At 40.4% G+C, this 72089-nt stretch overlaps 3 protein-coding genes across 5 annotated transcripts in view; all 3 read right to left on the reverse strand.

Annotated features, from left to right (window-relative positions):
- Window positions 1-7063: 7063 nt before the first annotated feature.
- Window positions 7064-37303, reverse strand: gapvd1 (GTPase activating protein and VPS9 domains 1). Of its 2 annotated transcripts, XM_026186779.2 has the most exons (28): window positions 37142-37303; window positions 26994-27212; window positions 26386-26653; window positions 25703-26275; window positions 25527-25610; window positions 25282-25416; window positions 23912-24104; window positions 23284-23364; window positions 20362-20519; window positions 19960-20086; window positions 19551-19676; window positions 19262-19435; window positions 16696-16833; window positions 15335-15469; window positions 14589-14708; window positions 13889-13966; window positions 12779-13125; window positions 12595-12682; window positions 11106-11174; window positions 10876-11004; window positions 10645-10771; window positions 10421-10533; window positions 9643-9802; window positions 9315-9502; window positions 8857-9070; window positions 8243-8315; window positions 7933-8130; window positions 7064-7615 (listed from the first exon to the last, which is right to left on the reverse strand). In XM_026186779.2, exons 2-28 carry the CDS (start codon window positions 27176-27178, stop codon window positions 7475-7477), a joined length of 4422 nt encoding a protein of 1473 aa, XP_026042564.1. In that variant the 5' UTR covers window positions 27179-27212; window positions 37142-37303; the 3' UTR covers window positions 7064-7474. The 2 variants fall into 2 exon arrangements, with proteins under 2 accessions (XP_026042564.1, XP_026042565.1); XM_026186780.2 differs by lacking the exon at window positions 23284-23364.
- A 3278-nt stretch (window positions 37304-40581) lies between these two features.
- unm_hu7912 (un-named hu7912) lies at window positions 40582-53003 on the reverse strand. Its single transcript, XM_026188393.2, has 2 exons — window positions 52825-53003; window positions 40582-45085 (listed from the first exon to the last, which is right to left on the reverse strand). The coding sequence occupies exon 2, from the start codon at window positions 45031-45033 to the stop codon at window positions 41824-41826; it is 3210 nt and encodes a 1069-aa protein (XP_026044178.2). The 5' UTR covers window positions 45034-45085; window positions 52825-53003; the 3' UTR covers window positions 40582-41823.
- Window positions 53004-66596: 13593 nt separating this feature from the next.
- syn1 (synapsin I) overlaps window positions 66597-72089 on the reverse strand; it is an 8691-nt gene continuing 3198 nt past the window's right edge. Inside the window, exons 7-14 of one of the 2 annotated variants that reach the window (XM_026187425.2) lie at window positions 71928-71990; window positions 71698-71840; window positions 71534-71608; window positions 71341-71443; window positions 71117-71260; window positions 69796-69865; window positions 69223-69712; window positions 66597-67255 (exon numbers count right to left, since the gene is read on the reverse strand). In XM_026187425.2, the coding sequence (XP_026043210.2) occupies window positions 67228-67255; window positions 69223-69712; window positions 69796-69865; window positions 71117-71260; window positions 71341-71443; window positions 71534-71608; window positions 71698-71840; window positions 71928-71990 (1116 nt within the window). In that variant the 3' untranslated portion in view covers window positions 66597-67227. Of the gene's footprint in view, window positions 67294-69222; window positions 69713-69795; window positions 69866-71116; window positions 71261-71340; window positions 71444-71533; window positions 71609-71697; window positions 71841-71927; window positions 71991-72089 lie in introns of both variants that reach the window. The other variant, XM_026187424.2, reaches the window with a different exon arrangement.

Genomic DNA, 72089 nt, shown 5'->3' on the forward strand with positions numbered 1-72089 from the left:
CTGAACCGGCATTCTGAGTTATATTGATCTCTTTGATTTTTGCCAACACTGTACTTTAAAAAAATATATGTTTTATTATTTATTTATTTATTTATTTGGCAGTTTGCAAAAAAAAAAAACATCTTTATCCTAAGACCTCACATGTGCAGAGGTGTTGCTTGATATTTACACAAATATCGTAGTCAACATTTGTGCTCCTCCTGCGCACTCTCATCCCTGTTTTTTAAAAGGGCCGTTAACAGGGTCACTGCCGCTTTTAATACACACTAGGAGAGTATACCAGCGAGGTTTTTATCTCTCAGTCTGGTAGGGCTGAAACAGAAATATGAAGACACTGGCTTACAGGAAGGAAACCCATGGCAGCCTGATATTAAAATGGTTCAGGAGTCAAGTAGAACAAGTCAAGCAGCTTGAGGGCAAACAAAAGAGATAGAAGGAGAAGGGAATGAACAGGTTGTTCTCAACAGCTAATGGACTGTCAGTGGTCATTGTAATATATTGAATGCAGTGAAACATGTTTGCTTCACGTGAGGGGTGTGCTATTACTATGTCACCCTTCATTATTCAAATAATACCACTGGGCCAAATTATTCTTTGTTGTTGTTGTTGTTTGTTAAAGTGTTCTTTCCAAAATATGGTTTTATAATGCTGATTCATCTTTACGTGTTCCTTTTTTTTTTCTTCCTACATCATATTAAGCTTTGCACAATCTGAGCTGGAGTCTCTCCACCAGCTGCTGATATCAGAGCTGAGCACTGCTACAACTTACAGTGATATCTACCAGATGGACTTTAGCCTGAATATCAAGTCATGCGGGGCTCATATAACATGCATTTTTTCTGTCGATATTCGTAAATGATAAAAAATGTGTTTTTTTAATTTTTTGTTTCTACTGTCGCCCCCTAGGACACAAGCAAGTTGGGGAAATGTATTGCTTCGTGATCACCAATAAAGCAGCCTTTATTAAGCATGCCTGTACCCCACAGGTTATTTGCTAGACATTCCCGGGAGAAAGTATGACTACACTTATCTGCACAGCCCTCTCTCCAGCGACAGAGAGCTTGATCCATCCTGAAAGGGGGATTGAACTCTCACAAGATGAAGACATGACATCTTCGGCTTACTTGATGTCAGTGATAGGACAGCTCACTTGTAGATCGGGCATGTTGCCAGCCAGCTCTCCCTGGGTCCTGAATGCTGTCTCTGAACAGAGGCCAACGACACAGATGACATCCGGGGAAGCCCATCACCTGTTGCTTAAGGACAGAATAATCAAAGTAGGTCATGCCGGGACGCTGGCCTCACAGTGTGTGTAGAGCTCATGCATGTGTGTGTGCGCATGTGTCTTCCGAGGCTTGTCAGGGCAGCAGCCATAGCTGAGCCCTGAAATCCACCCCAATGACAGAGATGATCAGCATCAGCAGCAGATCTTCAGCCGAGATCATGTTCAGTTTGAGGGCCATGCCAGGCAGTGACACCACTGCACTGTCCAGTTGTACAAATGCTGCCTGCCAACACATTTCTGAGCACTGATTCAGAAAGTGTTCAAATCAGCAGGAGCAGCCTAACCCTCCCTCAAAGCAACAAGGACACTTTTAATACAAACAAATACCAGCTTTATGGATTTACATGCATCCAGATCTAATGCACGTTAGGCTATTATTGCCCTTGAGGTATTTTTTTCCTCATGATCCACACTTGACACTTCCCTAACAATGTCGCTTAATTGCAACCTCAGTGAAACATGCGAGCTCAATCAGAGAGGGAGTTTACTGTCGATTTTATGGAAATGCGCGAAAGAGACCTGTGTTAGTTGTAGGGTACACCTGCACTTGTCAACGTACTCAAGTACGCTGGGTAATTGGCTGTTGATTGCTGCCATTAACATGTGATGGCTAAGTGCATCTAATTCCTGTTCCATTTCCATGGTTCAGTTTGATGTCAACGCCCACTCTTTCTCTCAGAGGTGATTAGCCCAGCCTGTGAAAATTGTTCTTTTTTTTTTGTTCCAATCATATAAGGAAAATATAAGGAAGTCTAAGAGGTGCTGTTGTAAACTGACACTTTAGCTAATTTGATTGCCTTTATGGTGAGTAGAAAAAGAAAACATGGAGAATGTAAGTTATCCCTGTTATAAGACAGATTGGGAAAACAATGGTACAATAAGTGCAAAATACAACAGCCCACAAATCTCTTGAAATGATGCTAAATCTAACATTATTGCCGGTCTTTGCATTTTGGTGTATACGCACAGTTTAATACTGACTACAGCAACCTCATAATGGACCAGAGCTATTAGACACAAATCTCCTTTTCAGCGCCTTTGTCTCTGTAGTTGAGGCTGAAATTATTAAAGAGAATGGTGTTCACTTTTGCTATTTGTATCTCCTTCAGTTTCACCACCTCAGGGCGCTGGAGACTTGGTATCCCTTTGAGTTTTAATCTTCTCTTCTGCCCGCATCCTTGCGGCTATTTCATTTAAGTTTTGATATGTGTATTTGACATTTTGTTCATTTAGGCACCCCCCCCCACACACACAAGCGTAATTTAATTGACGTGTTTCTGCCTTGTTCTGTTTGTTTAGTCATTAACGAAGATTTCCCGCCACTACCAGCAGGTAAGCTCAAGCAGATATGTATGTACGCGCTTGTATGCACGTGAGGGGTGAAAAGAGGGCGCGCGTGTCTTTAAAGGTACTTTCCAAATCTGGATAATGCCACGAGGAATCACGCGTAACCTTTTCCGTGAGCTAAGTAATGAAGAAAATTGGCTTTTTTTGTTTTGTTTTTTTCTTTTTTGCGTTATATTTAGTGTGTACCTTGTAATTCGACAACAGCAACAGTAGTATTTATAAAAGGAATACTACTATCACTACTACTAATATTAATAATATAGGTTGAGCCATCCGTCAATTATTAGAAAATAATAATAATAATTTTAAATATGGAAAGGATAAATAATAAACAAAACAGATCCAGTTCCAGACAGCAGTTCCCACTGGTTTTAAATGTCAGGCCGTCGTGCCCCGTGGTGTTCTTTGTCTGAGCCGCTCTCAGATCAGATCTGCAGACCGTCGTCGTGAATGGTGCGCCTGCCATCTGCAGGACACTTTGGGTAAAACGTGGATTTGCACTGTCAGTATCATGTAACCAGCCAGGATAACAGTGCTGCTGTTTACTGGTCCTCGTGCACTTTGATGCCAACGGTCTCGGGAGTTGATGTAAATAAACACAGCCTGGATCCGTGCTTTAAGCAATTCTTTACTGGAATAAAAGTCAAATCAGCAAAGTTCCAGGTACTGTGTTTTTGTAAAGGTACAGCTTCATTCTTCTTGTTGTATATTTTATTGTCACCACCCCCTTTAGGCATCTGTAAGTTGCAAATTGAGCAGCTGATTTCGCTCTTCAGCCAACACTGTGCTGTTCCCTGTAAAACCCACATTTGTGTTTAGACCTTATGTTCTCACGCTTTTCATCAACATCTTTTATCATGCTTCATCTTGGTTTTCAACTTTTCACACACATGTGCATGTTTAACCTGCACTGGAATTTGTGCGATTTCCTGAGACCACTGTTTGATGGTGGAAGGCCCTTCATCACTGTCCCCCTACATCAGGGAAGTATCAGTGAGTGAAAGCATCCCCCCATCCTCCTGCATGGAATTTCAACCCAATCTATGCCTTCAAGAAACAAAATGATATGTCTAAACGTAAAAAATAAAGAAAACCCTCTTGTTCAACATATATCTGCAATCACCTGTAGAAATGATCACCACTGATCTGATACTGTGCTTAAACTGGAAGGGATATCACACCTCATGTTTGTTGGACCCGCATATCTTGGTGTCGTTAACCCCCAGAAGCATGAGCCAATAACAACACAGAATTTTAATACAAAACAAAGCCTCCTTGTATCTCAAATCAGCCAAGTGCCACATAGTCGTAAGATCCCATCGCTAAATCTGGCCTATCTAGCCACTGGCTTATGCAACTAATTAACTTCACACACTAAAATTTGAATTTAAATTAACATTTGCAAGATATCATCAGGGGACACAAAGCACCCCACGAAGAAGTTTATGATGGGAAAGAGGGAGAAAAAAAAAAGTGTACTAGAGGAGGCAATCGGTGAAGTAAGGAGGGCTTTTAGATGAGGGGATATCTCCAATTACAATCCACCGAAACACTTGTCAGCAGTAATGAAATGTTTGCTGAGAGGTTGCTATTTGTGGCTGTTAGATTGGATGATGCTGCTCCACTGCCCCCACTAACAATTATATTCCATGCATAAATTTACTTACCTTCATTTCTATTGTGTGAACCGTCAGCCAGATATACCTACAACTGTCCAAGGAACCAGAGAATAACGATACACTATTGTGCATGTACAGCGTGTGTGTGAGACACTCCCGTTCTCATGGAGCCAGAGAAGAACAGGGAAGCACAAAATTTTAAATTTTAAAATGTTAAAAACAAGGGGGGAGGGGGAAGAAAGAAAACTTCCGCTTCTTTTATTGGTTTTAAAGAATTACATAATGCATTAATCACAGTAAAGACAAACCGGCTTTCTCCGCATGTCATAATTGTGCAAGCTTACAATAAAATTTAAAATTAGATGCAAGATGTAAAACCTTTCTTATTTTTTCTCTCCTCTGCTCAGCCTTTCAGCTCAATCGTACAGGGAACAGAACAGTAAAGCTTTGAAGAATGGATGAACTCCTTTAGCCTTCTCACTTCACACCACTGCCCAGAGTGGCTTGCATACAATCAAGGCTAAAATTACAAATTTGTCCAACACAATCATACGCGTTTTTTGTGTTTAGATCAGCACTTCAGTTGGGAGTGAGTGGTGGGGGAATTCGTAGCTGCTACGATTGGCTATCTGAAACATTAGCCAGGTCCAAATAATTTCATCAGCTGTGTGCAGTATGTATTTCCAATTACAGTGACATCACATAAACCTCATTAGTATAGATGCAACCTGCAACTTGATTTTCCAGTGCATGGTTTTCTCATCAAATTGATTACACAGACTCTGCAAGGAAGTGTAGATACACATACAAATCCTTTGCATATGCTACTGTAGACGAATATATATACACACACACACACACACACACACACACACACACAGGGATATATGTATATATACATATGGTTTTTTTAAGCATTTGTGATGTTACCCATAAACTGTTAACCAGTTTGAAAGTAACAGCATGGTGCTCATCTTTGCTACTCATTTTTTAAAATCTAAATATGGTTACTTTAGATGACTACAAGCCCCCTCCCCCCCCAAAAAAAATGCACCGTTCCCTCTCAAATTTTCCAGGAAAATACATCCGTTTTGTGCAAAATAAACCACTGAGTTCAGATATGCAAGTATCACGGGCACAGAAACTTTGCATCCTCTTGCAGGTTCAATTACTGGCCTGTGGCAAATACTGATCCTATTCTAACAGTTTACAATGATTGACAGTGTACAGACCATTCAATGACTTCATGCAAGAGGAGGCAGAGGGTCAACCAATCGCACAGGCGTCTCACACGCTCACTAGACAAATAAAGAAAAGAGAGGAAAAGAAAAGGAAACACTCACGTACTACACCAACCACTTCAGTATAAACTGCAAGTCAGTAACAATAGTGTTGATTATTTACTCTTCTATACTACTGTGTATTGTGCTGTCAGGTCATTTCCCGTGAAAACTAACAGGTTATTTAAAACTATAATACATGTAGCACGCCTGTATACAAAAATGAAGCAGAGGATTTCAAGAGAAAAGGAGTTTTAGTCATTTCTTGAGAATTAAAGACATGCTTGTTCTATAATTGGAAAGATACAATGACACTGGGATATCACAGCACACCAAATTGGGAAAAGAAAAAGAAAAAGAGGGGGGGATAAGTGCACATAAACAGGAGTCCCTTTGTTGAACTAATGAGGAGGTAGAGAGCCAATATCCAATTGTTCACTAGTCTGCCCATGTGGACACATGTGGCATCTCAGGTATAAGATTAGAAACTAAAATGTCTTTGTTCACTAACAAAGGCTTGTCTTAATTAAGGGTGACGCGACCACAACAAGCATCACAGCAGGTCAATATCCAACTTTTCCTTCATTCCTTTCCCTGTTTGCAACCATTTCCAACTACTGCACACACAAAAAAAAAAAAAAAAGATCCAGTACTCTGGTGTCAACCAATGCAGGACAGTTACTGTGTACAGACAGATATCAGGCTCATTGGTTTCAACTTTGAGGTAGGATCTAGAATTCCGAAATGGGGATATCGTTAAAGGGACCGAGACGCAACAGTCGGTAATGTTATGATGCCAGCAGTGAGGGCTGGACAAAAATGTCTCAATGAGACATGGTTGGCCCGTTGGAGTAGTGTGTGTGTGTCTTGGTTTTTGTGTGCACGTATGCACTTAAGGGTGGGGATTGTTCTTATGTTGGGTTATATATTAGAGAAAAAAAAGTAACTACCTGTACAGCGTGCCCCACATCAAAGGCACTATTTTCCTTTTTTTTTTTTTAAAAAAAAATGCCACCAAAGCTCTGTGCATGAGCTCACCCTGTCTTTGTTAATCACCCAGCATCCTCACCTAAGGGCTACTCACTGCTAAGGTGCCTTTCCGAACTCAAGCATTATTTTTTAGCAAGTCTACAGTAACATCGCTTGCCTCTGACATCTTGAATTGGCATGATATGCATTTTCATTGTTAAAAACTAGATTAACAAAGCATTAAACAGAATGACAGAAATAAATACATTTTATCTCATATAAATATGTGGGCCCTTACGTCCAAATCGATGCACATTGGGGTAAACAGTTCATGATATAAGCTGCCCTATTAGTTTTTTTTGATACTGTAACCTTGGGAGTAGTACGGTTAATTGTGAACTGATCTCAGTGTTTATGAGTCACTAAATCCCACCGGTAACTATCATTCACTGTAAATTCCTGTGTCACAATGGGTTTAGTGAACATTATACTGTAATTTAATTGGAAGCCTTTCCCTTTCACCCCGGGGAGGGGAAAAAAAAAAATTGATCACATCAAGGAAGTCTGGTCCCTTTATACAGGATAATGTTGATTTAATGTCATATTGTAATTATGTATATATAAAATGCCTAATACAGACCCCAAAAGGAAACCTGACTGAAAAGACAAGAAGATAAAAGGAAAAATTCAAATCAGGTTCAAAGTTAATATGTTACCAATTTTTCCCATAGGCCTTTTTTTTGTTTGTTTGTTTTTTTCCCCACTACGGCTCAAACCCTGGATTTGTTCACATACGTACAGTAATATATATTTTGTAATCTCTCAACGTCTCTGGCTATGTACAAGCTATACAAATACAGAGCAGGCTGAGGGCCAGGTTTTATAAGCTGTGCAGAGGGAGCAGTTGGTTGGGAAGTCTCCCAGTCTCCCGGCTCCTTCCCCCGCAGTCTGCCCATACAGGTGGCTGTTCTGCTTCACTTGCGATCGTCGATGGTCTTAATGAATTCCACCGCCGCGGTGAACTGCATCCACCAATAGCACTCCTCCCCACTCAGCCGGCTGGCGTAGAAATTATTGATGTACTGAACGGTGGACAGCAGGCAGGGCGGGTTTGCCTGGAGGGGAGGAGACGTGGGGATGGGCTCGCATTAGCCACTCAACGAAGCTCATGCAGCATCATATTTATTTATTTTTATATATATTTATTTATTTATTTTTTTTTTTTTTTTTTTTTTTACATATTTACATATAAAAATATACACAGCTTAGCAGCGGCGTTATGGTGTTTTGCCACAGCATTCATTTTTATGAGAAGTTTTTATGATGGTGATTTTTTAATTTTAAAAGTCAACAAGTCATCTAAATTCTTACAATTAAAGTTGAAGAAATTACATTGTGGTAATAAAAAGGGAAGAATAAAGAACAGACTCACCCTAATAAGGACGAAGACGAGCACGGGAACAAAGTCGTCTGCTCCAGGGACAGAATCCTCGTTGGCCAGACTGAGGAGATTCATGATGGTGGAACACATCCGCAGTATACACTGGACTTTATCTCGTGGCGTCTTGTATGCATTGATGCTCTTAATCTCGGACTGTGCAGAAGGCCAGGGAGCTTCCTTCAGGTAAACCTACAACCAGGAAGTTTTTCAAAATCATCAGCTTTTAAAGTACCAGTACCTCTAAAGTATCTCCCTTCTTTGGTAACTGAGAATATGTTAAAAAATAGATATATATTTATACCTCTGGGATCTGAAGAGCTTTATGATTTGCTGTCACAACTTTTGAGAGTCGCTGGATATGTTCATGGAAAAGCCTGTGTGTGTGTGGAGGGGGGGGGGAGAGAGAGAGAGAAAGACACCTGGGTTTAAGACAACAGTGAGAGAACGCAATCTGTCCAACAATAACACACATCAACTTACTTTCACAGCAACAACTGTTTACAAAGTGCTTTGACAGATGAGCAAAAGCAGGATACTAATAAGGTAAATCGAAACAGAAAGCCAGACTTGAATTAAATGTAGTCACGTAATACAACGGAGTTGACCTACAAAACTTGCTTTCATGGATTCCACCAACATATATGAATGCAATCTGTTTATACATGCAATGTTCATACAAGTAAATGGGGGATATTTACTTAAATTTTGAAATTAGTCACAGGATCCTTACAGGGCATTTTTACACCGAGCCAAAAGCCCTTTAGTGAACTTGTATAAAGGCCAAGATATAAAAGTTCTGCTATCTCTAGAGTTTCAGTTTTAAATCCTCCTAACAGTTAAAAAAAAAGAAAAAAAAAAAGAAAAGAAATCCAATACTGCCTAGTGAAGCACTTTGCTTGGCAGTGTGCTACTCACTGGTCTCTGAGAATATCTCCATCCTGATTGGGGTAGAAGGCCAGTTTAAAGATGCGGTTCATAACACTGCGTTCGATAGCCATCTGGGCATCCTGCAGCTGGTCCTCGCTTGCATACTGCCAAATGGCATCACGGGCCATGGCGCCGTACAAGTAGCGCAGAAAATCCTCCACTGCTGCTGTCTTGTCGTCGGCTGCTGTGCACCCCTGGAACGCTGGAGAGAGAAAGTGATTTAAGCCTCGCATCTTCAATAAATGACATTAGTATCTGTAACCGTCGTGCTGCGCTCGAGTTTGTGGACAGACTGCAGGCACTTCAAATACTTGGAAAAAAATTAAAATATTCTACTAACAACAATGGTAAAGTATTTAGTAATGTCACACTAGCAGGAATCTCTAATGTGGAGGACTAAGCAAAGAAAGAATTCAGTTCAACTAAATGTGAAAACATTGAAATACCTTTAATGAAATCGAGCATCTTAGACTCCATATGCTCGAGGAGAAGTCGAACACAGACTGTGGTGAAGTAGCGGTTTGCCACCTCCTTGTCTCTTAGCACCCTCTGGAGGAGCCTCTCCAAATGGGCCTGAGAGGTCTGCAGGCCCTGACGACACCTGGTTAGATAGGCTATGTACGGTGCCCGCTTTCTATAGGAAACAAAGAGAAACACAGGCATTTTATCATTTTCACTGTAGCTCTGCGTTTCATTACATTAAAAAAAAAAAAAAAAAAAAAAACTAATTAAAACACACAAATAAGGGTGACTTTCCAAACCCTCCAGATTTACCTGTAATCTTCTGCAATGGCAGCGAGCAGCTTCCTGCAGGTGCGCGCGTCAAAGCGGCTGACGCACCGAGTGGTCTCCTGGATCTGGGCCATCAGGTTCTTATCCTGAAGGTTGATGGCTTCTGCTAACTGGATCTTCAAGAAGCAGACAATCTCGTTTTCTGAAAACAAGAGACAGCAGTGTGCATTGGACAACAGTGAGATATAATGTCAATGAAAGCCCCAAAGAACGAGTAACATTAAAGTTTATAAATGTATTAAACATTTGATATCAGGTTTTGGTAGAACATCCTTTCCTTGCATTTACTTAGTGACGTGTTAGAACACTTGCCTATTTTCGATTAAACTGAGATTATTTTATATGGCCACACGCGTATGACCATATTTCACTGAACTTTTCAACATCCCCCATATTTCAACCTTGCCCCAAACCTTCAGAAGGTGAAGTTGGCACAGATTTGGTGTCTTGCTTAAGGACAATCTGAGCAGGATGGATGGTTGCCAACATTAAGGGCATGTGCCTCGCTCCCAATGGAAGTGTGTGACAAAGATACCTACACTGTAGAAACTTTTGGTGCTGCTCTAAATTAGTACACTCTAATTTCTTGTTAAACAAATTTTAAATGAATTCCACCTCATAATCCGTTTGTTTGTTTTTTTAAGTACTCAGTAGAAATATTCATACAAATCCAGCATGGCAGCATGTTCAGTTTAGTAAAATAAAAATCAAATGAAATGAAACCAGATAGATTAACTATTGGGTGTTCAAGCACCTTTACCTTCAGGATCCATGTGATCAGGCAGCCCATTTCGAGTAGTTGCAGGAGCCATGATAGGCAGAGCCACTGAGTCTGCAGAACACAAAGCCAACCTCAACTTCTTCTTTGCATCACTGTGGGGGGAAAAAAAAAAAAAATCAATTGAGCCCTATCTATGAATCATCTGCATCAAGAAAATTTAAGTGTCAGTGTCAAAAGAGCTTGGCTATGTGCTGGATTATGACCTGAAAGAGAACTTTGTTTCGTGCTGTTGTGCCGTCTGGCTGGCTGAGTCTGGGAGATCATCTGCAGAAATGTTCTGCAAAGTGTCTTCTCTCTGAGCGTCATGCACATTGTCCTCAACACAAAGATCTGTTAAAGTAAAGAAAGCATAAATATATATTAATGTATTATGTCTCCTGCAGGTCTACCTCTCGTGCATGCATGGTGTTTTGATTTTTTTTCTCTGCTCTGACCTCCTGCACCATCATAGGAGGCTCCGGCTGTGGCTCCATCACTCGGGCTGGTCCTTTTAATGTTCCTGTATTTGTCCAGGATGTCCTCAGCTGCCTGGGCTTGAGTGCTCGATCTGAGCAACGGGTCATCTGTGAGGGTGAAAGAGGAAAAAAGAAGCTTGAATTCAAATTAAACTCACAGTGGTGGATCTCTGCTTAGCAATCAAGACTGAAAACAAACCATGACTGACCTTGCGGGATATTGTGGACAACTTCATCTTTCTCTTGTTTGTCCCTTTTCCTAAATGCTGCAATTGGAGCTGTGGGGCAGAAACGTGTGATTAACTAAAACAGAGTGGCAATCCATTCACCTGGTCACAAATCGCCTGTTGACAGCCACTTTTGTTAAGTCTTTGGTGTTTTTGTATGGGAGATGAAAAATCTTAGTGTGTAATGCATGGCATCTACAAAGTATTAGACCAGTGAATGCTTTTAAAAAGAAAAAGCAAACATTTTGATGGTAATTCGACCTTTGGCTTAAAGCAGAATATCCCAAAGACATACTGTAACTAATTATAAAAGAGGTAGTGTATATGGATGTGCATAACCCTACTGACGCTTATTCTATTGACATAAAGGCACCAACACAGCAGAGTTACAGATGCTAAAATTTGATGACACACACACAGGAGAACTTGGATGAAATATCTACATTCATATTCTGTTTTCGCCAGGGAGTAAAAAATGAGTGAATGAATGAATAAAAAAAAAAAAACATAGCGAAACACAGAAAATCGGGTGTCGATGAGAAACGCGACTGTGGGAACTCAGGCTACACCGTGTCACATCACAGCTCTACAGTTCTAAGGCAGCACAAAGCAGCAAGGCACGCAGCCGCTGGCTCCAGCAGTAAAGCTAGCTCGATGATGACAGCATGGAAGCGTTACCTGGGACTTCACTCTCAGCCGTCCAATACAGCACTGTGAGGAACACAACAGACAGGGTTGGCCTTTCAAGCACAGGCTGCTGCTCTGCGGGACGACTGAATCACCATGCAGAGCAGCAGGACAAACACAATGGCGTTTACACAGGTGGCGGTTTAGACGTCAAAGCCCTTGACTTTTTCCAGTCCTGCATTTTATGAATATCAATCCAATGTTTACTTTAGAAGTACCATTATCTTAAAGAGTAATAAGCACTAATTCTGTGAAGGCACAGCTCATTATTTCCCAGACAGATGTATGAGAGATGGTTGTTGAGTAGAACTCCAACAAGAGATGTGTCATCTATCAGCGCTGATGACAGAGAGGTCTATCTAATGACCATTAGCCGCTGGCTGACAGCACTGCTGGGAGGGCTACAGCCATACAATCTACACAGCTAAAGCTCCTCTGATGACTGATTAGCTTTGAAAAGTCTATATAAATCTGCAGCTAGTGAGACCTGAGAGAAAAAGGACTGGACACGTCTCTAGAGCAACTTCAAACAACAAGAAACATCATTTTCCAACTGGAACATCAGCAATGGAGTGGACAACATGGATCATCAGTCTCTTTCTCACTTTATAAATTGCTTTTTGCTCTGCTCTTTAAAGTGTGATATTTCCTGTCCGTTGTGATTAAGAGAATGTTTTCTTCCCCCCCCCAACCACAAAACATATAAAAGGCACACTGCAATCACACTGATCACAAGTTCATTTCTCGGCACAGGGAAAGACTTGCAAGTAACCCGTTTCCTTACCTTTGGGAATGGCTGGCACAAAACGTTTCTTCCACCACGGCCTGTTGCGATCAGATTTCTCATCGTCGCTGTCTTTTCTGTCCTCAACCTTTAAATGTAAATTAGCACATTATAATCAAACATTAGCAGGTGGTTTATTGAAAGCCGACTATGAAAGCAGCCCAACTACACAACAGCTCGTTACCTCTCCTTTCAGGGAGTCCTTGCTGGGGGATGAGGATGGACCCAAGGCGAAAGCCCCGGCAGGGTCGCGCTCTTCGACTGCTACCCGCCGGTTAAGGCCGGGGTCACTCGTGGGCCGGCGACCTGGGCACACGATGTCAGAGCTGCGGCTGCGGACCAGCCTGTCAGGGAACGAGTGGCGCTGCTTGGTGTGTTCCAGCTCGGACTGGGCCAAGCAGTGGGGTGTGAAAAGAGAGTGGCGAGTCTCCTGCCCCAGGGCACTGGCTTCAGGGATGGGAGGATCGGGAGGGGGGTGAGGGGGCCTGGCATAGTGCACTTTTGGCCTCACTATTGTTCCCGTGGAGGAGCCTGAGGTAATAAGGCAAGGGAGAAAAAAAAAAAAGCACTGAGAAAATATTCAAGAAGCCCTAGTTTTGATTATATTATCTTTGAGCTTTAAGTTACCCACTTAACAGCTTACTGCACTCTTTTCTTTCCCTCCAAGTGCATTTGTGGATCTTTATTTATAGCCCTAAATATACTAATAAAACTCAAATCAATTTATGAGGGCAAAAATTGCTGCTCTGTACCATAAAAGCTCACCTGCTTCTAAAGAGCAGTCCCTAAACATAACATTCACGAGAAACAAAAATGTGGGGGGACTGCTAAAGAGAGATGTAGGTGGGAGATGAGCCCTAGGTGTAGGCCACCTGTTCCAAGGGTAGACGCTCTCCTGAAAAGCTTCCAATGGCAGCCTCGTGCCATGAGCACAGTGGGACAAGGGGACAGTGCCAAAGAGCCTGGGGTGAGGTCTCTCAACCTGTCATCCCTTCACCTTGCCCCACAGACACACACACGCACACACACACTTCTCTCAAACATTTCCACCTGCACTACAAACAAAATGCACAGAAGCCAGAACAAAGACTGCTGAGAATAATTTGAGATTCTAAATGATGCCAATGAAGAGATATTTCACTTGCACTTACAGTAATATGTCCAGTAATTGGGGGTTGGAGTAAATTTTGCACAGCTCAAGCTGTTCTGCGATTCCATGACATTATAGCAGGGATTTAATGATACTCATTTTTAGCTCTCATTGGCTGTAGAGCATTCTGGGAGTGCAAATTACCTTCGGCGGTGGAAAGGGGATCAAACATGGCCAGCAAGGAATCAACCTGTGATGGTGGAGATGTCAGATGGTGTGCTCCTGAAAAGAAAAAAAACAACAAAGATATAGAAGACTATTCATTACAGAGCCGCTGAAATTACAATGCACACCAATATTCATTTTTTAAATAGGCCAATTTAATCTCAAGTGGGCCAGCCCAGTACGTCCAATGCCTCCATATTTCAAAAAAGTAAGTGAAATTGGAGCAATATGTCAGCAGTCTACTGCCATCTTACTTCAGTGTGGTATGGCAGGCTACAGGCCGTGACCCAGCCTCTGGCTCGGATGGAATTGTTAGTTTTATCTCCACTCAACATATCCTAAATGACCTGCAACAAAATGTTCCTGATGTGATAAGGTGAAAATATTAGGGCGCTCCTCTCTGCACTTTCACATGTTGCAAAGCTACAGAGCGGGTTGTATTGGTTGGGCCAGTATATTATGAAGTGCTGGTTTATTCTGTACCGTGGTCTCCAAAGTCGGCCCCCCAGCAAAGAGCATGCAACCCTTCGATATAACCTCAAGTCATATTTATGGTTTTAGGGAGCAAAACTGTGATTTACTTTGGTGACAGCTGTAAAAGTGACAGGGATAGATGGTGACCAGACAGACTCTAGACTGATGGTTTGGCCATCCTAGTGGGGATGTGACACACTCCTACCGTGGCCTGACTCCTCCCCATCTGGACTGGTCACAGAGTCCTTCCCTCCAAAGTCCGAGCTGCACTCTGACCTCAGATCCTCAATCTTGTTGGGGATATCTTCTGACGTTGCACTGATACCTGTGGCACCCCCCACACAAAACAGGTGTTTTGACATTTAGGACAAAAACAACTCAATATCACCTATGAAACAAGGTTTTGGGCAAAACTGCAAGTGCAATGGTTCTAAAACAAAAGAGGATATTTTTCTCTTTAGACTATGCTGTATGGTCTCTCTCAGCCGGGAACCCACTGGGACCTCTAAATTGGTAGCGTAAGCTCCCCGTGGGTTATGGGAAAGACACAGATAAGAGTGATCATCAGACGCATACTATCCATCGGCTGGATCCCGTGGGACGTTTTCCTGTGAGCTGAACCAGGAACGTCACCGCTGGCTTCTTAATCTAGGATACTACTTCATGCACGTCAACATAACACGTGCACCTGAGCCCATGGACAAGGCAATGAACATTAACCTCTGCGTCATACAGAAAAATTCCCTTGGACCCCACTATGCTGGTAAGGACCCTCCTAACAACATGACCACTCTTTCCACACCAGCAAGGAGAGTGTGAATGGTTTTATCTAACCTGAATTTAGCAACGACATTCCAGTAGAGAAACATAACAAAATGAGGCAAAAACAGAATGAGATCTTTCATAGTAAACAGAAGCCAATAAAGTAGATTTAAGACAAGGTGTTTATACCTGAGACGACACTGAGGCCCGGTGTGCTGGGTCTCGAGCTGACTTCTCTGACCTCTGTGTCATCTGAGGTGCTGCCGACCCCAGAGCAGCTCTCCAGCTCCTGCAGACGCTCCTCCTGCTTCAGGTCTGCGGCTTCTGCACATGAAAAAACAGGGGAAAAAATCTCTCTTATGAAAATGGCCACAAGAATCTGAACTTACTCAAGGAAGATTGCTGTGATGATAGTATTTTGCACTACCTTCTTTTGTACACATGGAAAAAGAAAACAACAACAAAAAAAAACAAATAAAGCATACATGATCATGTCTTATAACTGCCAATCCAAACAATAAAGCTAGTATAGCCAATTCTGTGGCTACCCAACGGAGCAGTTGGGTCGAACCCTGAGGCTCCACACTACTAGCGGTACTCATTTGCATGCTCGTTAGTAATAATGTGTTGTTGAAGTGCTCTTCGGAGTGTAGTTTTCTGCTGCCTAGCCATGAAACAAGCGCTCTACTTGAAGCACGCCTCCGATCACGCCATTACAGAGAACAACAGGGGCGGCAAACGTAACCAAAAAAAAAAAAAAAAAAAAAAAAAAAAAAAAGCAATCAAGGCACTCATGCATGTCATTTCTGCACAGCACATATTGAAATGGTGTACTACTTCAATTAACATAAGGCCCAAGCTTTTTGAAGAAACACTGTTAATAAAGCTCTCGACTGATTTTCACAAAACGCTGGTTTTCAATAGAGGGACTCAAGCACGTAATCTCCCATTAACAAAAGGTTTGGTCTAAATGTTCAATTTGCAAGAACGGACTAAATATAATCTGCAACTCGTAATAATGCATTTGCCTTGCAAAGACACCGTAACAATGTTAATGATGCTTTGACTGATTAGTGACACACAAACACACAACAAAATGCACAAACCAGTTTCAGAGCAGTATCGTGCAAGTCGGAGCCAGATAAAGAACTGACACCATGTAAGCTGACTGAGGACAGCTGCTGTCCTTGCGCTTCCCTCCCCACTGCTCAACCACAGGTGCAAACACACCTGGTGGTCCCTCTAAGGAAACCCTAAGCTGCCTTTTACTGGCACTGGCAGATCTGCCCTGAAAGACAAGCAAGTGCATACAAATATGATGACAGATGCACGTGCACATTTTTTGGTATGAATGCAGTGCAACCACACCTGGTGTCCCTTCCCCCCACCCTTCCTTACTATATGGAAGAAACATAAATATACTGCATGCATAAATAAGCACACATGTGAATGCAAACGCACACCTGAGACCTATAAGACAATACTCAATGAGGATGAGTGTGAAAACAAAAGGACACTGGAACAGCAGAATAAACCCTGGCTTCCCCCACCTGAGTCACTAGGCAGGACCTCTACACTCCAGGCCTCGCTTGTGGTCTCTGAGATGGTGGAACCATAGGGGTCCAGCAGAACTGAACCCGTGCCAGGAAGACACAGCAAGCTGCCGAGCATATTTTCCGCAGCTGCCCCTGAGAACAGAGAAAGAGAAAAAGACAAAGAGTTAACCCCTTCGGGAGTGGGAAAGTGTATTTGGCATGATGAATGACTTACTTGTCAGTGCTATTAAGTCGACGAGTTCATGAAATAATTGTATCTATATTCACTCCATGACAGTTCGTTATGGAGAGAAATTTGCCTCAAAAGGGTTGCAGAGGATATGATCGATATGATACAACATGATCCACAAGCATATACTGAGATTTGCAAATGTGTGCAGTGATTTGTGTGTAACTTAAAGCCCAGATGTCCCAGTTTTACACTGGAACTGAACGCAGCTTACATTTGTGGAATTGTGCGAAAATGGTCGCGTTAAATTTGTCTCAAAACCCCACGTCGGCATGCGATGTGACGTGATCTGTGCGTACGAGGCAATTCGTCCACATGTATTAAAGGTTATGTGAGCGAGCGAGAGAGAAGTTGTGTGTAGTTTTAGACATGTGTATGCACAAAAATGCTTATAAAGGTAAAATTATCAGATTCGTGAACGGAACTTAATAAATTGTGTGGAAATGATCAGTATGTATTCAGATCGCTTTATCCTTGTGGATCATATCGTATGCATCTGCAGCGCTTTTGAGGCAAATTTCTCTCCGTCGTTAATGTACTGATTTGATGTGTAAACATTCAATAAAAATAAATAAACAAATCTTCAGGTCTGACTTTCAAACAACAGCAAAAAGGCCAGAGATAAGCAAAAATACTAGATAAACCACTCACTCGCAGAAGGGGGTTCAGAAGCAGTGAGCTTTGCACACAGAGAGGTCACATGCATTCCATGCTGGGACCCACAGGCACCTGCACCACTCTGCCAAAGGTCAGGGGTTAATAGTAATATCTCACCCAGCCCTGGCCTCTGGGGCCATGACTTTGAGCAGTTGATTAAGCCTAGCATTATTCACAACCAAATTACTGCTTTGTCTACACTCCTGCAAACTCCTCAGCACAGCTTCCCCCTCCATCTCCGCTTGAGAAGCCGTGGCTTAACAAGGCGGAAGAATGCAGAGGCGAGGGAAAAGAGCTAGCAGGTGTGAGTGGGAGTGGGCGTCCAAGGCTCATGACCAGAAAGTCAACCTGTGGTAGCTGTGCCCCTGGTACGAAATGCTTCCACTTCGTGGCACACGCGTGGCATGAGCTTACATGCGTGCCAGCACCCAGGCAACAGTGTGTGCTGCTGTTGGCGGGGGCAGGGCTCTCATTGGCAGTGGGAGAGCTCTACCCCGCTGTCCGTGTTTACAGTCTTCAAGGTAGGGGCGCAGAGTACTTGTCTTTCAGGTGGATGATTAAATGAGTGGCACAACAAGAAGTGAAACAATTAGAATTTCTGCCTCATTATCATGGTAATCTTATCAGTGGGATAATGAGGTATTAATGGATATTTAATGTGCATCTCATAACCCAATCCCTTGGAGAAAACACATAAGGAAATCGCTGTAAATTCACTTAATGATGGAAAAGTCCCCCAACGCCATATTCCGAAGAATGAAAAATGGTGGATGCAAATGAGAAGGAACCAAGGTCAATAAGACTGCAGGGACTGAGTGAATGTCAGAGACAGAGAGAAAGAGAGCGAGAGAAATGGGCAGGGGAAGGATGTGAACAGAAAAGACCGAGAGAAAGAAGACAGGAAGATGAGGGGCTGAATAGGAAGAAGACTCAAATATTATCTCCACAGCTGGTTTAAAATTACATTAACCTGATTTTTTTTTCCCAACCCATCTTTCTCTGTCACACTTTTGGCTCAACAAAGTGCAGAAACTGAATCATCCTACGTATTAGCATACTATAATAACACATGTACTTATCAACCACTGTTTTTGTATTAACTTCATCTTCATTTATTTTTTACTTCCTTCTCCCTGCCACGCAAAGAATTAAAGGATAACAGCACAATCAATAAAATCCATGAGTTGGTTGCAGTACAGTGAAAGAATATCATGCTCTATATCAATATCCTATATTTTAATATAGATTCAGGATAAAGGATTATCAACACCAACTATTATTTAGCCGTTTCCATAAATCTGTAAATCTGAAACACAAAAAGATCAAATTCCTTTCCTTTAGTTTAAAAACAGTTCTCACTGGGGACCTATATTTCCACCCTTCAGTATATTTGACTAACAAAATAATTATTTATGGCTCTTACAGACTAAAATGAGCAATATCTTTGCAGAAACTGAACTGACTAAAAGATTTTTTCTATTTGATGCTATTTCACCCAAACCCACAAAGTAATGACATGTCCCTGAATCAACTTCGTAAACAAAGTCCCTGTGGTAAGCAATTCATGACTGGTTCTGATAAAATATTCAGTGATCGCATGGGATCTGTACGCCCGTTCATTTGCCTACTGATCAATGAATGTCTACAAATACGCGACCCAAATCGTCGACCCACCTGCTATTTCTTGTAGCCGATCTTCGTCCATATTGGGGTCAAAGTCACTGCCGAGCACGTCGGTGCTCCAGGTTTCGCTGACCGTCTCGGAGATGTCCCGGTCATCTGTCAGACCCATCATGTCTCTGATTTCAAATTTGCGTAGTTTGTCATCGAGGTTGTCCTGTGTCGTGGCTGAAATAAAGATAAGGTGCTGTCAGACGCTTTGTCTGTTTATAGAGGACTGCTGTATCTAAAATCCTCTAAACCTCTACAACTAAACTATACATTCAGAAACACACATGCATACCCTGTTCATGCTCCAAAAGCTGCAGGGCCTCTACCCCGTTGCTCCCTGACGGGCCAGCTCCCAGCTCAGAAACAGACTCTCCCTCCAGGTCCAGAGATGACACAGAATTAGAACGATTTGAAGGGCCTAAAGTTAAGAATAAATACATACATTTTAGAAAGTGAAGACATGCAAGGTCAACAGGTCACTCAGTCAGCAGTTCAGTAAACTAAAGTACAGCATATTTTAGCCCAGACCACTTATGTTGTTTTGCTACAGTATACATTTTTTTAACCTGGGGAAAAGTGCTTTTCTCCAAATCTAAACATGAAACTCTCATGAAAATCTCTTTCAGAAATCCTTCATATTTTAAAATTTAGAAGGAAAACATAGCTACAACATATGTCACGTCATGGCATTCCAGACTGACCCTCTGAGATTCCTTCCAAGTTGTCACTGCACAGAGAGAAGCGCAATGTTTTGTCTGGTTTTCCATGCAGCTTAGTGTCATCAGCATGGCCATCCACCTGGGCCCCATCAGCCATCTGATTCAAAACCTAGAGGGTAGCATATGCAACAATATTACTTAAGATCAGCTGTAAACTTGGGCTAATACTGCTCTTTTTTCCTAGAGGTATTCTGAGTAAAAGCAGAAGGTCATATTTAGATAAGGGAGTTTGTTTTCTGTGAGATCTGTGGTATCTTGCATAACACTGCAAGAACACAAAAGTAACAGGAAACTGGAAGAAACATTCTCTAGGTAACCATACTTCCCTTTACTGACAGGAAAAAAAATATATTCAACTGAATTTATTGCATCAAGTCACATTACCTCATTCTCTGACATCATCCCAGGGACAGTCTGAGGACCAGTTCCCAATGAAATTACCAGCACCTCCTCTGGTACCAGCTCCTGTAGGGACTCTTGGGAGCTGGCCTCTGCCTCCCCCTCCTGGGCTATGTTGGAACGGCTCCGGCTTCGAGCAGATGCTGGTTGGTGGGTTGAAGGAAACAGGAAAGGGAACTGTGTTATTTTTACCTTTTTTTCCCCTTTTATAGTCACAAATAAGGAATCTGTTTTTAAACAAAAACAACATCAACCAAAGAGCATGTGTGAAAATGAACAGCAGCAGGCAGGAGCTGGAAAGCAGACTCAGAGTTCTATGTAAGCTGAGCTCAGCGTCATAGTCATCTGCAGGTAGCTACACACCCATGTGACATATAAGATTAGTTTATCTCACGTGTGACAGTAATTTGCTACAAAAAACAAGGTTAGTGCTGATTATGTATGAAGTTATCCTTTACAAATCAGAAATATTACTTTAATATATTCAGCAGTTTACTGATTAAGATGTTAAGATACGGACAGATGTGAGTTTTATATGAAGGCTTAGCTCATCATGCCACTCCAAAAAATAAAAATAAAAAATACTGTGGTACTGTTTAATTATGTCGACAGCTCTACTGCTAAGAGAGTGTGGCACAAACTTGTTACACAACAATCTTATTCAGACATGTCGAAGAAAAACATTTCAAGAACTTCCTGAGAGTGTATCTTTTGCTGATGGCTCACATGTTAATAAATGGTGTGTCCGATTATGTGCAAGGGTGTAAATAAATTAAGGAGGTCGTATCTGCCGATAGTGCAAGTTAAAGAATTGCACCATTGAGCCCATAATTTGCTGTTTCACATTACTTTAGAGTTGAAAGCTATTTTATATTTGTACCATTTCTCATTCTGCCACAGGTTCATAACAGAGTGGCGGCAGTATTTTGTAATTAATGTGGCATCGTTCACGTCCCGTTGTTGATCCATGACTTTAGTTCATAGACTCTGTGGCTATTTTTATGTCTTACTATAGTTCAAAATTTTGGTAAGAAGGATGAAGAAAGCCATGCTTTGTGATGTGGCTAACTTGAAACTGGCATGTCGAGATCACATAAGCATGCAGTGTTTCTCGGTGTTATCGTTCATCGTTCTTAAAAGCTTCAGCCTCCAAGACAGGTCTTTGCAAACTGATGGTTGAAGTCATGATGGTTATGTAAATCTTTTATATGCAGATACCGACATTCATTCTCATCAGCATGACTTTGAGAGTCATGAAGATCTGGTTTTTATGGTCTCTACAAGTACAGCAGAGTCTACAACCTGCCTCAAAGGCCACGTTTCACAAGCTGGTATAATAGGTTCGCCGCCGCCTTTTTGTTTATTCAATTAGAGCTACTCTGCTCACACACATCCACCCAAGTTGTTAGACTCATATTGTCCAGTTGGAAAAAAATCGTCCAACTTATTAACATGCAACAATCTCCAAAACTAACAAACTCACTGTTTTAATTTAAAATTACCAACACTGAAACACAGTGCACTATGTATATTCAAATACCAAATTACCTGCTTTTCACGGTTTAAAAATAGCAGGCCGAATGCACTGTAGCACAGAGTAGCACTTGATATACACACGTAAAAAGAAAACGAAGGGTCTAACATATTTTACCTGCTTTTTAGTTTTTAGTAACTATAACGTCATGCATATATTCTTTAGTTCATGCACTGGAAACGAGCACAGGCCTTAAAATAGATTTAAGATGCTACAGTAACTATTGACACCTGATATTCCATCTCAATGGAATTTTCCAAACAACATTAGACACAAATGAAAGATATTAGGCCATATGGCATTCACCCTGGATTGCATTTGTCTTTGCAAAACAAGTGTTTTTATCAATAATTCTCCCATAAAAGCAAAATCAAATTGAAACAGGAGAAACAAATGCTGGCAAAAGTTTCAAGGAGCCAATATAATCAAGCTAAGCCCGAATTAATACAATTAATTTCACCTGTGTGAGAAACCAACTATGGCATCAAAGTATGAGATTATAAGAAGACATTGTAATTAAGGGTGTGCGTGACTAGATAGCTAATCATTACTATTATCATGAGTCAGTACCAGACATACTAGTCGTTTAATTGTTAACAGTTCAACTGATGCTCAATACATTGTGGCCTAAATGTTATGCAGCCATCTTCCACCAGGGGAAGCTGCAATCCTGACATCGTCATAGAGGTCCTCACCACCCGGATAAGAGGAAGAAAATAAATAGATGATTTATTCTTGGTATTTTAGATTTTAACCTTTTTTCAGATGGTTGTCACAAATTATAGAATAATGCATGATAATACGTGATGTGAGGTACCACACTTGAGTCATTGTTGAAGAATGTGATTAAACTCAAATGTCTTTCTTAGACACTTTTTGGCACTGTCCATTAAACGGTCTTCAAATTTAACTTGATATCTGAGTGTTTCTAAGTTATACTGGTCACCATGACCATCCTTAACTGTAATAGTTTCTTCTTTAGCTTAGTCCAGCTGAGGTATAAACCAGAAGGGAAAAAGGTGAAAGATAGATTTTCCCCACTCTACCCGGTAATGAATAGCCATATTCCGCTGATTAAGGAAGCAAAGAAACAGGGGGGGAAGAAAACAAAAATAAAAAACGTATAAAACAAAATGAGTGGAATAACATCTTAGCTCTAATAATCAGCCAAAGCGCTGTGAAGGGCAAAGCAGGCATGTTGAGAGCACAACGACAACAGCAGTGCTAGGTAACAAGTTGTGCGGCAGCGTGGTTTCTGTGCAGCTTGGAGCGTGAACCAACGTCTTATGAGTGTCATCTAACATAAAGCTGAGAGAAGCCACAGATATGAGGGTTAGGTTCTCGTCCACTAACACGACTGACAGGCTACCCACCAAAAGGGGTTACTAATGGAATGTGTGCAGACAGGGTGGTGGTTGTGGGGTCCCAGGATGTTATAGCAGCTAAGTGTTGTCCTGGTCATTCATTGGCAGCACAGGAGGAAAGGAAAAGGACAAGGTAGGGAGTTGGAGACAGAATACAAAGTATCTGAGAATTCAAAGTAGTCCAAGTAGTCAAGATTGAGTAAATAAATGCACAAGTGATTCATTTCTAATTAAGGCGAGTTGCTACAGAATCATTTGTCTTGAAAATGGTAATGAAGGTAATCTATGCATCTTTTCCATCCATTCCAATTAAAATTAGTTCATTTATATTTGGTAATTTAATTGGTTGTCATTTCTCTAATAGAGCCTCAATCCAGGCCATACTAATTATCTTTATAACAAGCTAAGAAGTAGCTCATTAGCTTCTCATAAAATACAGGCTTTCCCTAGCTATCACCGTTCAACTCTAATTGTTTACTTTGCCCCTCATTAGACAAACTCTAGACTTATATCTTCTAGTCCTTGTATCAAATTGTGATGTTTTATCAAGCCAAAGGTTTTTTAAGATCATGTACACCAGTGCATACAGTCTTAATAACCAGAGTCACAGAAGGACAGGTGCTGTGGAGAAAGCTACCTATAGGAAGTCTGTTCTTCTTGTTGGCAGGAGTAGTAGCTGGAGAGAGCTGAGGGGTGTTGGATGGAGTGAGCTCCAGGCTGTTGCTCTTAACAGTCCGAGACTGAGGCACATTGGCCAGCAGGGTCTCCAATGCCATGTGCTCCTCCTCTCTAAGGTGGTCCCCTGCCATCAAGCCTCGAACAAACTCCACCTAGAGTTGCAAGGAAAACAGTCTCGAGTTACCAGGACTTCTTTATAGGTAATATGTAAGACATGGTTTGATCCTTAGCCACAATTACAGGCCATGGAAAAGGACTACACCGTTTTCATGTGTTCGTGGAACGTACTGAGTAATAACTGGAAGTGCAGACTGGAATACGTTACTTAAATTCTGCACTAATGACTTCTTCAGAAGCTACTTTGAGCCAGCTGTCCCAATTAAACAGACAAAATTAGAAGTGCAGAGAGGTGCCCCTCAGTATATATTTAAGTACAGGCATATAAAATCTGATTTTGGACTAAGAATGCACTTCTCCAGATAAGGTTTTTCATAAGACATTCAAGGAAGCAATGATGCACAAAGTTGGAAAAGCCCACAAAAGCATGTTAAGAGCTTCATTAACTCACAGAAAGACAAATTATCTAATAAACAGAGAAACTTAAAAACTGGCACTAAGCTTCTTGATACCACTAAAGCTTGATTTAGATTTCTGCAGGGAAATTTACTTTAGAATTTAAAAGTTACTAATATAAGCTACTCCGTTTCCAGCTTTGAGTAATTGCTCAGCTTTGCTCAAAGAACCAATGTTTGTGTATGAATAGTTTAGATAGATTGTATTTATTTATAAGCCTCCGATCAAGATCAGAGCACATTATATCTATCAAAAATGAAGTCCTCACAGTCCTTAGAACCTGAAGTGTAAGCAGGAAGTAGAATGTAGCATTTTCCAAGATCATCCGATTGATCTTAAAGGCGAATTTGGATTTGTCAAAGTTCTTTGGAAACCTAAACTGGTTCCCAGTGTGGAGTTACACACGGCTTCAGTTCATCTACAAAGTTATTTTTGCAGTGATTGGAGTAAATGACCGCACCTAGCTTTCATACTAAAAGGAATTTGATCTGTTTTATGATCTTGAATAAAAATCCATGTATTAATGCATATCCCATCAAGTCAGACAGAGCTATATGTAGGATACTTAGAACAATTTCTCTAATACATTAATTAGAGCCATCTCATCCTGCTATTGGCTTTCAAGTACCTTCGAGTGGCTCAATAGAGTAGCTAAATTTTCGAAATTTGATAACATACCAACGATTAACCTGCAAGTACTTTGTTTTTGTCAAAACACATAACAGGGACATATACTGTAACTGTAAAACAGCCTACCAGAGAAAGCAGCTGATTATGAGTAACATAGACTGCAGTCCTACTGAGGCCTTCTAGAAGATTCATTGAGGACATGGGTGGGGTTTCAACTGCTCTTCCGCCAATCACCACATCCAGAAAAGCAGCAACACAACTCTGCCAAACAGAGACCCAGAAAACACATCTTAGTACATAAGGCCCCTCATTTTTTAACCCCAAAAACCCAAACAAAAAACACATTACTCTGTTTACAGAAACAGACCTACCTTATCAAACTTGGACAAACTGCTTTTCCGCCTTGGGTCTGCATCATCGTCGGCCATTGCCAACTGCTGCAAAAGTTGCCCCACCTGTATGGCAAAACAAAAACATTGTAAACCCATCCACAACAGAATGGCCGTGTATATGACATTACAAAGAGAAAACGTGCTGCGCCACTTGCCTGCATTAAATTGAAGCGAGCCACTTCATTGATCGGTGCGTCTGAGATAATGCCATACTGCTCTGGGTTAACTATAGCTGGACAAATGAAGCAGGTCAGCAGCAGATCTGTACACATGGTGCGCACCTCTCCCACCTCAAGACGCTCTACGCATGACAAAGTCTTGTACATCTGGGACACGATCCAGCGCAGGCTGTGAGGAAAGCAGTAGGTGTTCTGCTTCAAGTAACCGATAAACTTGTTGACCAGAGCGACCAGCTTGGCTTCGTTCGCTTCGACAGCTGCCTGCACCCTCTGCTTGTAGCCCTCAGAGCCTTTCTCTCCGTAGCGCTCTTGCTGGGCCGGAGTGAGGCGCTCCGTCACTTTGGCTGGGTCGGTTTCCAGGTGGTCCTCATCTTCAACCAGAAGCTGCATAATAGGTTCGTGTAGGGTGGCAGTGAGGAAGAGCTTGGCGGAATAAAGGCCCTCGGAGAAGAGCTTGAACAGTATGCTGAAGGCACAGGTTCCCCGTCGGAGTAAACGACGAGGGTTGTCACTCTCCTTCAGCTCAAACTCTATCAAGTACCGCAACACCTGGTAGTTGGAAAGAAAGATGGATGAACCAGATGAAAACCTCTTATCTCACTGAAAACCTATGAAACTGTTACTAATGTGTAACAGCAGAAGCAGGTGGGATCACTGACCTGTAGTAAGTAGCTCTCATCCTCCTGCATGATACAGTTGCCATAAAGTGAGGTGAAGACTGTATATATGGCACCTTGAGTGTGCTCCTGGATCAGCCTCTCTCCTGCCACCAAGCAGGACGCAACCAGCCGGGGATTATCCCTCAACCTGGCCAAGAACTCTCCATAGATTGTTTCATGAAAGCCCAGAGTCTTGTAGCCATCAATAAACTGTGTATCTTCCAACATTTTGGCATGTTGGCAGCATTCAGCCGGAGAGGCCTCAGCACTGTGGAACAGAGTTGTGTCATTACCACATTTTATAGAATTCCTTCCACCAACAGCAGTTTTAATCTTTCCATTTTTTTCTCCCTAAAAAGACCAAACTCAACTAAAAGTTTAGAATTGCATTAAAATGTTTGCATCTAGCTCCGTTTTACTTACCAATCTGGCTAAAATGTCTTTCTGCAAACCAAGTCAAATCTTGGAAATGCCCAACTTTCCTTAACTCTCCCCCAAATAAATTGTAATTTTTACATTGCTCTCTGCGTATAGGTTAAAAATACAAAATATTCGGGACTTTTCTCTTATTCGCCAACAATACAGTGAATCGTGACAGTAGATCTAACCTAGTGAGAATGAGACGATCGAGGTTGATGCGCTGCTGCTTTGCGATCCATGCAGCGCGGTACAGCCTCTCAGCTGTCTTCAGCACATCACTGTTGAGCCTCTGGATCAGCTGCTTCTCTGACGCCACATACAGCCGCTCCTGCTTCAGGTGGTGGGCCAGAGTGTGGATATCTGGCTTCACCATCTTCAACGGCTCACTCAGGCAGAGAGGCAAATGACTGGAGCATGAAAGAGACAAGATCCAATGGAAACAACGTAAATCGGTATAGTATGTAGAACTAAAACTAAATAGACATTTAAAAAAAAAAAAAAAAACTTTTATCAACCGTGACATCAACAAGAGAAAGGTTTCTATCAGGGGAACTGCACCGATTTCACACACAGAAGTTTCTGATATTTCAGTCACAGTTGTGTCACAAGGGCACATTGGTAGGAGGAAGTGAGAACTCACCAGGCAGGGACAATAAAATGATGCTATTGGTTTTATTAAATACTGTTTGCCACACATGTTACATTTTATTCAGTTTCCTGTAAGTCTCAACTTTGTGAAAGTGAAGGATTAAATTCATGGAAAAACTATAAAGTGCTGAAACTGAAAGGATTTACCTTTTCCTTTTTTTTAATGTTTGTTTTGTTTTTTTAAACAAACAAAATGGAGAAACTGTCTTTTAGTCACTTTTTGGGCAGTTATTGTAACGTTCTACCACAGGCAACCGTGCTGTTGAAGGGTCAAGTATATGTATGAAATGAAGTATATGTAGAGAGTAGTATTCTAATGGTTTGCAATTGTTCTATAGCAGATCATTTTCTCTCTAAAGAATTGGCTTAATATGGGGTATGATCAAAAAGTTCTGGGAATCGGCCCCCGAAAAGAAGAAAAACAACACTTTAAATTTGGCTGCCCTCCACTTTAGGATCCTCTTCTTGTATTGAGTATTGAGGTCCAAATTTCAATCCTCCTTGGCGGCCGCTTATCGGGGCCTGGAGCCTGGGGCTCGCTCGGGCCCCTTCGGGGGTGGGGTGCCCCCGGCCTCTCGGCCTGGGGCTCGGTCACTCAGGCACAGCTGGCTGCCGGCGGAGCTCATGGGCGCGTCACTGCAACTCCCCCTGGCTTCTGCTCTGCGGCTGCTGAGTGAACCCTCATCTGGGACTCTCCTCAGCTCTTACTGGAACAGTGGCGCGGCTGCCCCTCTGTTGGTCTTCCATGGTCTCTTGTGTTCTGGGGGCCTCTGGATGTCTGGAGTTTTGATCTCCTCCATACCTGCTTCACACCCTGGAGGACGGGGCTGTGGCCCCCCCACACTCCCTAGCAGATCGTTACATGGAGAAACCTTTGGAATACAAGCGCGCTGATCCACACAGGTATGCACACGGGTGTTCACTGCTCGTAGACCCAAATTACACCTTTCTTGGCTGCTACTTCGAAGCACATCTGTCCTGCGTGCTGCACAACAACATTGAATATTTAGTATTTACTGCTGTTTACACTTAGCTAGATTAATGCGATGGTGTTGTGTTTAGTATGTTGCTTTGTTTTTTTTTTCCTGTCTTTTTTTGCTTGTTTTCTATTCTTCTCTCAACAGGTGATCCAGGAGATTTTTTTTTCTCCCCCCCTTTCTCACTGTCCCTCTCCCCTTCTGTTTTTCCTTTCCTTCCTCTTTCTTTCTCCCTTTCCTATCCCTCACTCATGTCTGTCCCGTCTGTAACATCTGAAAATAAAATATAATAAATAATAAAAACAAAGATCGACCAAATGGACCAATACGGCAATGCCACGATGATCCATTTGGCAAAGTAAATCCATTGGGTATCCTTGTTGGTCTTCAGACAACAATTCTGATGGCTAAAGAATCAAATGGGACAGGCGGGAAAAAAAAAAAAAAAAAAAAAAAAAAAGAGTATTGAGGTCCAAATTTCAATGCACGGTGTGCCAGTACACAATGGCTATGACCAGAGACCCAGTTCACAACACCAGTGATGAACCTCCACTCAAATTTGGGTTATTTTGAAATAAGTTTATGTTTGACCTCTGTGTGTTTTCAGATCCTTGGTTAAATAATTGCAGAGTACACAGTACAGGTAGCCCTAACAGAACTTTCAACAGTCCTAAAAGTGGTCCAAAGATGCACAAGGGGTTGACCTTGAAGGAGAAAATTTTAACTCTGTTTCTTTTTTCCCCTCATGGGCAGATTCCCAGAAAATTAAGATCACACCACATACTACATTGTTCATGATGGTTACATCATACAAGGAAAATGATCATTTGCATTCAGTGTGTTTTGCAGACTGGCCCAGTGACAACTGCAAAAGCAGGCTTTGTCACAAGCTCTGGGACGCGCTACAGAGCAGAAAATGCAAATCATTCTTCCTTTGCCACTCATACACAGCCAAAACACATAATCCAAGCAGAATGCGTGAAATTTGAATGATTTCTTCCTTAATTCTATCCACAAAAGCCTCTTTGTGTGTGGTTGCAAACATTTAAAAAAACGATTAAAATAAGGAGTTTAGGCACTGGGAGGAGAAGAAGAATAAGACTAATGGAGAAAACTGCCTTAAAAGCAGGAACGACTGCAGGGCAGCGTCACTGCTCGGAAGATAACAGACAACTACAACATTAGAGCTGATACACCAAGCAAATCAAATTGGTTATGCAGACATAATGATTGGCTTTACATTGAATTCCCATGGCAAAGAAAAAACAGCGATTCTTTTACTTCACTATTCATCATTTTTATGTTTACATTTTTCATTAAAAGCAGCATTATAACATTATGTGACTATATATAGTCAAATGGTAAAAATGGCTGATCAGAAACACCAAAGAAATGAATAAAGTAGTGGTGTCAGCGTCGTTAAAATGACGTTAACGTCATAACCGCATTAACGCGGCAAATCTCCGTTAGCGCGTTAACGTAGATCGCCGCGTGCGTGGGGCTGCACGGCAATAACGCATTAACGAGCTACCCGCTCTAATGCATTAACAAGCTACCCGCGCTAACGTGCAGCCCCACGCACAGGGCGATCCACGTTAACTCGCTAACGGAGATTTGCTGCGTTAATGCGGTTATGACGTCATTTTAATGAGATTAACACTGACAGCACTAGAATAAAGACATTATTATTATTCTTTGCAAGCAACATATTTTGTGTATAAGAAGTAGTAATCAATTGTAAGCTCTATTATTATAACTGCTTGATGAACACTTATTTACAGACATGCATGCCATTAGATTCCAGTCACCCCAGCGCGTCACTGTACTAAAAATTGTTTAGCATAATGTAGTTACAAACAATATACATGTAACGTAGACATAATGTCAACAACGCGTGTCTGCATAACCTAGATGTGATGTTGTTGTTCGTTTTGAAACCAGCTTTACACATCTAAAAAAATAAAATAAAATAAAATAAATTCCCCACTCGCCCTGCAGGCGATCTCTATCCCTTCAAGCTCGGGCCCTCTAACAGATGCCTAGGACTGTGCTCTTTGGACAGAGATCTCAGATGTTGTTCCAGGGATGACACTCCCCCAGTGTGGAGGTCACTGCCCTGAGTGCTCCAATTACCATAGCGACTACTGTTGCCTTCCCCCTCCACAGCTTCCCAAGCTCTTCTCTCAGCCCTTGGTACTTCTCCAGCTTCTCGTGTTCCTTCCTCCTGATGTCGCTATCACTCGGTATAGATACATCTGTCACTAGGGGTGTTTTCCTCTGTTTGTCCACCACTCCTATGTCTTGTTAGTTAGCCATCACCAGTTTGTCTGTATATAAAAGTCCTACAGGATCTTAGCTTGGCAATTCCTGAGGAGTCAGCTGAATGTGAAGAACAAGATCTGGGCAATCAACATGCCTGTGATCAGATACCCCACTGTGATGATAAGCTGGCCAAAGGAGGAGATAGAAGCTACTAGGGGTGGGCGGTATAAACGGTATACGGTAGAAACGATATAAATTTGGCCAACGGTAGAGATTTTGACTATACCGCTCTACCGCGATAGAGCATGTTGATGGTGTCATCAAGCTGCACCTGTTTTGGTCGAAAGCATTACAGCGGCTGCAAACAACATCATCTGCAAATTATGCCGGGCGACAGTAATAGCAAAGAGACGAAGCACTTTTGGAATATGGGGAAAACCAAAAACTGCGTTTCCTCCACTTCCGTACCATTGATTCATTAATGCTGAATTCTCTCGCAGCTGCTCTATTCCCATGTTGTTGCAGTATATTAATGACCAACCTCGTATTGTGGATGGATTATCTCAGTTGTTCTCCTGACTGAAGTTTGGTCCCTTTATAGCATCCTGCCATGCAATTGCATTTGTCCCTAACCACCAGAAACCTTCACGTTAACTTTTATCGAGTGGAAAAAAGTTAGCGTTCATCCTTCAGCTTCACTGTGCTAATGTTATGCTAACGTAACTGTTTTGCTAGCGATCACGTAGGACATCATTATATACCAGCTAGCCCAACTTCAGTAACCCTACAAAAGTCACTGCTGTTTAGCTTTCTGTCTTCATTTATGTTGGAAGTGATAGCAGAGCTGTACGTTTTAATTTTTGATAAAGCAAGTCAAAACATTAAGTGGAAACTAGCGAGCTAACTTCCTGCTAACTTCTAACTCCGTTGAATTTAATAAATTCTGTTTTCATGGATGCCTGGATGTTAAACTTAATTTTTACACCTGGTAGAGCAGCAACGCTCATCATTTTATTAAAGATGAAAGAATTTAGACAGCTTTTAACTCTCAGTGATGCCACATAGGGCTGTGCGATTTGACCAAAATCTCATTTCCCGAAAAAAGAATTCTATCGTCCTGATAGCGATATAAATCACAAAAATGTAACAAGTTCTGTAAATTCTGTGAATCTCGGGCAGCTCGACTTGCATGAAGTGTTTCCAGCTGCGCGTCATGTAGCTGGAGTCGAGTGTTTTAACCGATGCATGAAACGATACATTTTTAGACATAAGTTGTAACAGCCTCAGTTTTCTTTATGAGTATTTATTACACAGGGTGCTGCGGGGAAAAGCCTGTTCTAACGTTTGAGTCTAAGGTCTATTTTTTAGCACCTGGCGGCTCTTTTTTACTTCTCATCCATAAATAATCTGCTCTTTCACGTGATTCAGTTTATTTTGAAAAGTCTCAACAGGATCTTGAGCTTTATTGTGAAAGATTTATGTGGAACATAAACAAGCGGACACACGATGGTGTTACCATCGTTGTTGCTAACCATAACGCATAAAAACAGGCGCTTGTCCGTCCGTAGTGTGGTTATATTAAATATAAGAGAAATAGAGAACTTTAAGAAATTAATATAGCCACTACAGTGTCCATCAAAACGATGAAAAAAATATTGCCGTAAACAGTTTATTTTAAATGAAACGATAAGACGTTTTTATATCGTCATCCGATATATATCGTTATATCGAATAGGGCTGGGCTATATCATACCGTTCACGGTAATACCGGTGTAATTTTGGGCAACGATAGGAAAATGAAATATCGCGATAGAATATGGGTAAAATGCGCATGCGCAGTGCCTTTGTTTACATACGCACATGGCGGCGACGCAGAATGAGAAGAGCGAAAGTGGATCGTTAAATGAAACGGATGAACCAGAATTGGTTTGTAAAAATGCTGCAACTCCAGTGGTGTGGAACTGGTTTAGCTTTTGTCCGTCAGATATACAACAAAGCACTATTTTTGGTAGCGCATGCTAGCGGGCCGTCGTTATTATCGTGTTGTTTGGAAAATACGACATACTTAAAATCAATCCTTTGATTTTTCTGAAAATCGACAGTGCCCCTTATAATCCCGTGTGCCTTTTGACCTCGAAACGATTTTATGTCGTACACGGCACTAAAAAAATCTGTCACATGTTTTAGTACGACTTTGCTAAGCTACGAAGCTGCACAGCTTGATGGATTGTCGGAGCATTACGGCTATCGTAGGCAGGCGCCACACGGAGTAATACGTACTGTGCTTCAACATAATATTACCATATTGTGTGTGTATAACCTCTTTTTAAGTTTTGTGGATATTATACATGGTTATGCTGAGGATATGCCGGCCAATTTCCACTGGAAATGCCTTTTGGTTAAATTGTCAGCAAGGAATTTGCACTATTACATTTTTATATAACTTTAATGTACATAAAAAACAGCTGCTTGTTTAAGTGAAAATACATTGATAGGGTTTTTTGCACTAATAAAGTTGTGGAGTTGTAAAGCATTTTGTCTAGTGTCAATTATATCGTCAGTTATATCGTTATCGCAAATTTTCAAATGTATATTGTGATAAATATTTTTGGTCATATCACCCTGCTCTAATATCGAACAGCCCTAATGCCACAGTGTTCGTTTGACTTTGGGACCTGAAGAAGACGGAGTTTTGGACCCAGATTACTTCGCAAGCAGCCGTAATGTTCCGGCAATCCATCAAGCGGTGCGCCTTCATAGCTTACCAAAGTCGTACTAAAACATTTTTTGACAGATTTCTGCGTGCCGTGTATCACATAAAATCGGTTTCAGGTCAGTAAGCACAACCAGAATTCATACATAAGGCACACTGTTGATTTTTGAGAAAAATTAAAGGATTTTAAGTGTGCCTTATAGTGTGTAAAATACGTTACACAGAAGAAAAGAATATATCGCGATATATATCGTTACCACACATGCTTCTAATTATACCGTGATATGGATATAGGCCATATCGCCCAGCCCTTGAAGCTACTGACATCAACACAAGCTCCTTACAATGCATGGAGGGTTTCACCCCAAGTCTGCCAGCCTGAGTCTGCACATTAAGCAGGAAGAAGAAGACCAAGGAGTAGTCACTGTCAGTACCAATCTCTACTTTCAATCATCTCTCTATTTTCTCTATTAATTAACAAATTGTGTTATTTATAAAATGTCAAATATTAATGATCAGTGTGAACTAAGGCTTCAGATGTTGTGCTTATCAACATAAAGGCTAAAAAAAACAACAACAACAGAAAAACCCACATCAGTCAGCCGTTAAGCTTTGGAAATGACCAAAATGATTAACCAATGATTAGTAAAAAAGGTGCCAATCATTTCCAAACTTTACCATAGTCCAGTGGTTACAGAAAGGCTTATCCATTTTGTGATGTTGAATTTTCCCGTTCCACTACTGATGATACTAATACATTGGAACAACAAATCCCTGGTTGGGTCTTTATTGTACTGTAAACTGCTCTAGATTTTGGACCTTTGTAAATTAACAGATCAGAATAATAAAGACAAAAAAGTCATTTTCTCTCAGTTCAAAAGTCATTTCAGATCTGAACGTAAGTCACTGACAGGTAATTCCCATATGGAAAAGATATATATAAATCTTATAAAGTTTTTATCTGTCTTGTATGAAACTTGTATGAAAAGCATACAAGAGGGAAAACACATATAAGATCCCTTGAAAAATTATATAATGAAACTTGTATGTTTTGTATACTTACTAAAAACATATGATTTACTCATGAAAGTGGCCACTTTCATGAGTAAATCATATATGTTTTTATTATTTCTTTTCCATATGGGATTGGCTTACAAGCACACTTATGGCGCACTTCCACTGAGCCGCTCATCTTCTTGAATAAGCACATTCCTCACATATTTGGACAGAAGTGAAAAAGCAACTAGGCTTTTAAGTGTCTAGCAGAGAGGTTTACTGCCATTTGCCACAGCCTCATGTGCATGCGAGCGTCAATACAATCCACAGAGTAGAGCTACCTGGTGAGTCAGTCATGGAGAGCACAGAGGAACTCTAAAGCAGAAGAGAAACCAAACAACAGACACTGAGGGAAGGCTTAATCTTCAACTCTGTAAGCTGCATGTGAGAATAAAAGTCGTGGCAGGACAGCCACTGAAATCTGTTAACATGAGTCACGAGAGGACCGAGTGTTCACTCATAACATCTCTAAACGCCTTAATTTATTATCAATGCCAGGGCAAGTCTAGGGGAAAAAAAAACTTCTGATGGTGCTTATTAAATGAAGGAGGATAATGTGAGCAGAAGTTAAGTAGGTTGTGGTGAAGAAAATACTCAGAGGGGAAAATAGAAGACAGGGAGCAAAAAGCAAACCAAGGAGCTAACTGAAATGACTCATTAGCAAAACTCCATCTTGATAACAATAATAATACAATGCCACACCACAATACAATAAATAAATAAATCTCTCATTGTTCTTGCTTTTTTCTCCAGATTTATTTTTCTCATTCAGTTACACAGATATTATTGATAAATTATTGTCTTAAAAGGGGCTGTATCAAGACACCACCGTTAGCGTGGACAATGTTCTGGGACTTATTCTGCGCTTCCTACTTCTAGTAAATATCTCAGCATCGGAGTAAAGGTGTTTGGATCACAGCCCACTCCACCCACTACATGAGCGCACACACAAACCAACAGAACTGAGTGTTTTTTTTATTTATAGATTTAAAGGATTTCACTTTCCACAAAAGGTATCTGCGGTCCCGAGCAAACATCCTCTTCACACTTCCCTTTCTCAGAATTTCTTACACTGCTCAGCAGGCAGATAGTGTACAGAAAATATGTGAGGCTTACGGGTGACCTTTCTCAGCATTTTTCCTGAACCTCAATCCTTTCTGAAGGAGTAAAAACTAACCGTTCGCTGCAGGTTTGGCCAATTTAACCAGCACACACTTTATTAATGCATCAGGACAAGAACTGATGAAACACGAAATGAAACGGAGCAAGAATAAAAGTAAACATCACCTGAGGGGTGGCTGCAGATCATTGTATTACAACAAATTTATAATAATAATAATGATTATTATCATTATTATCATTATTATCATTATTATTATTATTATTATTATTATCTGGATTAACTAACAATGACTCCCCACTGCTGCCTGCTTGCTTTACTATTGAGCATTTTGAGCAACAAATTTGAATGGACTGTAGCTGAGGTTTCAGACTGAAAAACTTGAACCTTGGTCAGGCACTTTGTAGTCACAAATACAGAGGAATAAAGTCCTGTTTGCTGAGCCTCAGTCAGATCTGAATCACATTCAATTTTTAGTAAAGACTTAAACTGAAAGTGACTACTGAGGCTATAAACAAAAAAGCATGACGTGATGAGCAATATGGGAGTTATGGGCTTAGATAACTAAGGACGTGGAAACTGTAGCTCTAGTTATTTTACAGGTGCTAAGACTTTACTGCACTGTACTGTACAACAAATACGTGTATGTTTGTGTTGTGATTTTTGTCATTAAGCTTAACCTTGGGGGGGAAAAAATTACAACTTTTTTTTAAAGACATAACACACGACAAGGAGCAACGTTTCACATTTTGCAATTGGCAACGAACAGGCTGAATTAAATTTGAGTTAACCGGCTTCATTTTTTGTAATCTACCAGTAATTACTATAATGATAACGGACAAAACCGAGCGATAATTACTTATTGCCAGAAACATGTACCGCTTATTTGAATAGTCGTGTTCAATGACAACATGCTTCTGATATCCTAAGGCCTAACAAGCCTTAACGTTACAAACATCATGTTTGTACCTATGTTTTTACGTTACTTTAGACACCGCACCCACTTTTCTCAGTGAGTGGGTGAAAGCATATCTAACACAAAATCCGAATAAAACATGTACATTTTCTAACTGCCGTGCATTTGTGTGTTTATAGTGTCCTTGATTTGATGCTGTTTCCACTCCTGAGATTTGGCCAAGCAGCCAGCAGATCGAGATGGGTAATGTTAATGCCCGTAAACGCCTGCTCCATTAACTTGTAGTAGATCACCACAAGACGACCCGGGAATCATATCAATTAAACCATATGACCGGTATTTGCCAGCTAAAAGCTATGAAGGAAAGTGGAACAAGGGGCACCCAGGTGTCACACTGCTTCCAGTAAAGACGAACTTGCGAATGCACTGATTTGTGGGACGCGGAAAGAAAGTAGCCCTGTGAACTGGCTAATTTTGTAGTAGCCTGCTAATGTTAACCAAGTTAAACTGGGCTAACGTTTGCGAGCAGGTCAAGCTAATGATGAGCTAGCCCGATAGCTACGTTAGCTTAGCTTTAGGCTGCAAGCTCCTGAGTGGACCAAATGTGAACAACAATACGCGTTACCATAAAATCAGTCACTTACCAAACGTAATTAGTCCGTACTAATTGTTCCCACCTCCTCTAAACACAGCTGATCATAAGATTTCTCGAGTCAGTCAAGTGTTTGTTGGCGGTTAGCGGTCTCACACTGCCTTCTTCATTAGCGAACGCTGCTGTCATTTACTGTCATCACGAGGAGACCTGCGCAACGCGCATGCGCAAAAGGAAGCATTTGGGTCGTTAAAGGGACATTTCACGCTAAAATAGAAAACATGTTTAAACATCAGGTTTCCTGGAAATTAAGGAGGTTTAAACCTTCCTCTTGTGGTACCTTTCCGTTACTATCTCTTATGTTAACTGATCGGTTTTGACCCGTGTCCTAAATCAACCAAAGAATATCCTCAAAACAATGGTTTACCATGCAGTTTGATTGTTAGTTACCTTGTTAGGCTTCCTTATCCATGAAAAGACTGGTTTTAATATTTTTCTTGTAGCTCCCAGGCCCTTTCTTTTTACAGCATATCTCGTTTCCATTCTAAAAAATTTTTTAAAATAAAAGGGTGTTATGTTACCTTACTATCGTTGACAGGTAATGGAACACACACACACACAAACACACACACACATATATATATATATATATATATATATATATATATATATATATATATATATATATATATATATATATATATATATATATATATATATATATATATATATATATGTATTAGTTTTAATATTATAAAAAAATATTATAATATTATAAGCGGTATCACAGGTCCTTCCTCACAGCAGCTGCGAGGTTGCAGTCCAGAAAACATATCGAGGACTTGATGTTTTCCTTGTTTTTTCTCAGGGATGCCACTCGCAGGTTTGCTTCTTTAAATCTTCCTGTCGTCTTCAATTCGATGCATAGCTGGTTTTTGCATCACATCCCATTATGTCGTATTTGCCTGAATTGCTGGGCATGTATTGCCAGAAGGAGCATTTCCCATGGAAAGGGGCAAAACATTCATACTGTTATGTCTGGGCCTGGGTTGAATTTCAGTGAAATGAGCCTCGCCCATCCAAGAGATATCACCACTTTTGGATTTGTTTGTTTCAGCAGGAGCAGCTTCAGCAACTGTGACCTCCTCACCAGATTCATCAGTTTTATCCGTGTCCTCTGGTTGATAATTATATCCTTCTTCTTCTCATAAAGAGCTTGGCTTATTGTAGAATTCTTTCTGCATGATGCAAACTTGAAGTCACCAAAATGAGTCGGTCTTACATGTAGATCTCAGTTTGGATGACCTTTTCAGTGAAGCAGTAAGAATAAAAGGGGTTGTTTATTTAGGGAAGGAGACAAAGCGTTAAAGAGAGTAGCTTCTAACTGAGTTAGTGAGCTCACAGTGTGTTTATGACTTTAGCTTTAGCACTACTGTTTTATAATGTTATATCATAACTGGGTCTAAACCAACCCCAACAATAAAAAAGTCATAATTTTCACCAGCGCATTTCATTATATAATTTAGTTTTATTGTTTTACTTTGTTTAAATAGAAATTCTGACAAAGTCAAAAAGCCTTGATACAATAAACAAATTTAAAAGGTACTTTTATGCATTTTATAACCTAAAAATGGGCTGGTCCTGACTATAACACAGGAGGATTTGTATTTAAATAGGCACACATTATATCCCAAATATTTATTTTTTATGCACATATTATGTGTCTCTTTATGGATAACCAAGTGACATTTAAATTGTTTATATATAGTTATATGGAAGCATGGTTATTATCATATTTACATAATATGTTCATCTCTGTAATAAGGTTTTTTTTATGCAGAATACGGAAAATACTTTGGATTAAATCTGTTCGGATCCTTTTTCAAATGTGTATTTAACACGCAACTGATGTTTTGCTTTATTTTATTTGTGAAAGCAAAACTTGATGTACCATTAACACTGCCGTAAAGCTGTGTATGGGACATGATATGAACACTAGAAAAATATGATGTTGTCATCTAATCAGAGCTGAAACATAGTCGTTTCTCCATAATTTCTCAAAACACAAGTTCATAGTTCTGAACGTGCATTTTCCAAAACAAGTTGTGAATCAAACAACTACAGGTAACCAAAAGCTACCCAAAGAGCTGTAACTCATATGTCACAGAGGCTATTTAAAATAGTAATGTTAAGGATTTATACCTCCAACTTAACTGGACATGTACCATCAGTTGTTCAGAACCTCGTGAAGTATGTTTTACTCCCCACAGCATCAGTACCATTGAATCCTAATATTTTTGTTTTTTTATACACACACCGAATGTCCTTTTATGAATGATGTATCAGTAGTGGTTTACTTGTTGCTGTTTTTTTATTATTATTTTATAATGCTAAGTCAGTGGAGCCTGCAGCTGAACTGTCAGTCCCTTCCCCAGTAGTGCTCCCCTGAATCTGCCCTCTCAAATCCATTATCTCCTAGTTTAACAGAACTTCAGGGCTGCTACCACAAGCGTTAGCATGAAATAAACTGAAATGCATTCAATTAATATGAGAGATCCCACCTGGAGGATGAACTCCTGATGTCTTGCTCTCTACCATCGACACTCCTTCACATTGCCATTTCCCCCAAGACCTGCAGATGTCACTGTCGAGATGTTTAGATCAGAATGTACACTTTCCCAAAAAAATAAGTGAAATTTTATTTTAATAAAACAAAACAAAATCTCTGGGGAATGTTTCCAGCACCTCGTTCAGTCTATGCCATGACTTATTAAGGCAAAAGGGGGTACAACCTAGTAATTAATAGGTCACTATTGTACCTAATGATGTGAATGAATGTATGCATATAGAATTTTTACCCATACTTAAAGTTTATCTGGTTGACATGTGCATAACCATTGTAATTAATGATACCCGAGGCCTTTAAATGGTATTCAATTTCATACTTGCTCATATTCCATGTGTGAGCCACCACTGGACAAAAGAGTGATGAGTTTCCTACACTGCCTTTTGTACTGTATGTCATGTATGTGTATTAAGTATTAGTTTATCAGCACCAAAGCTGACTTAGATGTCACGTGACAAAGGTGAGAGCATCACCTTTTAAATTTAAAGTCATTTTATGAAAGTTTGACCTTACTTGACCTTGAAAGAGGTCAGAGGTCAAATGTGATATATTTTACTTTTTATAAGTTGCCAATACCAACTTTGTATTTCGACCAATACATGCATTGCTCCACAAGGTGGAGCTCTAATAATATAAAAAGGAGACAACATGACAAGAACTGTATTTATTTAATCTTGTGCCTTTATATAAAGTAGCCCATGAAGAAAAATTCAAAGCCATGAGGTCACTCATTTACTTCCATTTATTATAGATTCATATATATATTTATATATACGTGTGTTATAAACATCACAAAATAGAAACTTGAGGAAGGTCTTGCACAAAGATATAATCAAGTAAAAGGGCAACCTTAGATTAGTCAACAATGGCATTGGAAGCAGGCTTATCATCTGGGGTCAGTGCTGCAGCGCTGTTAGGAACATTCTTATCTCGTAATTTGTGTAAGTGCAAATAGTCTTTGCAGCTCTTGGCTCAAAGGAATTATTAAGTGTTTATAATAAAATAGGATTTTACAATATAGATGTTAAGGTTGCTCTTTTATTGCATATGATTTAATTAGGAACATACTGTGGTATTAGTTACAATAAGGTCTCAAGTTCATGATGTTCAAATGATCTAATATTCAATATATATACCTCTTACATTTCTATGCATCAAATGGTATCTTGTTAACATAATAAATTTAATCATAAGCAATATCAATATTAAAATACCTTAAATATAAATAACATGCTTTGAGCAAAAATAATTATTCATTTACACTGGTAGTTTAAACAACCTAATTCTACAGCTCTAAACCCTTTAGAAATAGCTAACCCTATACATTGCTTTGTGTCAAATGCATTTTTTTTGTTTTCGACTGAAGGCCACTTTCAAACAAAGCAATTTATACAAGAATGACATCAAGTCTTTTCACAAGATGAAATAAGTTCCAACTAAATCGTGAATGGAGTGGGAAAACAACCGGCGGTCTGATTGTACTCCTTTATCTATGAAACAATGACTAATATAATTTTTTTTTAAAAACCACACATCTACAGCATATCAAGGAAATAATACTTAAATACTAATAAACAACAGTTGTAATCTTACAACCACTGTAACAAGATATAAATATATGATTTAGCATTTGTTGGAGAAATTAATAGTGGATGACTGTTACAATATGAAACCTGGCTTTGCACACTATTATGTGTAGGCAATGAAATGTGCACTTAATAAATACTGTGTGCTTCATAAATTGTCTGCAGAGACTGCACAATCATACATGTTCACATCTTAAACACCTGGATAACTGGAGAGCTTGCCTAGTCTACATGCAGGCTATTAACTGTTTAACTGTTCTGTGGGCAACGGGATCAAAACAAGCCAAAAACAACATGTCACAAGTGTGTGTGTTTATGCGTGTGAGTTTTGTGTATCTGTGGCAACAGACAGAAGTGAGAGATAGATAGATGATAGAGAGAGAGAGCGAGAGAGAGAGAGCGGCTGGTCACATACTGTATATACATCTATTTCCAAATCAATATTTAGTTTGCTAAATCACACAATTTATTTCCAGTATATACATTTAGCTGACATCATTATCGTTACTAATTAGTGCTATGCTATATGATATCATCCAAGAGATGGGGGGTGCCCACCCAGTCTAATGTTCTTGGCTCGGATGCTGCCATGATCATGCACATAAACTGTTTCCCTGTTCTCTTATCTATTGGGTATATAGTAGTAGGAGTAAACCTTTTGTTGCTTTCCACAAACTCACACAGCTGATTATAGATTTTGGGGTACTCATGGCGAAGGAAAACTCCTCTGGTCCTGAGCTCACGCTGGATATTGACAAAGCAGACCTCTCGAGCTTTTCTTCCCTCCTCCCCCTCCTTGTCAATGTCTGGTGTGCCCGGAGGGGGAGTGAGGATGAGCGTTTCCATTTCGCTATCCTTCTTGAGTACCTTTTTGTCAGGGCTTGAGGAGGCTAAGGACACCTTTGCATATTTTCGAACTGTTGGTGTTTGGACCCTTGGCGAAGGTCTGTTAGGCACTAGTTCACCAACAGCGATGGATACATTCAAAAGGAAACATTCATTGGGGTCATACTCATGACCTGCTTGCTGCAGTTCCTTGCAGTACTCTCCTAGGTTGTCCTTGAAGCCATCCAGCTCTCTGAGAGATAAGTATGTGGGAGACATGAGGAGGCTCTCAAGCCCAACTTGCAGGAAGTTGTCAGCTGTCTCTGGATTAGCAAAACCCAGAAAGAGGACGCCTCTGCCTCTGGAGAGATAGCCAGCTTTAGCAACTCGTGAGAAGGCTTTGTGGATCTCTGTATTCTCTCTGCAAAACTTAAGAGTGTGTCGACACACACTACTGACACGACCATACAGGCACGTCTCTTTGTGGATCTCCCAGTCGTCCCGGCGACAATTTCGTGAGCAGTAGAAGGTGTAGCAACTGTGACAAGACTTGAAATACAGGCAGGCGTTGAACATATTCTCAATCCGGCTGCATTTCTTATTAGCACACACCATAGTGTCATCTTCATCAGTGCTGTGGTCTGGAGAGCACTCTTCTGCACTTCTTTGTAAAGCATCACACCCACTATCGGGGTCTTTGATGGTGTCGGGGCTGGATTTGGAGGAGGGGAGCTGGGTGTTCAGACATCCTAAGTTCTCGTGCCCAGACAAACCCCTGTCTTTCTCATCATCTTCAGTGATTAGCTGTTTTAGCTGGTCTAAAAGGTCTTCACTGGACTTTCTGCTAGTTGGTGGTTTGTAGTCAACGACCAAATCAGCTAAGAGTTCATCCAGCTGCTCTAGGCTCTGCTGCAGGGAGAAGTTGTTATGTTTCCTATCTTTGGTAATGTCTGTTGCATTAGATGGCTGCTTCGGATGAGCTTCTCTGGGAGATGGTGTTTTTTCATCATCCAGTGTATCCCAGCTAACAGAGTGGACATCACGTCGCCGGCTGTTGCCTGCACATAGGTCATTGTCAGTTATGGTGATCTCTGGAGTTACAAACCAATGTCCACTCTTGCTATTCTTCCACGGATTGCTTGAACCCCTCTCTAGAGAGTTTTCAGACAGTGACAGGGCAGCGTAGCGTCTCGGTGAACTTGATAGGTTAAGAATGACAGGTTGAGATGTAACATCAGAGGATGTGCCGTTCCTTGCTTGGTAAAACAAATTTTCATAACTTCGTCCACGTGGCACTGACTGGTCTCTGTCATGACGTGGATAGAGAATATTGTCCCAAGACTTTGAATGGTTTTTGATTTCTGCTCCAAGGCGACTTGTCTCTGTACAGCTATTGGGAAACCACGGGGGTATGCTGGAGTCTTGTCTTACTCTTGGTGGCGTGTGCTGAGAGGACTGATTAGAGTAACCAGATATGCTTGAGCGATACCAGTCATCTGAAAAGGCCTGAGACATTCGAGGGCGTCGACGACCCTCTGTATGGTATGGTCTTGATGAAAAGTACTGCTCCATAGGAGAGCTAAATGGTTTGGAGTAAACAAACCTTGAGTTATTCATATGATACGGATTGAAGCGGTTGTCCTCACCATAGTAAGATCTAGACAGTGGAGTTTGAGAAAAGTATGAACTTGCCTCACTTGTGGAGTAAGGCCTGCCGTATACAGAATGTGCAGGCTCTCTAGGAAAGTTGTCTGCGTAATACGACCTGACAGGAAGGGTGTGAACCCATCGAGTCCTTGGATCGTACTGACTGGTCACTGTACTACCATGACTGGTTAGACTGGACCGATCATCCTGAAAGTAAGCTCTAGAGTAGGGATGCACTGGATAACGGACTGCATCCTCGGTATAGAAAAACTTGGTTGGTATGTTAGGATTTGAGTAAGCTCTTTGTTCTTGAGTCAGATATGGTGCTGTTGGTGATGGCATTCTGTGCATGTCTAGATGCTGGTAAGAGATAGGAGACATACTGGTAGTGTAATGGTACCCCTGTCTAAAATCTCCACTATAGCACTCACTTGGAGTAGGCGTTGGTGAGGAGACCATCTGTCGAGGCACATACAAACCTCTGCTGCTACTGGCCTGAGAGTATCTCTGCCAAAGGTGGTCAGGACGCACACTGGGAACCTGCCTTGATGTGTGCTGCAGTACAGCAGCATCTGGCTTGATGTCCACACGGCACCTAACATGAGGGGTTACAGCAGGTTTATCTGACTTGTCCTCCTCAAAACAGTCTGATACATAGAGGGGGGCATGAGGCTGCAGTTTGATAGGATGCACCTCATTCAAAAAAGGCCTGTTTGATGAGTAGGAATCTCGCACTGTTTCAGAAGTCCTCAAGGTATCTGATGCAGCCTGAGCTGCATCCCTCCCCTTCCTGGTCCCTGGGGGAGACACTGAAATGGGTACAGGAGTGAGAGTAGCCTTAATCCTGGGAGCACTTTTAGACCTGGATCTCTTTTTTGAATCTGACCACGTAAGATTGCTGGTTTTGTCTTGGGTGCTGTGCTGCTGAAACTGCCTGGTGTTAAACAGATCTGGAGATGAAAAGCGAAGATGTCCCGGTTGATCCAATCCATTCCACGCAAGATCTTTATTTAATGTCTGATGCTCGGGCCTTTTGTAAGGATACTCCATCGAGGAAGAGAGGGTCTGTGGGTCATCCAGTGACTCAATGAAGTCAAAACTACGGCAGTGTCTTTTGTTGATGATTTCTGATTTATCAATCATTTTCAAGTCACATTGCTGGTTGGAGTGTAGAGAAATGGAGGGGTCAGTGATGGGATTTAGATTTATGTCCTGATACAGAGTTGATGCCAGTATATCAGGGGGATGTGTCCGAGTCATCTTAAAGAAACTTCAATGATCTCCATTCAGTGTGATTCAAGATCAACACAGCCTGGGGAAAGAAAAGAGATGGAGCATAATCAGCGTTATTGTTTTCTCTGCCATAGGAAGGCTTACGCACCCATGTTGGCGGTTGCTGGTCTCAACCCATCCAAAAGTGTGCTTTGCCAAACCAATCAAAAGTTTATTATAAAAAGAAAAAACAAACTTTTTTAGCCAATGACAAAATACAACTGTTTCTAACTTCTGATTGGATGGACAGCCTACAGCCCACCTCAAAAGTTGCCCACTACCCGCTTCCTTTTCTCATCTGATCTCATATAATGGGAAATAAATGAAAATGTAAAAACTAAAGAAGAGATGTTATGACTTTTAATATTGCATAATTTGCTTCCAAGAGGACACTCTGCAACTTACCTGATGGCAACATGTTTGGAACACCACAAAAACAACAATCAGCTGATCCAAGCAGAGTCGGGCAGAGTGTAAACAACTAATCCATGCCTTGCTGTGACATTAAAACGAGGTCATTTTTAAACTGCAATGTCATATTATCTTAGTAAGACCTTATAAATAACTACACATAAAAATGCTAGTGAAATCTGTTGATGTTTTGTGGGTCTGAAAGGACAAAAACATTTCCTTTCAGATTTTTAAATCCTCAAATATCAGAATTGGTCTTAAAAATCCCTCAGTCAGGCTCTATTTAGAAAAACAAAGGTTGACTTCGGTTAGCATTGCTGCTATACCAAATGTGCCGACAGTGTCAACGCCAAGAATGATGAGAATTTTTCTAAAGAGTGGTGAACAGACCACTCATGAATTGAGACTTTTTAAGTGTCTTCAACATATTACAGTACTGTTCTAGAAACAGTGTATAGTATATTGTATTGGTGCCACAAAGTTAGGAAGAATCAGTCCACAAAATCTGGATCCATTCTTCCAAACTTTGTCACAAGAGGAGATTATTTAGGTTATTTAATGCTTTAATTGTGGAGTTGTATTTTTTAAATTGTTATTATTTCTTTTATGGTGACATTAAAATGTTATGTACTCTACGTGTTTGACTAAAGAATGAGCCTATATGACTAAAAGTAAATAAAGGCTCCCACCTATGCAAAAATAATGAATAATCATAATTCTAGGGCATACCATCAAACTGCTAGCTTGATATAGTAGGTCTTCAATTAGCTGAGAAGTTGGGAAGTAATGCACTAGCTTCTAACAACGGAAAGTTTGTTTATTCTCAACTTGCACATTTTCACTCTCTTTCTGTGTAAACCATGTTGGAAAAGTAAAGGTCAACATGCTGAGCTTCAGGAGTGAGGAGCAACCCCATAGCTAACAGCAGTGTAGTTTACAAAGCTCTTATTTAATACTGTTAATGTAGTTATCAAATGCCAATATCTCACTGAGGGCTAATGAAGGTGAACTGCCTTACACTCCCACTTGTGGCCTACTGCACGTGATGCCTTCTTGCCCCACAGTGGCTCCACTTTACCATTAAAGACTTGCAGCATGCTGCCTTCTGCTGCAGCTAATTAAGAAGGCAGTTTTGAGGGACAAGCCCTATTTTTTAAGACTGAACAAGTGTCTCTGAGAGCAGAATTATCCCTCAGAATATGCACTATGCAAATACATTTCACCAGTCCCAGGGGCAATATATAACAGAAGCAGAGCAGGCTCTGACCACCTGCAACAATGATATTGTTAGTCTTAGAACCAAAGTGGGACATTTGATTAAAGAAAAAATATAAACGAGGAGTCCAGAGCATGAATAATTAGCATCACGCGATTTTTAGGTTCCCAGACTACGATCCAGCTTCCACATCCACTGATGACCACGGATAAATTTACTAAAATATAACCATCTATGTCGTTCCTCTTACACACTAAAGCATAGTCAATACAACAAACAGTTTAGAGAGCACTACAAAGATGTCACTTTTCTACCTACTCAGATCTGCCTCAGACTTTAATTTGCCTTCATCCCACTCATTTTGTTATTTCCAAAATAGACATTGCGCATTCTCACTTTCCCCTTGTTATCCTGCCCACTAACTGGAAATGGGCTGACCTTCCTAAAATTCTGCGTTACTCATATCAAGGGTAGATATGAACTCGTGACTCTTGATGTTAATAATGCTGCCAAAATTAGAACTGCTGAGGAGCATGAGTTCAGGGCAGATTTTACAGATGATGTGAGAAATGACACTGGGCACAGAATAAACCCAAGTACACCTCACAAAGGGTTTCAACTTATATATATATATTATATTATATATATGTTTATAATGCATATAGTTTGCTTTTCAAAACCTTGATTTATCCAAATATCACAGATCAATGTGAAAGATGAGATTATTCTTTTTTGTAATTTTAATTATACATATATATATATAAACTTCACAAACTCTGTAATCATAGTTTGGTTGTTGGCGATGCATATAAGAATTAACCCTTTAATAGTTACATTTCAGGTCTCTAATATTAGCTATATAAACCTTTACTTGGTGTAGTATTTTATATTTTATATAGAAATCTTGTTGTAACTTACAGATGTTATATCTTTTCTAAAAATGGAAAAGCCACAATTTCAACTTTGGTAATATTTTTCCATAAATGGAATTCTTTCATAAACTATTTCATCTTCTTTGATATCTTTCAGTTGCATCTTACTCAAATTCCTTCATGTTTATGAATGTAAAGAATCATTTTTTGAGTGAACCATAACCCCTAATCATCCTCCTCCCCATCACTATAAAAAGCCAAAATTCAGAATTGTTATTATTTGTCCCAACCTCATTGAGCTTGTATTTTTAGAAAAACGAGGAAAAAACATCAAGTTTATGAATAGTGCAATCAGCTGAATATCTCAAGTTTTAAATTAAAAAAAACTTCAGATACCGATGTGTAACTGTGGTAACTGCATATGTGTAGACGTTAGCTCTGAAGGCTTGGGAGTAGTGATGCTGAATGCCATAACATTTAAAATCTGCCAGTAGCTCCAATCTCGCCAAGAAAACGGCAAACTGGTCCAAGAAACAAAAAAAATCCAAATTGCTGTAAATATGTGAATTTCTGTCAGAGCCTGCAATCTCTGGGCCTCCATGAAATAATTAGGAATTAGTTCAGTTTAAAAACAGACCACTCAACTCAGTCAACGGTCCAGAGGAGAGGTTTACAAGTCACTTTTATATGTAAACTGTTTTTTACATGACTATACATTTAGAAGGGTAACCTAAGGAGCTTGGAAAGAAAGGTAACTGGACTCCTTTAAGTTTCTCGAAAACTTTTCACCTCTCATCCGAGAAGCTTATTCAGTTCTAAGACTAAATGGTGGAGAGTCCCGGGTATTTAAGCCCTCGTGGGAGTCGTGGCAGACAGCAACTGTCTGGCACATACAATCCAGTTTTGAGATCCCTTCCCGCCTTAACGCCCATTTGATCTTAGAACTGAAGAAGCTTCTTGGAGGAGAGGTGAAACATCTTTAAGAAACTTAAAGAAGTCCAGTCCAAGGTCCTTAGATCAGTGTTTCCCAACCTTTTGGAGCCACGGCACATTTTTCACATTAGAGAAATCACGCGGCACTACACCAAACAACAAGGTCACAAAAAGCAGATTGATCATTTTTCCCTGCGCACCAGGTATAGAGGAATTGGCTTGGTTTGTCCCCAGCACTACTCATGCTAGGGCTTTCATCTGGGTTGGAATTTTCTCCAGGACGCAGGTCAGATAGACTACTTTTTCTTTCCAAATATTTATCTATTAATATTACGCGCTGTGTCATCTCACAGCATGACTATTATTAGAGAGGGTAGTTGTACTGCCCTCTATTGGAAGAGAATGTAATTGTTCTGCACGTTACGCCGATCGCTTAGAGTACTAATCAGGTGGAACCAGGTAATGTTCCACCATCTTCCACCTAATCATTTCTCACGGCATACCTATGTGCCACAGCACAGTAGTTGGAAAACACTGCCTTAGATTACCATAGAAAATGTTTTGGTGTTGTTGTCCAAGTCATGGTAAAAGAACTACTGTATATCTAACTGTATATCATTCTTTTAGGGCATTGTATGAATATTAAAAAGATGAACTTTAGATGCAAGCTACAGCTGACAGATGCGGTTCCTAGCATGGTACTAAACGAAAAGGTCCTGCTGAATGAGTGGGTTGCATTCATAATACAAGCAATTTAATCACACCAAACAGACCTCGAGGTTTGTTTAAGCCTTAAAGGGATTTTCTTAGTTTAAATATATGGGTGGCTCCATGCGTGCAAATCGTCTTCAGTCAGAAACTCTGGAGAAGACTTTGGTATGGCTTATATCCTCTGCTGGCTAAGAACTCTACCTCCAGCTCAGTCTGGCGGCTGCTGTTGCCCTCACAGCCCCTCATCAGACTGCAGATACTGAGAGAGTGTTATCAGCACTAATGTTGAATTACAGTTTGACAGATGAATGAAGCTATAACATCTATAATATAAACCCTGTGGTGGTCTGGTCTATTTGACAGTCTGTTAAGCTGAGAAATAAACAATCCTTTCCCAGAATGAAGAATTCCTTTAAAATCTGTTTTATTTTTACTTGATGAAATCTTCACATACATTTTTAAATAAATCTAGGAATTCCCTCCCTTTGTCCTTCATGTTTTTTTTTTCATTTTCAAACGAGTTGAAGTAAACAATAATTTTAAAAGGTAAGTCTGTTTATGTGTTTTATTTGTGCAAATTAAGATAATCCAGATTAAATGTCCTTTGAAATGTTAATTGTAAAGGACAAAATGCTAAATTAGCAAACTGAGTTTCTTACTATACTGCATTTTAGATATTTTAAATACATAAAATGTTTATATATTTTCCAAGTAAATCTAAGGAATTAGGGCTGTTCGATATAACGATATATATCGGATGACAATATAAAAACGTCTATCGTTTCATTTTACGCTATCGTTTGTTTCGTGGTGTCACAAAATAAACTGTTTACGGCAATATTTTTTCACGGTTTTGATGGTCACTGTAGTGGCTATATTAATTTCTTAAAGTTCTCTCTTTCTCTTATTTTTAATATAACCACACTACGGATGGACAAGCGCCTGTTTTACGACAACGACGGTAACACCATCACGTGTCCGCTTGTTTATTTTCCACATAAACCTTTCACAATAAAGCTCAAGATCCTGTTGAGACTTTTCAAAATAAACTGAACCACGTGAAAGAGTATGCAGAGTGTTTACGGATGAGAAGAAAAAAAAAGAGCCGTCAGGTGCTAAAAAATAAACCTTAGACTCAAACGTTAGAACAGGCTTTCCCCCGCAACACTTCACGCAAGTCGAGCTGCCCGAGATTCACAGAGTTTACAGAAAATTTTTAATTTTTGTGATTTATATCGTTATCGGACGATAGATGTCTTATATTGGGATATGAGATTTTGGTCATATCGCACAGCCCTATAAGGAACTACTTCCAATATGTGTAAGGGTGAGTAGATATAAATGTAACATAAGCTTAAAAGACTAACCCAATTAGAAAATTTCAGGCCAACAGCCACAACTTAAAGCTCACTGATTACTAAGATTACTGAAATATAAATGAAATACAGCAATGTACATACTTATGTCGCCTTTCTGTAGCAAGTATTACGTTAGCATAACTATGTAAAGAAAGCTGCTCTGAATATTTTCCAATAAATAACAGACAACTTTGACGAATCTCTGATTAAAGAACAACCAAAACATTTTGTTGTTTTTGTTTATTTGGGGTTTTTTTTAAGGCCTCTGGAGACTATTATGGACAAAATGTTCCAACAATGGGTTTTTATGTGTCACACACACACACGGGCTTTCTTGTTGGCACTCACCCACAAGCCAACCCTGAGTTACCATCTGTTCATCATGACGAGAGAGGCCTGACCAGCCATCTCTGTCATGTCTCCACAACACACCTAAATATCACGTCTGTTCACAACAAACCCCGACACACACAAGCGAACGCATACACCGCTATTCACTGATTTTCATGGTTTGTTGCGTTCATTGTCACATTGTAAAGCACAAATATGAATATTTTTCTACTTTTAATATGCAGGAATAGCTATAGTTATATATACTAATTAAAATAGGGTTTCTCAGATTTACAGACAGGAAAATCCAGTGGTTAACAGACAACAACAACCAATCACAGACATTTAGGGGTTTAGTTAAATATTTCATTATGTTTGACCATATGAAGCCATTTGTAGTAAAAACTACTGCACCTAGTGTGACTACTATAACAGTAAAACATGTTTTGTAATGTTGAGAAAAGCTTTGTTCTTCTTTACATAGCGGGTTAGATAGTACCACGCGATCTCTTCCGGCATGACTGGGACCACTGTCTTGAATGCTGAATGTCAGTGTAACACAACTGCGATTGTCAGACTAGCTCTTGTTTTAATTTATTACAAATAAATTACCAATGTCCTATTAATGATAAATCTAGAAATGATTTTTTCCTATTTAGTGCCACTAAATAGGAAAAAATGTTGAACCTAGCTTCCAATCTTTCTATCCTTAAAAATCTAAATAAATACTTTTAAGGAGGGGCTTGCAAAAACTAAGGCCTTGTTGAGCTCTAGTTTTATTATTATAGCACTGTTATTATCATTATTATTAACATTTAGTGAGCATTCCAATGCCCAAATTTGACTCAAACAAGGACACAGCTTTAATCCTTTAATGGATATGGATGAACAGTGCTCATCAAATTATGTCGTTTCCCGATATTGGTAAAACAGCCTTACAAAACTGATCCCCAAAGTAATGCTAGAGCATTCAACTGCACAGGAGATGCAAAAGAAAATTTAAAAAGAAATTGTGCTGCATATAATTTTGAAGGTTGACAGTAACTTTAGGTCTCTCGCTGACACATCTGTTAACCAGAATATTGCTTCCAAATCGCACTGATCCAGGAGGAAAGAGGGAAGATTTGTGTTTTGGAATTTCAGGATGGGACAGGACATCTTGACTCAGTGAATCCACAAATTCCTTCCTCTGTCTTCACGGACTAAGCTTTCTCCTTAATAGATAGACTCCACTTTAGCACAAGTAGAAAAACCACATGCCACATACTGTCTCCATGGCTACGGCACACAGCAAAGAATCCATTAAATGCTCCTGCAGTTGCACACTGAGAGCAAAATCTCAGCCTGAGGAGAAAAAAACATCAACTGATAATCGATGCAAACATGCGTGTGAGCAGATCGACCTGTGCTACTTGATTTTAAAGGATGTAACAGTAATTTTACATAACAGCCTATTCATAGAGCCAAAGGCTGTACTGCATGGTATTAGGCTTTACGTTTCTTATATAAAGCTAAATGTTCTGTATGCAGTCCAGAATTAATCTGAGATCAAATCCATTTGTTTGCCATATTAAAGAGTAACAAAAAGCAACTTTAAAGACTGCATTCTTTCCTTTTCTATCACAATCGTGCTGCAGATTTTCCTGAAACCTCCGGCGCCCAAACCCAAAGCAAGACGCATTGAGCCTCGAAGCCTTACCAAACATTTGCTCTGATACACTCGGGCAAATCTTTTTATTTTGGTGCGGCACGGACGGCCCTCCATCCTTTGTTGGTGACCTAACGCCTTTGAGTCCGGAATGACATCATTAAAAAGAAATAAAACATAAATACTGAAGCAGCCACGGGGTTCAAATCAGGACGGAGCCCACGGAGAAGGCTAAAGAGGGGGAGTTCGAACAAGTTTGTTGCGGTAAATGTTTCGAGAGTAAACGACGGGCCTTCTTACCGTCTCGCCAGTGAGTACATGGCATGCGGTGGACATGGCGAAGCGGCAGCCTTGCTCTCCGTGTGGGTACGGCGTTAGCCCCGCTGCACCTGCTGTGCGCCTGCCGGAGCCCGACACCTGTCCTTCATGCCCATTTCACATGTTGTGCGCTTCACCCCGCGATGCTTCTGTGTGTATGTGCATTTGCCAGTGATGGAGGAGGTGGTGTGTCTGAGCCTGCGCTTGTGCGCGTGCCTCTGGGGGCGTGGTTGTGCGTGTTTTTGTGAGGAAGGGAGGGGTGGTGCTGAGGGAGCTGGGGGCATGTGGCAGTTCGAGCCTCGGAGCAGCACCGCGGTGTCGCTGCGTATCTGAGTCCCTTAAAGGCCTTTGCAGGGGCATTTCCGGGGGTTTCTGCGCTCTGCAGTCACTGATGCTCATCGTGGAGGGAAAGCAGAGATGACAGCTACATTTGTACAGTTTTCAGACGTAGTTTAAGATCAACTTGGATTTCCCGTGGTTCTTGACGTAACTTCTGTTGCTCCTCTCATATTGATGGTCATGAGGTAGAGAAAAAATAGTCCTGTAATTGGGACAACTGACTTTTTTATTTCTTTCTTAATCGCCTTGTTGTTTAGGGAAAATAGTGGAAAAACGTCCCCTGTAATTTTTTAAACCCCAAGGTGACATTTTCAGACAGCTTTCAGGTATTCAGTCCGTTAGAATGTATGGTACAGGGTGGCATCAGGTAATAGCATTTGACTGGCCTTATTCTGCAAATGTCAACCCTGTGGATGTGAAAAACCGCATTTCTATAAAGTCACAAATCCTCTAATTAAAAATTATTGCAGCCTAGTTTCTCCTTTATTATCTGAAGTTTCTTGGCAATGCCTTGATTCAGTCAAATGTCCCCTATTGATTTTAGATCTTTGCTGTTGCAGGCATCCGCTCTGCTTTTAATATTAGACTTAAAACTTTCCTTTTTGATGAGGGCTGGTCAATGGTCAATGGTCAATGGTAACTTTATTGTCCCTGACGGGAAATTGATTCGCAGTATGTCAAAACAAACAACAAACATACAACCAACACATCACGTACACTCATTAAAAAAAATACTATAATATAATATAAGCCTGATAAAACAACCTAGATTTTCCATCGAAAAAAGTGCAATGTGCAATGGCAACAACACTTACAATTTAGTGTTGTTAATTAAGATAATAGCACTAGGTACAAACGACAATTTGTGTCGCTTCGTCTTCACTGCAGTCATTTTATAACGACGACCTGATGGAAGCAGTTGAAAATCGTTAAAGAGAGGATGATCTGAACACAACAGGACAGAGGTTGCCTTCCTCAGCACCTGCCTGTTATAAAAGTCCACAAGCTGGACCTGAGACCTCCCTGAAATCTTGCTCGCCACTTTAACCAGATTGTTAAGTCTGGTCTTATTATCCATGGACATACTACCGTACCAAGCAATGATACAGAAAGTTAAAACAGATTCAATAAAACTTTTATAAAAGAGAGTCATCATTTCAGATGAAACATTAAAACCTCTCAACCTCCTTAAAAAGTATAGTCTTTGTTGGGCCTTTTTCACTGTAGCAGCAAGATGTGACTCAAAGGACAGGGTGTTATCAAGAACAACTCCCAAATACTTGTAACTATCCACCATTTCGATGGCTGCACCATTTACCACTGTAAGCGCAGGATGAGGGGATGACTTCCTGAAATCAATAACCATGTCCTTGGTTTTCAAGGTGTTAATCATTAAGAAGGACTGATCACACCATGAAACACACCATGGATCAGGTGACCCTGAATTAGGGCTGCTCGATTATGGCAAAAATGATAATCACGATTATTTTCACTGAAATTGAGATCTCGATTATTTGACGATATTTATTTAACCCTTTAAGACCTACTATAGAACCAAGTCCGCCAGAGCTTATATTATTTTTTTACATGTTGTAGTGCCATTTGTGGGAGCATTTCAAGTTGCTATACAACTGTTATAGCCCATATTTTAATAATATGTATGCATTGAGTCCATAGTAACTACATTAATTGCAAAAAAGTGCAATAAACTACAAAAAAATTGAAAACCTTTTTGGGGTTTTTTTTTACATATATTTCTACTTGGAGAAATTTAAGAGGTTTATCCCTCAAAACTTTAAATACAAAAAAGTTTCAAAAAATAGTTTACAACAACAGGAAATTTATTTTGAGTGTCTTCATAGTTTTATTTTGGAGATACAGCAATTTTTATATACACTGCAGGAAAAACGAAAAAACAAGCCTATGATGCAAATTTGCAAAGAAAACAGCATGTGCATCAAAATAACCTATTTCCAGCAGTGCAATTCGAGTTCTAAGCATCCCAGAAATTATTCAGAAAAGTCAAACATGACTTATAAAAACACTGGTATAAGGCCTACAAGTAAAAAACTACATTTTCCGCGAAAATGATGTCACTTCCGGTTTCTGGCAGGAAATGGCGGACATGCGATCCGGTTGTTCAGTCTGACGTCACTAGCCGTGTCTGGGTCTAAACTCTGGTGCAGGTCCATATATCAAACGATCACTGTGGCATTACTGAGAGTTGAAAAACTGTCTAAAGTCTTTCATCTTTAATAAAATGATCAGCGTTCTGCTCTACCAGGTGTAACAATTGAGTTTAACATCCAGGCATCCATGAAAACGGAATTTATGACATTTAACGGAGTTAGAAGTTAGCAGGGAGTTAGCTCGCTAGCTTCTATCTAAATACAATATAGCATGTCCTGACTGCGGGGTTTTGGAAACAAATTAAAACGTACAGCTCTGTTATCACTTCCAGCATAAATGAAGACAGAAAACTAAACAGCAGTGACGTTTGTAGGGTTACTGAAGTTGGGCTAGCTGGTATATAATGATGTGCTACGTGACCGCTAGCGACACAGCTATGTTAGCATAATATAAACAAGCTAACTTTTTTTCCACTCGATAAAAGTTACCGTGAGTGTTCTCGGTGGTCAGGAACAAATGTAATCGCATGGCAGGATGCTGTAAAAGGACCAAACTTCAGCCAGGAGAACAACTGAGATAATCCATCCATACAATACGAGGTTAGTCATTCATATACTGCTGCATGGGCTGGGCTGTAGTTACATCCTAAGGTTTTAAAAACTGAGCTTAAATAAATGGGAGGTCAACAGTGATCACTGACTTTTTTAGGAGCTTTTTGAGATCAAATAGAAGAAAATACATAACATTAAACATGTTAACAACACAAAAGCCATATTAAACGCAGACTACCTTAGACCCGGAAGTAGGATTCGTCGCGTCATCACTGAACAACCGGATAGTTCGTGCTGACGTCTGTTTCACTGTGGGAAGTGTTACGAACAGCTGATCGGATCAGCAAAGCATGTTTCTGGAATATTATGTTTTTGTTCCTGCAAGCGCTTTTTATGCAATTTTTGCAAAGCTTTATGTGGAAGGAAACCGTGACCGAGGACAAGCTGATGGCATAAGATGTAAGTACAACTCCTCTGGTTTCATATGCAAAAAAAATTATTGCGCTAGCTTACGCGGTTCAGGTTCTACAGGGATTTAAAAATAGTTACACAAAACAGAGCATGCTGCTCTGACCGGCTTTAAAGGGTTAACAATAACAATGTATTGAATAATGACTTTAAAAAGTAATATAAAATAGTGTGCAGCACCACTGAAGTTTTTTTTTTTTACCTCTCTTTTCAACCAATGGCAGTCACTCTCCTCTCCAAATAACTTCTGCTTAGCTTTCCGAGCTTCCCTTGGGTCCTCTTAATCAGCGGTCTCCAAACTTTTTTGGCGCCACGGACCGGTTTATGCCCGACAATATTTTCACGGACCGGCCTTTAAGGTATCGCGGATAAATACAACAAAATAAAACTAGTACCAGTACTGAAAAAAAAAGAAGATTTATTCATAACACACATGAAAAGACCAAGGAGAACCGAGTTAACAATCAAAACGATAACAAAATAACCCTGAAAATCATACATTTCACACCTGAGCCTCAACTCTCGCGGCCCGGTACCAAACGACTCACAGACCAGTACCGGTCCAAGGCCCGGGGGTTGGGGACCGCTGCTCTTAATTGTTGTGACACGTGTTCGAAATGCAGAGAGGTGCGCTGGATTTCGAACACGGAGCAGCGCGAGAGTAAAGCATGAGGGAGGGGCTAATAATCGGCTCAGTCATTTTTAATGATCGTTGAAAGCCCAGATCGTAATCGTGATTAAAATTCGATTAATTGAGCAGCCCTACCCTGAATCCTCACTTAGTTACACTCGAATAAATCTTAGTCTGCTGGTGGCTTCCCATGATGCTCTGAGTGTTTCTTCTTCACTCACCCCTATGTGTTCTTCCTGTTAAAAGGGAGTTTTTCCTTCCCACTGTTGCCAAAGTAATAATAATAATAATAATGGATTGCATTTATATAGAGCTTTTCGGGACCCCTCAAAGTGCTTGTTCATAGTGAGTTGTTTCAATGTTTGACCTAACAATATAAAGTGTCTTGAGCCAACTGTTATTGTGATTTGGCGCTGTATAAATAAAATTGAATTGAATTGGATTAGTCACGCTTTTCTTAGCCCGCCCACTGCTACTCGCATCTGCCCCAAAGTCTCACGTCGCCACATCTTCTGCATTGTCTGAACTGATGATGGGGACAGCTGGCTTTGAGCCCCAGCCCAAAGCATGTGACTGGCGCAGCAGAACTGCTTACTGAAGCACTCTCACAGCAGATAGAAATCACTACAGACAAACTGTGCTGATCAGGCAGAAGAATGCAATAATACTTACCTCTGACAGATCTCATTTTGTTACAGGAGAAGCAGCTTTCTGCTTGAGCACACTGGAGTATGACCACTTTTCTTCTTATTATTATCTCTTTTCCTGCCTGCTCACTGGTTACAAAACACACATCTAACTGGGACTCCATCTGTGAGATACCACGTGTACGATATATGATTCAGAATACAGTGGATCTCACATTGTGGCATCCAGCATTCCTGAGAGTGGGATCTATCCGAGTATGTGTGAGTCACTCTCTCTCTCTCTCTCTCTCTCAGAGTACACTGGCATCAGTTTGTGTCAGCTGTTGGTTACCATGCATAAGTGTCTGTCAGCTTGGTGATAGCAGGTGTCTTAGGCACCTTGTAGACTCTAACAGAGAGGAAATAAGTGGCTTTCTGTTGATTAGAGACTTCTCTGACAGGGATCCGTCAGGCTTACATCACCGCAGATCACTGCTTCACTCTGCTTCGACTGCTTAAACAAGCTTCAATACTTGAAGGTTGTTTCAATACGGTAAACACCCTTCAGCTCTGCAGCTCTCTCTAGTTAACTCTATGGAAGATTAAGTGACTCTGCAAACTTTTAGTTCTCATCTCCATGTTCCCATTGGAGGAAATTACATAAGAGATGTTGAGGTGCACACACACAGTCAGACCCCATCACTTACAAATTCCAGCTCCGACCGTGGCAGGCTAATAGAAAGGAACTGAGCTTCTTTTCTGGCCTGTAATTATATGTCTGACAAAACAAGAAAAACACATTAGACTGACATGGTAAGGCAGCCATGTTAAAAGAAGAAACCCCAGGGAAATCACCAGGGTCGCTAGGGATATTAACCATCCACTGCAGTGCTGAATATTTTACAGAGCCAAAATTAGACCTGTTGGGTCTGTTTGTGACTGAATGTGGTGAGTACTTCAGTTCCTTCAGAAATATCATCATTAGGGCAGTCATGTTATCAGATTTTCACACTGTGGTCCAAAGAGTTTATGTTAAAGATATTTTCCCAATATCTAAATTACAAAATATATATCAGTAATAACCCTACCAGCAAAAAAAAATGTGGATTTTTGTCTATCGTGTGTTGTCTTTTTTTAAGAAAATAAATGAAACTCCAAATAAAAGTGCATGAAGGCAACAAGCGTCTGTAACCATATATGTACAAAAGAACATAAAAAGAATAATTCCTCAGTTACTTACAATATTTTCATATATGCATTATTTACTTGATATTTTATTTTTAAACCTCACATTTATTGTTTACTTCTGTAGGGGCATCCCTAGCTGATTTTAATTCAGTGGACTTATATTCAGAGAGTGAAGTGTGGCAGTGATAAATCTGAAGCTTCACTGGGAGATGCTTCCAGTCTTCCCTTAATTCCAAAACCCAGATTATGTCCTCAAGAAATTAAACCACTCAGCCCTCTCTCTTCAGCCTTCTTACCCCAGACATCATTTACAGTTGTGCAAATCCATACAGGGTGTTCGCCTCTCAGGCAGCATGCTCCATTAGGATTTAGAAGCAGCTATGTGAGGTGTTTGGATGCTCCTTTGGCTCAGTAGGATGCTGTACAATCCACAGAGTTTTGATTCAAAGTGAATCAGATTAAATCATATGCAGAAGATCGCAGAGAGAAGAACTGCCGCAGGCACTTGGTGTCGGCGGGTAGCTCATGCTCCACGTTACAGAAGTTGCAAAAATTAAGTAATTTCCTGATCACTCCCTGAAGCAAACATCAAATTATTAGTTTAGTCCCACAGAAGAGAATACAGTAATAACAATGGAATTACGTGCACTTGTCCTGTGCTTAATTAGGAAACTATGTTTACCCCGGCTGCACAGAAAAAGAACAATCCACTCCAAGTAACACTTATAAACAAATTCATGTACAAGCCAAACCATTTGGGAGCAGTATCCATGGTAACGCACACTGAGTAGGAGCAAAAGAGACTGAATTCATTTCAAAGGGAATGAAGAAAAGTGCTGTTGGGAGTCTTCCACAGAGACGATCAAAATCTATGTCATAATTTTAAGATAAACTGAGGTGAAAATGTGCTTGTAACCCTGCAACAATCTGCAAATGCACCACAGCCGGGATTTGGCAGCGCAGCTTTATGTCGACTGTACATTTGGTAGAGAGATGCGACGCGGATGCCTCTTACATCCCAGATTATCTCCAGCAGAGATTGACAGCTTAAAGTTAAAATAAGGTTCGCCATAAGGAGACCCCTCTGGCAGCCTCCTGGTAAAAATAAGACGTGATGAAAGACCTGCACTCATGTGGGCATATTCTCAGATCCTCCTCTCAGTACATGTAGGTCAAAGTAAGAATAGTGTAGATGTTATTCACAGTTGCACTGAGCAAACACAAACTCCTCTGTCCTTGCCTCTGGAGTCACACTAAGACATCCCATGGTGAGACTTAATTAAATCTTCATAGCACACTCCTCACTCATCCTTCATCATCTGCCATTTTGGCTAAGAAATCATCCAAGTCATGTGTGTGTGTGTTTTTTTAAGGGAAAACACATTCAGGCCTTGCATAGAAACAGCGTGTTTCCATGCAAAAGCGCCTGATAACCTGACTCAGAGATTTTCATGCAACCTGCAGAAACCGAATGCAAACTGTTAGCTCAGAGTTTCAAGAGATTTCCAAATGGTGATTAAGGTCAGCAGGCGGTTTTATGATGCAGAACTGTCATTAAGGTCCAGCTATTCAAGACAGGACAAACAACAAATCTTTTGTGCCTCTGTTAGGAAGAATCAATGAGGACCTTCTAAATATGGATGTCATTCACCCTCTACCCCACATCAGTACAATGCAAAGTAGTACTGGGTTGCACTAATTGTGCGAGGCTGTAGATTACGTATAATCATCAGCCACTGTTTCCCATTTGAGTGCTGAATAACGCATTCAAATCCTAAACTGACACCACATTTTCTTTTCTTTTTTCCCTCATAAAAGAATGACTGAGGACATTTGCTGTATGCATTTTGTACTGAATCTATTACTTGTTATTTGAGCCCGGTGTCTCAAACTGTTTCTATTCAAATCCTGCTTAGTAAGCCTATCAAATGACGTGTGCAAAATCAGCTTTGACACTTGCTTCAGTTTGTGAATAAACAGCATTTTTAATGTATGTAATTACACATTCTGGTTCTAACCAATGCAGATGCACCTGTGCTTTGCAGCTTCTCTGGGCTGTTTAAATGGGTCAGCTCTAGAAATATCCTCCCTCAGAGAAGTGTGGCCTCCCTCCCCTTTTGTCTTCTCCCTTGTCTGTAAAGGAACGAGAGTACTGCTGGCAATAGCCTTGAATGCTTTATTTGTGAGCAGCAAAGTCATGAATGCTACATTAGGATGACTGCACAACAACTGGACTACATGAGAAAAGAGAACGACCATCAAAGTTTCTGTTGTTTCTTGAGAAAGGATTTTCCAGGCCATGATCAACTCTGTCCAGTAACATTCCACCTAGTTTTTTAGATAAAAGTAGCTTTAAGCAACAAATTATGTACTCTTTCAAAGCCTGAATATGCTGTACTTTGACTAGATACCCACAAAGCATTTGATTTCACTGAATGGCCTATTTTACTGAAAACTCCCAAAGAGGTTTGGATTTATTTTGGTGGATGGGAATGAAATGATCCATCACTATGCTAAATCTTCTGTTATAACAAATAAGATTATGTAAGTCAAAGGAGTTTGCAAAGAAAAGCGTCTGGACTTCTTTAAGTTACTTGAAGACGTTTCACCTCTCATCCGAGAAGCTTCTCGGATGAGAGGTGAAACGTCTCCGAGAATGAGAGGTGAAACGTCTTCAAGTAACTTAAAGAAGTCCAGACGCTTTTCTTTGCAAGCTCCTTTGACTACGATGACCTGGATGACTGAGAACCTTCACAGACAAGATTATGTAAGAGCATCAGGTTGTCGTATTATGCTGTATGCCAGTGATTTGCTTGTTACCTTAGTGAATAATTGATATAATTTGGCTCTCCAGACCATGAGTAAGTCAGCCCACCCCCCCAGCCTGAAATACAGCCGGTGAAAAAAACATGCGTCACTCGCTGTTGCTCTCTTAATGTCTTACAATTGGTAAGTAATAGTTATGATCTCAGAAGTTCACTAGATTCTTATTCAAATTAAATATACATTTGATAAATTCTCTTGTAGTTTGATTACTTACCACACCATTGCTAGACAACACTTTTGATACAAGGTGTGGATACGCAACTTACTCTGTTATATACTTTTCATTTTGTGAATGAAGCTGTGGTACTAGTGTTTTTTCTAGTACCAAACAGTACAAAGTTCATATTTGTGATTCATATTTCATGCTTTTATCTTTTATGGAGGCTTGAGAAAAGAATGAAATGTGAAGGATTGCAAAGTCTTATATTAAGAGTTGTTCAATAATACAGCAGCCACTGGTTAATTCAGTTTAAAGTGATTCACTGTTTTCATTATTCTAAGGTCATGCTACATAAATTTTACCCCTCTATGTCTCTAGTCTGTGATAAATGTAAATTAAATGATGTCACATTTATTTTGGGCTTGTCACACCCCCACCCCTCCATCTTTTTTTCTGGGTTTTATCAAAGGACTCTGTCATTTGTTCCTTTACTTCTTTAGTTCATTCCATGCACAACACATTTCATGACGCATTAAAAATGTATATATTTTTTAAAATTTATTAGATTTTCTTTCCTGATCAGATGAGCATTTTACCTGCAAACGAGACCTAGATTTGTCAGGAAGGAACAGCCACCGGGCAGCCAGATAAGAACTGCAAGCAAAGCAGATAGAGCTTTAAAAACCACGGTGACCTTTCATGAGCGAGCAGCTATAAAACATCCTGCCTGCAAATTGGATTTTGCACTCCAGACACTTTTGTCTGCAATGAAAACTTTCAAGGAAGAAAAAAAAGAATCAATCTGGTGATTAAAATTGAACGCTCTCCCTCTCTCTCATTGCATAAAACCTACCTGCCAAAACATTTGCACAGACAGATGAGGGAAAGGAAAATCTAATTTTAATGTAGTTCTTTCAGCTGTAGATGCACTCACTGAGTTGTACAAGACAAGGCAATGAAACACATCGCTCTTCACATTAGAGGGGGTGCTTAATAGTATCGAGCCTCTCTCAGCTGCAGCTGGTGCATTCAGATTTTAAGCCCGAGTGAAAGCCCCAAAATTTGGGAACATAATAGTTGTGTTTTTACTCAAACACCATGAATGGGTCTCTGTTCTACAAAGAAGGGATGCCAGTTTAGTTTTGTTTGGTAGTGTGCGGGCTTTGATTTCCGTTTTTCTATGTGACTTAAAGTCGTACGATTAAAATTTGAGCATCAATAAAAACTTTGTTTTTCAGCAATGTTAACATAATTGCTAATACAATGATGAATCATAATGACTGAATGACTGAATAGTAATACATACAAAATCCCAGGGCTCTGTTCTGTAGCACTCAGGATGCTTTTACTTACTTAAAAAGGATGTTTTTTTAAATATAAATTAACACTTTCAATGGAAAAGGAATGCATATACTGTATTATAAGTCATTTGTAATGGCCAAATAAACATGTTACATTGTAATATGGTAGAATGTGGTGTTTGTGTGCTTACAGAAGTGAGACTGTAGGCCCACACCACCTTGTGGCCACATTAGTATGTTTTATGTTGAAAAATACTGTCAAACTATAGGACATTCTTAAAAGACATTTCTTTATAGAGGTCAAACACACTGCAATTTAACAAAACACCAGCAAATAAAAAAATCCTTCAAAAGCACACAAAACACAACATAAGTAGAATGAAACAAAATTGAACTAGATAGAAAAAAATATAACACACACACAATGGAAGTAGAAAACGCTTTAAAAAACAGGCGGCAAGTGTTCATGGGGAGACAATAACGTGACGGAACAGCTGCGGCAGGGACAAGCTAGCAGTAAACAGCTAATAGCAAACATGTATCTACAGTATTGTATGAATCATGTGATTAAAACACAGATTACCTGAATCTTTTTCTAACTCATAACACAGATGAGTCCCCTCGGTGCAGTTCTTCGCACATTTTGGCTTCTGTCACTTTTGTTGCTGGTCCATCGCATTATTATCTTCCCCAAAACACTTATGTTGTTTTTATGTTTTGCTATGTTGTTTGTTTGTTTGTTTTTGTTCAACTTACTTTTGTGGGCTGTGTTTTTGGGGGGCTAAGGGTTAGGTTTGCTGGTGGTATCTTTAGTTGCAGTGCATTTGACCTCTCAGGGCCACCGTATTTTTAGGCGCTAGCTTACAGCAATGCAGAGTATAAACAATACTTTGCCTAATATTAAAGTCATTCACAACCGAATACTATGCACTGTACCCATTTAATATAAATACCTAAAGTCTATGAATTACTATTATATATATCCTTTAATTTTTTTTCTTTATAACTGAAAAACGAAAATAAAATAAAATGCAACCATGTAATTTTCAACCTGATGGATAAAGTAAGCTACGGTATAAAAATAAATGTTAACAAAAGTGTGAAAAACAAACTGAAAAACCAATGATGTCTCTGATCATCAAGGACAGCAAAATGAAAAGAAATTTGAATATGAATGTTACTCAACAGTTCTGCATTAATCATTTAGACTAACTGGTGTTGTTACAGTTATTCAGCAGCTGTGTCAGCATCTTTTAAAACCTACTTTACTTTACTTTTCTCAAATAAACCAGTCATTATTTGTCATAGGTTTTATTGGACATGTGCATGTTGTAATAACATACTCATTTTCACATAATATAGCTACATTGCATATAACATCAATATCACTTTTATTACATTTATTTCAATAATCCACCATGATTTATATTATGCAGTATCTTATTTTTGATTAACAAAAAAAACCCTCAGCTTTTTGATTTTTGCACTTACATCTATGATGTACATTTTGAACTCTGGCAGGCATCAACTGACAATCAATTTCACTCAAACTTGTAAGGATTTTACCGTTTCACAATGATTATACGGTGGAATTAAAAAAACAATAAAAGGAGCTCTAAGAAAGAAGACAATGTACATTCACAGTCAGATATATCAACCATAAATAATGTAAACCCTTAAAAAAAATATATAAAAAAAAAAAGATATCAAAATGACTTCTTTGCATTGCCGTCGCGGCTCATCCTGTCAGGCTCCAGAGGGCTCGTGGCAAATGGTGTTTCTCAGTTTGGCCAAGACACCTCTGAGTGAAAGGACGGCACGGTTTTTCAAAGATAACCATCAGTGCTAAATGTGATGGCTCATTTTCATAAATTACACACTCAGTGTGAAAATTACTCCTCTCTTACTTATTCTCGGCTGTGCCATTATGAATCTGACAGTTACGTACTGACACTGAGTAACTGTAAAATGTAAAAATGAAGCCCTCCATTACTTATGCATAACATAACAAGCACCATATAGCAGTGCCATTCACAAGAAAATTGTGCATGTACAAAAGGAAAAAGTAAGTAAACTATTTTCCCAGATAAACTATAAAGTTTAGAGACACACAGAATATCAGCAAGCACAAATAGCAGCAGGGGAGGAAAGTGACAATCTGGATCACTCAGAGCTTTGCACAACATCTATTTGGTTTGACCAGGTTACAAAACAACATTCACACGTTTATGCACCATTGAACACAAGGGGTCACTGTGGCTACATAAACAGAAAAACACAGGCAACATGGAGAATCTGCAGGGGGACCAGGACTCACTTAGACTTTTCACTATTGGGTCTTCTCTAAAAGCGTGATATTGCCATACTATATCACCATATGAATCTATAGCACTCCTTCTGGAAGACATTTATAGTGCCTGGAGAAGATAAAACATTCTTCAGTGACAGCTTGGATTTTCAGAGACGTGATCAAAGAAAGTTTTGTTGGTGCAAAAGATGCGTGGCAGAGAAGCATCGTGCAGTTGGCATTCCTAAAACTTGTCACCGTTTTACCTTTCTACGTGGTACAAATGAATTTCACAAACGTAACATTCCTTGGCTGTGTGTGCTTTGGAGTGCATCTTATGCTGACCTACTGCTAAGACCTCCTAAAACCTATTGTACATCCATTAAACTCAGTAGTTGGTTAGCAGTTTTTTTCTTGTCACATTGCTTTGAAAATTGAGGAAAATAAACTGTAAGTAACGATATTTTTCACTAACTGTACCTGAACAGTCGCCAACCCTGTCTACACTGGATCCCACTGTACCATGCCTGTTACAGACATGGCAGCACCCCAAAGCAGGAACCCTGCTTTGTCAAGTGGCAGATGAATAAACCTGAAAACCATTGTATTCAAGTATAATTTTGCAAGATATACTCTGTGTGCAAATGTGTTTGAAATAATAAAACATTCTAGCTCATTAAAATGCATGCTTTTCCTTCTTTTTTTTTTGTAAACAACCACTATAAGACTGCAATGGAAGACCCTCACCCACACACAAGTGTCACAATCAACTGGACATCCCTGAGACAGCTCCATTTGATTTGACGCTCTTGTCTGTGTAAGGCATGCTTTCAAGTTAGAGAGCTGCTGGGCTTTTGTTCTTCTGCAACAAAAAAAAAAACGAAGAAAATCGGGAGCCACGACATACTCACGACACCAACTACTCTAATACTAGCTAATTTAACTACATGTGACAACACAGTTACAAGCGCCAAAGTCAGGAGTTGGGAAATGCAACCATTGCCTCCTGTTGACATGCAGCTAAGACATCACCATGAGCGATCTACAGCTTGAACAGATCTAGCATTTGCAAACACTGGACATCCTTTTTGTGCAGCTGTAGTCATTTGGGCGCCATACAAAAATAATTAGGGAATCAGGAAAGCAGGGAGGATGTTGTTGTTAATTTTGCAAGGAGTAGAAGTGTGAAATAGTGGTGTAGCTTTGTTTTTATTGGGGATACATGGAGATTGTTTAGTGGCTTTAAGTCAGTTTGACAGCTCTTTATTCAAAATTAGGGGTTAGCTACATTTTCACTGTTTTTACTATGACACAAATATACTATTTTTAGATAAGAAGAGATAATAAACTAGGTGCTGCTTTTTTATTTAAAATAAAATATTTGGCTATCTTCCCTTCCCCAATAACTTTAATACAGCGCCTCAAGTTACTTGAACATAACGGCCACGATGAATTTACAGCACAAACAAACAAGTGAGAGCAATATTGTTTTGTTTCGTATTCATGCATATACAGGCTTCAGTGTGGAGTACAAACAGTTTTGAGTATGATTACTTAAGCTCGAGGCAAGGCAGGGAATGTTTAAGACATCAGTGCCTAACTGTATTCTACTTTTTGTCCGTTTTAAAAGAGTTAAACCATGTAGGCAGTGGCTATCAAGTGTGTACATTTTCACATCAGGCTCAGTGTACATGAATTAAAGACGGCATCCGGTTGGTCCTTGTTCGGAGGGGGAAGAAGGGGTCTGTCCTTCAGTTTGCCTGTCTCTTTTTCTTTCAGGAGGAGAGGGAAGAGGGGCTTATGCTGTCTCAGTCTGAGAAGAGACTGGCAAAAGATTTGCGTAGATTGCGTATGGTTTCGGCCTTCACTTCGTCCTGGCTAAGGCTGGCTCGTGGCGCTGGGGTTTCTGGAATGTTGAAGGTATTGGTAAGAGACTGGGACTTGCTATAAAGAGAGGAAAATGGCAATAGAGGAGAGGAAGAGGCTATTAAAGTCATGCAGCAAACCCATGGAATGAAAAGACTGGCGCAAGGCAAGACAGAGAGAGGGAGAGAAATGAGAGAAAAGGCTCAGTAAACAATGATAAAGCGCATTCCTTTCCTCGGGTCATTCAGTATTACCTTATCATTTCAAGTTAGCTTTGAATATGATATGGATATTGAATGACTTTTCTGGAAAGCAAAGTGATGCATGTTTTTGTATGCGACTGACAATAAGAGGGTTTATGTCTCATTGTCAGGAGAGCATAAAGAAGCTCAAGTATTAAATCCAAAATCAGGATTATGTATTCCTAATTTTGTGAATTATTTAGGTTACATTCTGTTCACGCAGCAACGTCAACCCGATATAAGGTGTCCTGTGTGGCACCGATGGAACATTGCAGCTGGATAGGCGCAGCTGTCAGTACTGCTGTGGAGGCTCACTGTGCTTCTCATAAGAGGAAAGAGTGACACACTGCAGAGCGCACTTCCTACTTTCAGCAGAAGCAAGAAGTAAAGAAGCTAAAGCAGGCAGAGTCTACCGAATCATGGCTAACCCGGTTAAATTAAGGCGTGAATGATTTTGCTTACTGTATAAATAAATAAATTGTCTGAACACCTGACGGCAAAACGGCAATATGTGATTACATGTGTCCAGTTTTTTTTTTTTTTTAAATTAAGAAATGTAAAATTTCACCCCGAGGCCCTTACAGCATCTGCGGTGATTCAAACACTGCGCTCCACTGCGATGCTGTCAATTTACCAGTTGATCTATGCCCATTCGCTTACCCATCGTCACTAGTTTGGGGTAGTAATCAAAGAATGAGATGCTGATACAAGGGGCAAAATGAGCTTTTTCCAAAGGTAACTGGCCTCCCCCTTAGCAACAGAGTGAGGAGTTTAGCTATTCAGGAGCATCTCAGAGTGGAGCTGCAACTATTCCACACCGAAAAGAGCCAAGTGAGGTGGGTTGGGCATCTGACACTGATGCCTCCTGGGTGTCTCCTGGGTGACGAGTTCTGGGTATGCCCTACAGGGAGGAGGCCCCGGAGGCACACCTCAGTATTCTACAAGATAATCTGGAGAAGGTAGCTGGGAAGAAGGAAGGCTTCCCCCAAACCGCCCGGCGATAAGTGTAAGAAAATGGATAGATGGATACTCAAAAACTCCATGATACTAAGGCCTTGCAGTGGGATTAACTTAGACCTGATGGTCTTGTCTTGGAAACCCTAGAGGTTTTATTGCACTTGGAGGTACGTCATTAAGTCTAGTAATATTATCTCCACTTATCTCTCCTTTCCTCCACTCGGCATGTGTCTGCTCCACTCCATGTGTGTCTTACACGGAGTAAAGAAGGAGCAGAGGAGACTCGAACTCACGGTGAATCAGAAAGCAGAGGAGAGACGCTCAGCACCAGCAGGCTCTCACACTGACCTGAAATAGACAAGCTGTGCTTTGAACTAAGTATGCTATCACACAATGAGTTATGTTTAATAATGTTAAAATATCTGATGAACATGTGTAGCCTCACTGCCAGTCGATGGCATTAGTTTCATAAGTTTCACAACAATCTAGATATGTAAACAAGGTTCAAAAGTTTATTTACATTAAAGGGATCTTTAAATATCACAATATGTAGCTTCATTACGGCTTCCGCTTGTTGTTTTAACGTATCAGGCGCTCTGCACAGACTTTGAAATGTTATGTTACGTGAAAGTGCTGCTGAAGGGCTGAAAAGTGTAAAAATCAATAAACCATGCACATTCGGGTGGCTCATTTGTCATTAAATAGATTTCCCATGTGGCATGCATGTCACAGTGCAGGCAATAAGAAGGGATCTTCTGCTTGAAGGATGAGGTGAAACCGATCCCATTTATCATTCACAGCTACTTACTTTAGTTGTGGAGAGCCGCCCATAGCCGGGCTGTCCTGACTAGGCTTCTGTGGAGGCTGAGGCTTCTGTTGCAGAGGAGGTCGTCCTCCTGGGCCCCCCTGACCCTGAGCGGCAGGACGTGGCTGCTGGGTGGTGGGTGCTCCAGGGCGTCCTTGTTGGCCGGGAGCCCTCTGTTGCTGTGTCCCTCCCTGTGACTGCTGTCTAGGGGGCATGGCAGGCCTCTGCTGTGGTGGAGGTTTTTGGCCTGCAGATGGTTTCTGCTGCGATACAGACTGCTGCCTCTGAGCTTGAGGGGATCCTCCTTGGCTTCGCTGAGGAGAGCCCTGACCAGACGTAGGTCTCTGACCTTGAGTCGCAGGCCCTTGGCTTGCCTTAGTCTGGTTACTGGGGTCACCAGTGGCAGGGCTGGCAGCAGATTGTTGGGTCTGTACAGGAGGTTGGCCTTGAGGTTGTGGACGCTGCTGAGATGGAGGGCTTTGCTGAGGACCACCTATCGGAGATAAACAAAAGAAGGAGACGAATCACATTCAAATTCTGAAATATTTTTCAAGACCCTAAAAGTCCAGTTCTTACCCTGTGGTGAAGGACGCTGTTGAGACTGCGGGACTCTCGGTTGTGAGACTGGCTGAGGAGAAACTGCTTTCTACAAGTTAACAAGGGGAAAATATCAATACAAAGCAAAAATGACATTCATTAGATGGCTAAGCAGAGAAAATGATAATGTATAAATATTTTAAATGTCTCTTAATTTGTTCCGAAGATTTTTCTTCCACAGCATGATCTAGCAAATCTCTTAATCACAACATTCATAACATTTTAAGCCACATTTAGAATTCTGACGGAAATCTATGTTCTAACTTACCTCATAACCAGAAACTCCTCTTAACCCTACACTGAATCCTTCCACACCATTCAAGTCATTTCAGGCAAAGTAAATCACAGTGTGGTCTGTTTAAAGTTGTTATTTGATTGTCTCTCTGATGTGACCATCTCAGATTTAGAGTACCCCAGGGATCCATGCTTGGCCCACTACTTTTCTTAGAAACACAACATGTGTTTTTAAAAAGATTAAAGAAAATATAATGCAGATCCTGTTGACTTGAAGCTCACTGAGTCTTGTTTTAATTGTTTCTTTCATATTTTTATGCCCACTAATATACAGTTAGGTCCATATATATATTTGAACACTTTCACAGGTTATATTATAGTTATATAATGGACATAATGTGTAGACTCTCAGCTTTTATTTCAGGGTATTCACATTCAGATTGGATGAAGGGTTTAGAAGTTCATTTGAGGCGTGTCCCTTGCATTTGGAAGATTTTACTGCGAACACACAACATGCGGTCAAGGGGGCTTTTCATGCAGGTGAAACAAGCCATCCTTAGGCTGCGAAAAAGAGGGTTAGGGTTCTCTGCAAGATGCAAGACACTTATAAGCCTCAAGAACAGAAAGGCTAGGCTGGACTTTGCTAAAAAGACATCGAAAAAAGCCATCCAGTTTTCAGTTTTGTAAAAACAATCTTTGGACAAATGAAACCAAGATCAACCTCTACCTGAAGGATGACAAGGAAAAGTATGGCGAAGCCGTGGAGCAGCTCAAGATCTAAAGCACACCGCACCATCCGTAAAACACATCAGAGGCAGTTTGTTGCCTTGGGTGTGCAATTTTTTGAATGCAATCTTTTTGTTCAACCTGCCGAATTAAAGCTGAAAGACATCGAACTTAAAATTCATTTTGGTAGTCTACAGAACCAAAATGACAAGAAAAAGTGTCTCTGTCCTAATATTTATGGATCTAACTGTACTTACAGTGTGTTACTACTAAAAGTGTGGAAGATAAGGAAAAGTTAGGGTGTGCTGGAGCAAGGAAAGCATGTCTGTTGTTTGAGCACCTGTGCTGGCTGTCCTGTACGGACTGTGGAAGAGCTTGAAGTACGTGGAACAGTCTGGTTCATTTTAGAAACCACTAGTTCTGCAATATGAACGCGATCCTCGTCCTGCTGGTCCCCAATCAGTGGCATCGAACAGTCATCAACCTTAAAAGACCACAACTTGATATAATTAGTGGACTCCCCTTAAGATCATAGAAAACATTGATATCATTGTCACGTAGTACCTCTATGATGTAGTCCTTGCCATCTTTACCATGTAGAGCCTCCACAGCACAGATGTCCAACCCTCCAAAGATATCGGAACAAGAATCCACCCACATTCTGTACCTGCCGTGACACATTAATCAGACCTATTATAGTGCAGTGCGATACAATTTGATTTACAGTTTTATTTCATTTTCAACTCTGCGCTCTTACTTGTCTGACATGGCCACTTGCTCAAGCATAGATGAACCAGTATTGGTTTTCCAGTTGCCAGAAATTGATGTTCGCCTGTTAATTAAAATAAAGACTTAACTCTATTCTAACCATTTTCACTGTTTTTATTTTCATGCATGAACCTGAGAGGAAGTTTCACTCACATGTAAGCCTTGTAATTGTTGCCGATCTTCTGAATGCGCACATCATACTTTGCATCAATAAATGGCTCAGATGTGGCGTAGGTCTTGGTCAGTGCCACAACACTAGCAATATCTTGAAAATCATACTGATTGTCCACTTTCACCTAAAGCAGCAAAAGTGAAAATATTAATATAGTGACATCAGCGTGTTCACGTGGACCTGAGAAAATACTTAAGAACTCTAGATTTACCTTTCCCATCCCTGAGTGAGCATGGCCCATCTTTACCACTACAGGAAATTGAGGGGAGGTAATCTGCAAAAAGAACATTAAAACATGCTCAGATTTCTTATAAATGAACTTTCTCGTAGTGCCCCAGTGATTAAAACACCAATTATTATATCAGTTCTGATC

The sequence above is a fragment of the Astatotilapia calliptera genome, chromosome 12, assembly GCF_964374335.1.
Source record: "Astatotilapia calliptera chromosome 12, fAstCal68.1, whole genome shotgun sequence".
Classification (NCBI taxonomy): domain Eukaryota; kingdom Metazoa; phylum Chordata; class Actinopteri; order Cichliformes; family Cichlidae; genus Astatotilapia; species Astatotilapia calliptera.

Bases quoted from the DNA above. Each gene is read 5' to 3' on its own strand.
- unm_hu7912 (XM_026188393.2), bottom strand. From the start codon at position 45,033: ATGACTCGGACACATCCCCCTGATATACTGGCATCAACTCTGTATCAG.
- gapvd1 (XM_026186779.2), bottom strand. From the start codon at position 27,178: ATGGTGAAGCCAGATATCCACACTCTGGCCCACCACCTGAAGCAGGAG. The intron at 19,677-19,959 runs GTCAGTCTGGAA...TCTTAACTTTAG, and splicing joins CTTGGAAGGAATCTCAGAGG to GCCCTTCAAATCGTTCTAAT. The intron at 8,316-8,856 runs GTGAGTAGCACA...ACACACACACAG, and splicing joins GGAGATATTCTCAGAGACCA to GCTTTTCCATGAACATATCC.